Source organism: Megascapheus bottae, unplaced genomic scaffold (assembly GCF_031878675.1).
Source record: "Megascapheus bottae isolate mThoBot1 unplaced genomic scaffold, mThoBot2.hap1 HAP1_SCAFFOLD_87, whole genome shotgun sequence".
Classification (NCBI taxonomy): Eukaryota; Metazoa; Chordata; class Mammalia; order Rodentia; family Geomyidae; genus Megascapheus; species Megascapheus bottae.
The window spans coordinates 331,546-403,634 of record NW_028327338.1 but is presented as its reverse complement, the minus strand read 5'-3'; the positions used below and the strand labels follow the sequence as shown (position 1 = coordinate 403,634).

The following is a 72,089-nucleotide window of genomic DNA, read 5'->3' as shown; positions in this document are numbered from 1 at the left end:
GTGTGTTTAAGGCACAGGTTGTGCTGGACCTAACCTCGGTGATGTTTTTTTTCTCCCTGGCCATTGGAGAGCTGATATGGTCACAGGCAATATAACTTCTCTGGGTATGATTTTCAAGTGGAGCTTGTGCCACATACTTGGCAGTGCTGTTGAGCGGAAGTGGGGCCTTTTCTGTTTGGAGATGCTGGCAGTTTCCGTCTGTGGCCTTAAGTAGAGAGGAGGAAGATGGGAAAGAAAGCTGAAGGGGAGGACCATCCAGATTCAGCCAGCAGGTGTTGAGCAGCTTTGGAGGCAATAGAGTTGGATCAGGGGATACTGAGAAGGGAAAGATGAATGGTAGAACGGGAAGGAAGGGAAACAAAGGGACCATGGTTTTGTGGTCTGTGGCTTTAAGCCATATATTGCCTTTGGCCTCCAGGCCTGAGTAGTGAAGGAACATGCCCTCCCCATAGCTGGTGACCCTAGCTGGTCTGGGTTTCACTATGTTCTTCCCAGAGGGTCACTGGTGGGCAGTGCCCATGAGTTTGTGCATAGCTGCCAGGCTGACAGATATGCAAGGACTTGTTGGGTACAACTAATGAGCCTGGTGGGGGCTGCAAAGTGGAGTGGGGGCCCAGCAGTACAAAGAGAAGCCAGTGTCACATGATAAAAGGGCCTCATGTTTAGGAAGCAAGCTAGTGTTTTCAGAGCACTCTCATATCTATCTATCTATCTATCTATCTATCTATCTATCTATCTCTCTCTATATATCATCCCATCCTCAGAGTGAATCTGTGCATGTATCATCACCACTCTGTTCTGTCCTGAGGAGACATTAAAGGCATGGAATAATCCTGCCATTTACCTAAGGTGGCAGCCATTCCTGCTGGGGCCTGGGCCTAGCTGCTCCCAGACTCCACAGGGAGAGTCATTTGTCAGCCTTTGTTCAGAAAGCCTGCAGTGCAGAAAAGCCCTCTTCTATCTATCCTCAGGGGGTGAAGGTAGAGACAACAGTGAGCTTGCAAAGCCTCCTTCCACTCCCCCAATCGACAGCAAGCTCGGAAGTTCCCAAAAGCATGAACTAAAACTAGACACTGGTAGCTCACCCCTGTCACCCCAGCTACACAGGAGACTGAGACCTGAAAATTGTGATTTGAAGCCAATCCAGGCAAAAAAAAATTAGTCAGTGACAGCCTTATCTTCAATTAATGAGCAAAAAGCCAGAATAGAGGTATGGCTCATATGGAAGAGTGCCAGGCTTAAGCTAAATAGTTAGGTGCGAGTGTGAAGTTCTGAGTTCAAGCCCTAGTATTGGCACATACACAAACAAAGAAAAAGAATGAAATAGATATTTTTTTCCTGAGACAATCAGTGTGCAAAACCGAACATTCAATGGAAGAAAGTAGAGATTTAATTTAACGAGTTGGTGGTGATCCAATTATATCAGGCTCCTTGTATTCATTCATTCTGTTATTTATTAGTTGTGCACCAGCAATTGGTGATGCTATGCATTCGTCAAGATCCGTGGAGATGGGGGCCAATGAAAGAGACAGACAAACGTAAATAAGATGGGTCCCTCCCTTCATCCTGAGGCCAGTAGAAACATTTAATGCTCTCTCTCATGTGTCTGTGCCGTGATATAGCATATCACATGAAGGAAATCTTAGTCAAGAGCTGGACAAAACTTCCATCAAGAGAAATCTCCTTATCTGGCCCAGAAGTTCTGCCTCACTGAGTCAGTCTCAACTTTCTCTTGCCTCTTCAGCCTGAAGCTATCACCTGAACACCTCTTCATCTGTCTGTGTTGGTGGAAATGGAAGACAGTGCAGGCACTTTGGGGGCTGTCTCTTTCTTACATACATTTATTTTCTGACTTAGTTAAGCATACATTTACTTTCTGACTCAATTGTGCTCCTATTTTTCCAGAAGAAATGAAACAAATATCTTTACAAAGACATGGACCAGAATGTTTTAGGCAGCTTTAATCATAAGCAAAAAAAAAAGAAGAAACAAATTAAAAAACATCCAAGGCCCAATGATGCATGAATAGATACACAAAATATGATGTGCTTAAGTTGTAGAAAAGTACAAGTGATGAAAGAAAACTTGTTGAAGTCAGATATAGTGACTCAAGCTTGTCATTCTTATCACTTGGGAGGCAGAAATGGGGTGGGGGGACTCACTGTTCAAGGCAGCCTATGCATAAAAGTTTGTGAGACTCCATCTGAACTATGTCTAGATGCCAGCTACAAGAATACAGTGCCTAAGCCCAAATGAGGCCAAGTTGCTTCCTCGAGGTCAATAACACACTCAGTCCCCACTTGCTCCCATGTGAAGAGACATTCTGAGGACCTATTTGATACTTTTTGATGACCTGACATTTCTATAACTCCACCCCTTGAAGTTGGAAATATTCTCATGAACTTTGAGTATCATCAGCTTGGAACTTTTCTGTGACTGACTGTTGGGAAGGTTTGGGCTGGCAAGAGCTTGGAATTGCTCAGGAAGAGAGTTGATGGTGCCAACCACAAACTCACACGTTTCCACAGTGCCCCACAATAAAGGAACGTATTCTGGCTCTCCAGAGCCCAGGGCTAGCTCAGCAGGAGCAGATCAGCAGGGAACAGTAGCTTCTGGAAGGATACCCAGAGGCAACTCACATTGGCGAAGCTGGTAAGAAACTGTGGTGCACAACACAGCCCGTTTTCCTTTTTATATATGGGATGAGGAAAGGCTTGGAACCACATTGCCTGGCTCTCCTGTCGTAGAAGCTAAACCAGGGAAATCTCCACAATGGATGGATGGTGGGAGAAATAGAAGGATGAGTCCCAATCCAGGCAGCATCGCTGTCGATGGTAGTTTTCGGAAGAGTGGGGTAAAATGTGGAGCAGATAGTGTGCTCAGGATTGCGGCCACTGATGATCTGGATGAATGGGTGAATGATGGAGAAAGGGCAGCCTGATGCCTCCATCAGTATTGTCCAGAGAATCCTTTGGGATTCTGCCTGTGGCCAGGAAGAAAACCTTTTGTCTCCCTTCACTATTGCTGGCACAGTGAACCTAAGGAGGTAAAGTTCAAGTATCCAGGCCCACTATTCCTGCTTTGAAGGTGTAGAGCCTTCCAGGCAGGGGCCAGGAAGCCAGCAGTCAGATCTGTCACCGCTCATCTCACCCTTCTGATGCTCAAGGACACCCTTGTGTGTGGATTTTCAATCCATCCCCACACCATGTGTCAGGGCGGTGGGTAAGATCTGATGCAGGTTCTGAGGGGACTTGGTGCCTCCAGTGGTTTCCTGTTCATGGCTTGAGCTTCCCTAACTTGATTTGGGCTACTAGCCTCGGTGGGCTGGGACATAAGCATGGGCACTTTGTACTAGTTTCTGTGAGTGTGTAAGTCCTCCCTGTACTCTCCAAAGGCAGGGAGAGGGAGTCTTTCTTTTAAGTTCAGAATGGGGGCATCATCAAGCGAGGGCCTCCCCTGAGTCTTCCTACTGTGTTGCATGTTTGTGCTTGGTGTGCAGGAAAATGGAGCTTGTACTTGAATCTGTGGAAAGCCCATCCATGAGACTGACTATAAAATATATATTAGGAAAGGAAGAATAGTTCCACGAGTATCTGCATAGGTTTGGGTCTTTACAGGTATGTGCCATTTGACACTCACAGCACCTTGGGGAATGACATGTGCTAGGTCACACAGTTAGTGTGTGACCTTACACCATTCAACATTTAGTCAGTGTAACTTAGCTACTTGAATTTTCACTTTGCTGGTTCATAGTTCTGTAGCTTGCAAAGACCCAAAAGATTGTGTTGGGACAGTGACCCTGATTTTGCTATTTGCTGTCCATAATTAGACACTGAGCTTGATTGAGAATGCCCCTTTGGCACTAGTGGCATATGCTGTAATTCTAGCTACTTGGGAGGCTGAGATTCAAGAATCACATTCCAAACCAGCCTATGCAGGAAAGTCCTGCAGACTTTAACTCTAATTAACCAGCAAAAGGCCAGAATAAGAGCTGTAGCTTAAGGGGTAGAGCACTATCTGTGAACAGAGAAGCTCAGGAACAGGCAGTGATTTTAAGCCTCAGGATTTTAATCAATCTCTCTGTCTCTCTGTCTCTGTCTATCTGTCTCTCTCTCTGTCTATCTGTCTCTCTGTCTGTCTCTCTGTCTCTGTCTGTCTGTCTGTCTGTCTGTCTCTCTCTTTCTCTCTCTCTCTCTCTCTCTCTCTCTCTCTCTCTCTCTCTCTCTCTCTCTCTCTCACACACACACACACACACACACACACACAGTGGGGCAGTCAATACAGAACATAGTATGAGATACCACATGTCAATTTTGGGGAGACAACTTACTCAATTTGTGGGGACAGATCCTTCTACAGATGAAGAATCACCTGTGTATATTTCAGGAGCTAATTCTTTTCATAATAAAGAAGATAAGCCAGTATCTTTTTATGCATAGAATGTTAACAAAATGGCCATTTGTACTATTATTATTATTATTATTATTATTATTATTATTGGAGTTTTCCCATGGATACAATTTGTAGAGAATTCCTATTGCTCTAAGTTTCTCTCACATAGTGAAGTAGGGCACAAGAAGTGCTTATAAATACTTGGCATACCTATTAATGTAATAATTGGCAGAAATTGATTTGCACTAGTAGTAATGATACAGATCTTTCTGTTACATTTTGATTTAGGGCAACATTCTTTCTGCCATCACCCACCAAGGAGATGCCACCTAACTATGAACTTCTGTAGTTTTCATTGCATGGTGTCTTAGGGTCAGATTCTCCCATTGGCTCCTCTGCTTTCCTCCATTTTTTACATTGATCAGTTTCAGGTCATGATCAGCCACTTCTATAAAGTGTTTTAATAGCCACCGTCTCCTTTCTCATCTGAGTTGATTGTGAAGTGCCAAATTCCAAGTTTGGAAGGATTTGTTATTTGGAGATTATTTTGTCCTCTTTTGTGAATTAATTTCCTCTCCTGCTAAGGCAGCCAAAGCACGGCAGTGATTTTCTACCACAGAGAGGTAATGAGGCTTAGGGGAAAATGCTTAATAGGAAAACATTGTCCCACACTGAGAATTAAAAGCTCTGGATGGAGAAGCAGCCGATGAATATTGAAACCAGACAGTGTGATGTTTGTGCTAAGGGCTTCTGTGAGAGAAACATACATCATGCCTGGAGATGGTTTTGTCTGTGCCTTTACTCGTACTAGGGAGGTGCCTAAGTCTGTGGTGGTTAACACTCAGTCCTCAGGCACTGGAGCAAGAGGAGCTGTAGCAGTAGGCAGTGAGGCTGGGAAGCCCCTAGTGGAAGAGTCCAGGATTCTGCACAATGAGGAGGGCATAGCCTGGAAGATTCTTCTTACAAAATATCCTGAAAACTATATAAGTCTCCCAGGGTGAAAGCCCAGATAAGTAGAAAAGAAAAGTATATAGGAGAGAGAGAGAGGGAGGAGAGAGAGAGAGAGAGAGAGAGAGAGAGAGAGAGAGAGAGAGAGAGAGAGAGAGAGAGAGAGAGAGAGAGAGAGAGAGAGAGAGAGAGAGAGAGAGAGAGAGAGAGAGAGAGAGAGGAAGAGAGAGAAGGAGAGAGAGAAGAGAGGAGAGAGAGAGAGAGGAAGAGAGAGAGAGAAAGAGAGAGGAAAAGAGAGAGAGAGAGGAAGACTATTACTTTTTTCTCTATCTCTGTCTATCTTCCTATGTCTGTTTTCCTCTCCATCTCTGCCTTTCTGTTTCTGTCTGTCTGTCTTTTCTCATTCCTTCTCCCTGTGCCTTTGTCTCTGTATCTCTCTGTGTAGTTTCGCTGTCTCTATCTCTTTGTCTTTCTCAATTGCTGTCTTTTTTTATCTCTGTCTCTATCTCCTCTTTGTTTCTGTCTTTCTTACCTTCTCCTTATGTCTGCCTCTCTCTTTGTGTCTTTGTCTCTGCCTTTCTCTTCTTTCTATTTGGTTGAGAAATCAAGCTTTGGAGACAAATAAACCTCCTGAAAAACTAGATTCCCTGCAGATCCTGTCCTTGGTTCTGAGGTATTGCAATGGAGTTGAGATTGATGTCTGGGCACTCCTTTAGCAAAACAGCAAAGATGGTCAATAAAGGAGAAGAAGAATTCCAGAAGGTGTAGATTTCCATGTCTAGATTATCCTCTGGATAATGCCCCCAAATAATAAGTTCCTTTTGTTGTTCACTGAAATGTTGACAGATGTTTTAAGCTTTTCTAGAAGTTTATTTTCCTAAGCTGGGTTTCTTGGAACTGTTTATTGACACTGTGAAGTCCCTGATTGGACAGCCCCATCACTCCCACATCCCACTCCCCTCCCACTTGTCATTAGAGGATGCCACTTCCAAGTAGCTATATGAGACAGGATTGGCCTCTGTCTGATTTTTAGGAGGGTTCTTGTGGGCTTAGTGATTTCAGGTGGGTTTCTTAGAAGCAGAGTCTGGCATGTAGGTTTGTTAATGCCTTATGTCATGAGGGAAGTAGATGGAGGCAGGATGAGCCCTTCAAGCTAAGCTTTGGTGGGGCCAGAGGGGCAGGATGTCTCCTGCTTTGAGGAAGAGGCAGGTGTTCTCCAGCTGTTGGATTGTCCTTGGGCTGTGGATGTAGCCCTTGGAGGACAATTCACATGTGCCCCAGGGATTCAATTGCTCCACAGCAGATTGGAGATGTGAGGTTTTAGCCAGTGAAAGGTACTGCATTTTTTCTAGTATCTGCTATAGTTGTGTAAACAAATATCCTTAAGGCAAAGGTGAAAATGAGACAGGTTGCTAGCAGAAGTTTTAGATAACATGAGAAAGGAAGTTCCAAGGGCAGTGAAGATAGCTTCTTGTAGAAACATGTGGGAAAATGCACTGGAGATCCAGCCTAGGAGAAAATCTGGAGACACTGGAGCCACTAGGCACAGGCAGGAGCTTTTCTTCCTTTATCTTTTGGTGCCAGCACTGGAGCTTGAACTCAAGGCCTGGGTGCTTTCCCTTAGATTTTCTTGCTCAAGGCTGGTACTTTATCACTTAAGTGAAATCTCCAGTTCTAGATTTTTTGGTGGTTAGTTGGATAAGTCTCCTGGATTTTCTGGCCCTAACTGATTTAGAAACTTGAACCTCCGATGTCAGCCTCCTGAATAGCTAGGACTGTAAGAGCAAGGCACCCAGGCCCATCGGGAAAGGCTCTCTGGTTTGTATGTAACAACGTCCTAACTCAAGCTCATATAGGCAGAAATGCAGTTTGCAGGTGAGCAGACTATCAGAAATGTCCTGAGGTTGTATATCCTGAGCTTCTTTCTCTCTGTTTGCCCTTTTATTTACCCTTTGATTATATCTTATCACTTTCATTTATTCATTCAATGAATATACAGACTACAAACAAGCCCGGCAACAACCTCTTATCCAATAAACTACTAAAATTAATCAGACCAGAGGCTGGTTTTCCTCATAGCAGGTAGGAATTTGTTTGGCAGTCTCAGACCAAGTTAAGAAGAGGCTAGTAGGTTCCACATTCATGCATTGCCTCTCATCAAAAGGTTTAGTTTGAGCCAGGTACTAGTGGTTCATGTCTACAATCCTAGCTACTTAAGGAGGCTGAGATCTGAAAATTGTGCCTCAAAGCTAAGCTTGAGAGGAAAATCTTCCCCCAAGTCTTTCCAATAAACTACAGAAAATTCTGGAAGTAGAGCTGTGGCTCAAATGGTAAAGTGCTAGCCTTGAGCAATAAATAGAAGGTCAGGGACAGTACTCAAGCCCTGAGTTTTGGTGTTGGGGTACACACACACACACACACACACACACACATACACACACACACATACGCACATATACACACACAGTTCAGTTAATTTTTGTCGGGTTTTCACTCAAATCCTGTATCTTGGATAGGAGGATGGAAAGCCCTAACAGCAAGATATTGGGAGTGGGATCTTGAGAATCATCTCTAACTAGAGCCAGATGAGGCTGTCAGGACTGTTTCCAAGGGAAACAGGTATCCTTCATATTCTCTCTCTCTCTCTCTCTCTCTCTCTCTCTCTCTCTCTCTCTCTCTCTCTCTCTCTCTCTCTCTGTTCTTTCTCATTCTCTCTCTCTTTGTGTGTGTATATATATATATATATTCTGTATACACACATTTTGTATATGTACATATACTCACATATACCCTTGGGAAGGGAAAAAGTGATCATGTGATCATGTAATCAGAGCACTGGGTGTATGGTAAGACCTGAATGCTGGGCCAGGACTTTGGACTTTCTTCTGGGAGACACAGAGTATAGCAAGGCCTGACTCCATCTACAGTGGGACATAAGAAAATCACTCCCATGGGAAGCTGGTACCGGGCATATGACTGGCTGGCTTTGAGAACTGATTGAATTGATTGAACCAATCAAAGATGATGGTAAGGCTGTGATCTGGCTTTTCAATGTTTTGTTTTTTTCATAGGACCTTTGAGAGACATTTCTCTGTAGGCCTTCTTGCCAGGATGGTTTATTGTAGCCTTGAATTCTTAGAGCCTTCTACGTCTATATTTTAAAATGTGGCTATGGAGTTAGCTCTTGCTTTTCTCTGTTTTCTTTTCCACTCTTTCTGGCTAATGTCTGGGATGTATTTGTGATTGCATTGAGTGTTCCTCTCTCTGGCTGGCATATTCCATTAGGATGATAGGATCGCTTTCAGTGTTTTCTGAGCCATATCGCCTCAGGACCAGAGGTGGGAGATTTCCTTCCCTTCTTCCTACTGTCCCCAGAAGAAGACATTGTGCCAGGCCTCCTGAGGAGATGCAAGCAAGGCCTTTGAAAGAAGATGCCAGCTTGGTTGTCTTTAGCCTCACCCTACTACTGGATTTGTCTAACTCTCTCTCTATGAGGGGAAAAGAATGGGATTAAGGATATTGCTCAGTGTGTGTGTGTGTGTGTGTGTGTGTGTGTGTGTGTGTGTGTTTGTACCAGTCTAGGAACTTGAACTCAGGGGATAGCACTATTCAGGAGGCTGAGATCTGGTGATCAATGTTCAAAGCCAGCCCAGGCTGGATGAGTTTGTGAGATTCTTATTGCCAATTAGCTAACAAAGAAGCTGGAAGTAGCACTGTGGTTCAAGTGATACAGTGCTTATCTTGAGCAGAAAAGTTCAGGGAGAGTGCCCAGGCTCTGAGTTCAAGCCCCAGGACCAGCACAAACAAGTCTGCTCTTGACTAACTACTCCTTATTAAGAAGGAAGGGTTCATCTCTCTTTCTAGTCCTTGTACCCCCTAGATCCCCTTCTCCTGGAAAAATCAGCCCTCTTTCCCGTAGAGAGCCACCTTTCCTGGTTCCTTCTGCCCAGACTCAATCATTGGGTCTTTAAGGCTTCATGCCTTTCCAGTTGGTGTATACTGTAGAGACTTTTGCATTCCTTTTCCCGATTAAAAAACCACAAAACAACAATACTTAATTGAATAAAATAAAATATATAAAATAAGTTGATGTTGGTGGGTCATGCTTCTAATTCTAGTGATTTGGAGCTAAGATCAAGAAGATTGTGATGCCAGGCCAGTCTGGACATACATAGAGAACACTACTCAGTCTACAGCTAGGTAAGGTGGGGTGAGCCTGTCAGCCCTGTTAACAGGAAGCTGAGATCAGGAGGACTGCTGTTCCAGGTCAGCTGCTGAGGAAAAGTTCAGGAGAGTCCATGTTGATCTGGGTGTGGTGGCATAGGCCTGTTAGGTCAGCTATAAGAGGAAACCTAAAACTGGCTGATCACAGCCCAGGTGGTTCTTGGGCAGGCAGTGAGACCTCATCTGCACAATAACCTCTGCCCAAAATAAAGTAAGATGTCATGACTCGGTGCCTGACTCTCAAAACAGGACCCTCAGTTCCAAACTCTGTGTATGTGTGTGTGGGGGGGGTGCATGTGCAAGGAAATATCATAGAAGATTATTTCAGAAGTCAAGATAATTCTTGATAGTTTATTTTAAAATAAATAAAAAGGATTGATTTTAGTTAAAATCTTAAATGATTTTTTGAAACATTTAAAAAGATTTACATACTTGAGTACATTCAGAGTTGAGTAAAGTAGCTGTACCTTTTTTTTTGGCAGCTATAAGCTGGTGTTCAACACACAGAAGACTTATTTAATATTGACTGTATCAAAAGAAAAAAAACTATCATCACATGACATGCAATTTGTGCTGTACACAATGTGCCTTCGATTTTGGTGCCACTTATTGCACTGAACTGCATGATACAAGGTTAATGGCTACTGCAAATACCTCCAGAAGACAGGTTAACAATGCCTTAATCTTAATACTAGATTTACCACATAACTGGCTTTATCTTACATATCCTGATGGTTTCAGCTTAAGCAAAGAAATGAGGTGTCTATATGAGGTAGTTAATTCCTGTGGTGAAGAAGGAAATCTGTACTTGAGCAAACTAATGGCTTAACTGTATCTTTAACCACCCCATCCTTGCCCTTTCCTTGGTGTGTGTGTGTGTGTGTGTGTGTGTGTGTGTGTGTGTTGGTACTAGGGCTTGAATTTAGGGTCTTAACATTGTTTTGCTCAAGGCTAGTCCTCTACCCCTTGAGGCACAGCTTTATTATTTATTTATATATTTTGGCTTTTTGGTGGCTAATTGGAGATAAGAGTCTCACAGACTTTCCTGCCAGAGCTGGCTTTGAACTGTTAGCTTCAAGGTATTACACATGTAGCTGTGTAGCTAGGATATTACAGGTGTAAGGCACCAGTGCCTAGGTTTTCTCTATCTTTTTATTTTGGGGAAATGTATATATGTATACATGTATGTGTCTACATGTATATATGCATGTGTATATATGTATGTATTTAGAGACAGTTTCCAGTGTGGCTAAAGCTGACTTAGAACTTACTCTGCAGCTGTGGCTGCCCATAAACTTGTGTGCTTCCTGCCTCAGTCTTCACCTGCTGGAATTATAAGGGTACATCACCATGCCTGGCAGGCAATCCTTTTTTATTGGATTTTTTTTTTTGGTATTGTGGATTAAGCCTAGAGTCCTGCATTTGCTAGGCAAGTTCTATGAAATTGGTTTGCTCAATTTGTTTACCGCTTCATTGTTCTATGTGGATAGCCTATATTATTTAAGAAATCATCCATTTCTACTAGATTTTCTTGTTTCTTTGAATATAGGACCTGGTACTATTTATTCATAATTGACTGAATTTCTTGGATATCGGTTGTGATTATTCGCGTTGGGTCTCTAATCTTATTTATTTGAGTCTCCCCTTTCCTTTTTTTGATTAATCTTGCCAGGGTCTGTCAATTTTGTCGACTCTTTCCAAGAACCAACTTTTTGATTTATTAATTTTGTGTATAGTAGATCTTATTTCAATCTCTGATATTTCTGATTTTATTTTTGTTATTTCTGTTGTTCTAGTTGTTTCAGAATTAACTTTTTCTTGCTCCTCTAGGTGCTTCAATTTCTTCCTTAGGTTATTTACATGCTCTTCTGTCCTTTTAATATGGGCTCCTAATGCGATAAATTTGCCTCTTAGAACTGCCTTTGCTGTGTTCCAGAAGTTCTTTTGTGATCTCTTGATTGTCATTACATTCAAGAAAATTTTGAATTTTTTCTTTGATCTGATCTGTAACCCAGGAGTTATTCGAAGTGTGTTGTTCAGCTTCCAAGTGTTTAAATGTTTTTTTGACTTTTACAGCATTGTTCAGAACTAGTCTGACTCCACTTTGATCAGATAGAACATATGGGATTATATCAGTCTTCTTGTATCTGCTTAAGTTTTCTGTATGAAATATGATCTATTTTGGATTGTGTTCCATGTGCTGCTGAGTAATATGTAAAAAGTTTCGCTGTTGGATGGAAGACTCCATGTATATCTGTTAAACCCAGATGGGCTATAGTGTCATTTAAGTCGATGGTGTCTTTGCTTAACTTTTATTGAGCTGACCTGTCATTTGGTAAAAATGGCGTGTTGGAGTCTCCCACTATGACTGTGTTTTAGTCTATCTTGTTCTGTAATTCTAAGAGAGTTTGCTTGACGAATTTGGGTGCTCCCGTGTTGGGGGAGTAAATATTTATAACTGTAATATTGTGGGTATGAATTATACCCTTTACTAATATGTAGTGGAAGTCTTTATCTGTATGTACTGATTTTACTGAGAAGTTAATTTTGTCAGAGATTAAGATTGCGACTCATGCTTTTTTGCCTGGTGCGTTGGAGTGGAAAAATTTTTTTCCACCCTTTCACTTGGAATTTGTTTCTGTCTTTGTCTCTTGGAGGCAACATATGGATGGGTCTTATTTCTTAATCCAGTCTGCTGTTCTGTGTCTTTTGATTGGATTGTTCAGCCTGTTCACATTTAGGGAAATTATGGAAAAGTATTCGGTGTCCTTTGTCATCATTTAATTTTACTTCTGAGTTTCTTTCTCTCTTCCCCCCTTTTGTGTTTAGTGATTTATAGGTAATTGCTTCTTGATGGGAGTTCTAGCTGTTCTGCAATTTGTTCTTGATTGTTTAATATTTTTTTGTAATGTTGGTTTAGTGTGCATGTATTCATATAGCTTCTCTTTGGAATGAAATATTAGTGTTTCACCCTCAAACGTAAATGCTAGTTTTGCGGGATAAATCAGTCTGGGTTGGCAGTTGTTGGTCTTCAAAGTATGGATGATGTTTTTCCAAGCTTTTCTTGCATTTAGGGTTTGCGTGGAGAGGTCTTCAGTTATTCTATTTTTTTCTCATTGTAGGATAGCTCTTTCTTTGTTTTTGAAGCATTTAAGATCAGCTCCTTGGTATTCAGGTCTAGTGTCTTTACTATGATATGTCTAGATGAGTTCCTTCTAGGATCTTGACTGTTTGGAGTCCTGAAACCTTCAATAATGTATTTTCCCTTATGAGGTTGGGGAAGTTCTCTGCTATGATTTTGGTGAATAAGGGTTGCAGTCCTTTATCAAGGTACTCCTCCCCTTCATAGATCCCTATGATAAGAAGATTAGATTTCTTGGCTGCATCTGCCAATTTCTCTTTGGTGAATTCTCACTGATTTCTCCAGGCTGATGATTCTCTGTTCTAGCTCTTGTGTTTTATCTTCCATTCCTGATGTCCTATTCTCCATCTCAGTCAATCTGTTGCTTAATGCATCCATTTTTGCTTGAATTGTGGACACTGAGCTGGATGTCTGCTGAGAGGGTATTAATCTTTTCTTCCTCTTCTCTTTTGAATTCGAGGAGCTCCTTGGTAATTTCCTGCTTTTGTTTTTGGAATTCTGCTTTAATTTCTTTTTTCATGTCCACAATCATCTCCTTGAATAGAGTCATGTTTCATGTTTCTTCAGGTGTCATTTCTTGAGATGGTGACATCTCTCCTCACTCTTGTTTCCTTTTGCATTTTGTGTGGGACTTTGATTATTTACATATGTCATAATTCGTCGTTGTGCTTTCCGAGGCATCGAGGACTGTTGTTGTAGGTTCGCTCTGTGGTGGGTAGGTGGTAGTCTTTACTTGGTTTGGGACTGGTGGTTCTGGGAATCTGTGTATACATGTGTTTCTCAGCCAAATTAGTTCCACTGCTTACTAGGTCAGAGTTTGCAGCTTTTACAGGTGTTCAGCCTGTTTCCAGAGGCTGTGTGTGGTTGCACGGCTAGCTCTCAGCCCAACCAGTGGCCCCACAGTGTGCCCTAGGATTGAGCTGCGAGCTTTGGTCTCAGCTAGCCCCATGGATGGCTAGTTTTCCTGCTCTGTTCCTAGGGTCGGGGCCCTCCCAAGGCCCTGGTGGTTGGGATTTTCCTGGAGCTCTCAGCTAAATCAGTCCGACTGGTTTCTGTCCTCTTCCCAGGGGCTGGGCCCAGCTGAGGACATGGGCTCTGAGGGAGGAGCTGGGCCTTTCTGGCTCTCAGAGGGCAAGCTCGACCCCTGATGGTCTGCCCTTCAATTCCCTGCTGTGTTTCAGCTGCTTTGGCTGAGAGTCTTTTTGTGACTCTTGGGTTGCCCCTCAATGTTGTCTTGCTGGAGGCACCCAAGAGTAGGGCCCCCCTCTTTGGTTTGGGGCATTCAGATGACTGCTCCTAGATTCCCATACACTGCCACCCATTGTTGGAAGGAAGGGTCTCAGCCCCCCACAGTCTCCAGTTTCAATGGCCTGGGAGAGGAGGCTGTTGGGTAGGTGGGAGCAGGGACACCTCTGCCCCCTTTGGTGGGGTGCTAGGTCTTAGAGCCCACCCAACTGTCAGTCTCCAGTCAATGGCTAGGGGAAGGGACCTGTTGGGGGAATGGACAGGATTCTGTATTCCTTCCCCCCTGCACTTGCCAGTCTTTCTTGGGAAGGGTGGGAGGGGTCTGGGTTAAGTCCTGTAGCTTGCCACCAGCTCTGCTTTCCCGATGGCTTTGGGGAACCCACTGGACTGATTACTCATCTCAGTTTGGCTGTGAGCTGCTCTGCTGTGTTAGAGGGTCGTTTACCTCCCCTTTGGTTTCCACCGCCATCTGTGCTGCTAATGTCAGGACTGTGTGGGTTCCTGTGTCTGGATTCTGCTGCTTGCTGGCGTTGCTGGAGGATGGGGCTCCCTGGGGCAGCGCCCTCTGCTGAGGCTTTCGTGGCTTGGAGCTGGCAGCGAGGGGTGGGGGAGTGGTCCTCGTATTTAGGGTTCTTTGAGAACATTGGATATAAGTTTCATCTGGATGTCTTTTCCAATTTGTGTACTTCTCCATTGCTTCTTGAATATGTAGTTGTGGGTTTCTTAGGCTAGTTGGCTCGTAGGATTCCCTGATTCTCCTTTTTTGTGGGAGAGAGCTAGGCTGGGTCCCTATTGTCTTGGTGCCATCTTTCTCCCTCCTGACCTTCGTTAATTATGTTTATTAATTGCATTTGTATAGCATTTAAAGGACTCTCCTCTAGTTTTGCCATTGATTGCTCCATTGCCTGTTTATATTGGGTGGGAGATGCTATTCCTTGATTTGCCATTTTTCTTGAGTTTCTTGTTCTGCCCATTTGAAAACAGGTGCAAGATTAATACTGCAGAAGATTGCAACTTTTAAGATATAACCAACCTAGACCTCTTTAGCTGGCCAGACAATAGATGCTCAAATTTTAGATTGGTATTAGCACTCTCTCTCTCTTTTTGTGCACTGACAGGCAAATCCAATATCACCATCCATCACCATTTTACGACCAAAAAAATCAATCCTTCAGTCCAATCTCTATTGTATTTAAGTCCATCTGGACCTACGGTATAATTGAAAACCTAGATATATAGGATTGCTTAACAGGCATCAGTTGTAGATCCATGCACTATAAAAGTTGAATGATGAACACAGAACCAAAGATAGAAAAATAGTATGAAAGACAAGAGGCAAGGTAAGAAAAGAGTAATGTAGGAGTGTAACATTAATATAGTAATGAAGAAAAGGGATAGTGTAAGGATAACTGACCGAAGTTGGTAGAAAATTAAAATAGTTGAGTACAAAATTTAGAAAAAATAAAACTTATAAAAATAAGAAGAGTAATAAGAAGAATATATAGAGAAAAGAGGAAGGTATATATAGGAGAGCTCATTGATAAAAATTTTAAAAAGTAAAAATAAACAAAAAAGAAAAATAAAAACATAAAAAAGGTGGGGGGACATCAGATACAATTGTGAGTTCTTAGACAAGAAATGCTAGGGTAAAGAACCAACAGATTAAAAAGCAGGTGACTGTATCAATATAAATATCATTTGTATCCAGTCTCTACCCAGTGCTGTCACTATGTTTCTAGGAACGACCACAATGACGGAAGGAAAGCAGGCAGGGAGGTTTGGGTGGGGGGAAAAGGAAATAATCATAACATTAAAAAAAGCAGGTGGAGGTAAAATGGAAAAAAAAGAACATTAAAAATGCAAATGAAATACAGTAGAAAAAAGGAAAACAAGAAAAAAAGAGAAAAAAAGGGTATTCTTCAGTTTGTTTTATTTTTTTGGGGGGTGGACAGGGTAGGAAACTTGTGTCTCCACTAAATTTGGGATCCAAACCCTTCAAAAAGTCTTTTTCTCTTCCGATTTGGCTTTGAGGTGTTTCTGATCACTTTGCTTGATTGGGCAAAAAAAAAAAGCGGGTGGAGTCACACATGGCTTTGTTTTTTTTTATTTTATTTTTTATTTATTTATTTATTTATTTATTTTTTATTGTAATTAGTAAAAGGGTTACATGATATTTGCCAGATAGAAGGTGCATTAATTCACATACATTGATACCCTTTCACATGTCTTGGTACCCATTGCCCTCCCCCCTCACACCCCCCACCCCTCTTGGTTTTCCCACACATGGCTTTGTTTACCAGGACTGTGTCCCGCCCACAGAGAAGAACTTCTTCTAGGACAGAAGGTGGCCTGGCTAAGTTGCCTCTGGGAAAACCTTTGCCCTTTTGAATGATGGCATTGTCAGCATACTTCTCAGGCTCCAGTTGTTTGGTAGGGTCTTTGTCACAGCAGTCAAGATGGCACTGCTATACAAAAGCTCTGCAGTTTAATGCAGTCCTGCTTATCCAGCATTTCTCTGATTTGTTGTGATTCTTGGTCCTTATTAAGAAAGTTTCGACCTGTGTCAAGGAGGCCTCGTGTGTCTCCTATTCCTTCTTGTAAAGTTTTCAGAGTGTCGGCTTTTACCTCCAGGTCTTTGATCCATTTGGAGTTAATTCTAGTGCAGAGTGACAAAGAAGGATCCAACTTTAGTTTTCCGCATGTGCTTAACCAGTTCTGCCAGCACAACTTGTTGAAGAGGCTATCTTTCTTCCATTCTATTTTTTTGGCTCCCTTGTCAAAGATTAGGTGGCCATAGGTCTGTGGTTTAATATCTGGGTCTTCAGTTCTATTCCATTGGTCTTCAGACCTGTTCTTGTGTCAGTACCAAGCTGTTTTGATAATTATAGCTCTGTAAGAGTCTAAAGTTTGGTATTGAAATTCCTCCTGCGCTGTTCTTTCTTCTAAGAAGTGTTTTTGCTATACGGGGTCTTTTATTATTCCATATGAAATTTTGGGTTGCCTCTTCTATTTCTTTAAAGAATGATATTGGGATATTGATGGGTATTGGGTTGAATTAAACTAAGTAGGAAGCCTACAGAGTGGGAGAAGATCTTCACCAACCATACAACAGACAAAGGCCTCATATCTAAAATATAGGAACAGCTCAAAAAATTGAATCAATCCAAAACTAATCTCCAAAGTAACAACCATCCCATGAAAAGATGGGCCAAAGACTTAAAGAGAGTCTTCTCTGAAGAAGAAACAAAAATGGCCTAGAGACACATGAAGAAATGCTTGACATCTCTGGTCATAAAAGAAATGCAAATCAAAACAACTCCAAGATTCCACCTCACTCCAGTTAGAATGGCCAGGATCAAGAAAACTAAGAATAACAGATGCTGGAGGGGATGTGGCCAGGAAGGATCACTACTACACTGTTGGTGGGAGTGCAAACTCATTCAACCACTATGGAAAGCAGTATGGCAGTTCCTCAAAAGACTAAACATAGAACTCCCCTATAACCCAGCAATTCCACTACTTGACATTTACCCAATCATCCAGAAACAAGGACACACTAAATCCACCAGCACAACAATGTTCATTGCAGCATTATTTACCATAGCAAAGATATGGAACCAACCTAGATGTCCCTTAGTTGATGAGTGGATCAACAAGATGTGGTATTTGTACACAATGGAATTCTATGCTGCTGTCAGAAAGAATGACATTGCCCCATGGAAAGACTTAGAAAAGATCATATTAAGTGAAGTAAGCCAGACTCAAAGGAACTTAGGCTCAATGGTTTCGCTCATTCGTCATAATCAGTAGAAACCTTGGACTCTCCTAGCAGAGATTTGCAATAGAGCAAAACCTTGATACAAAAGGCCATATAGTAGGACACTAAATGAAAGGATCTGTAGGATATAGAAACATAAGCCATATAATGAATGATTGTTGTTCTTAAGGTACTATGTTATCTCTCATCTCTTTTGCTGTCCCTTAGTTATCTCATATTGTACAGTATCTCACTTTGTTACCTGATATATCGTATATATTTGTATTTGGTTATTTGAAATTGGATAGGGAATGGGGGAAAACAAGATGAGTGGTGGGGGTGGCGGGGAGGGAAATGGGGACCAAGACATGTGAAAGGGTATCAATGTTAATGCACCATCTATCTTGCAAATATCATGTAACGCTTCTATTCATTACAATAAAAATATATGAAAAAAATTAAAAATTAAGAAAAAAAAGATGGCACTGCTCTCCGCTAGTGGGGGAAGGGATTCCTTCCCAATGCCATTCTGCGAGCAAAAGTGGAAACGTCTCCACAGAAGTACTCACAAATTGCTGGATTTTCTGGTTCCGTGAAGCTGGCTGGCCCGCGCCATGACCGGGTGACGGCTCTGGACTCACTCATGCTCTGTCTGCCTCTGGAGCTGGCAGGTCTGCGCTGCTAAGAAGCTCTGTCTGCTCAGGTCCTGGAGTGAGGCTTTGTCACTGTGGCAGCTCCAAGAAGCTGGCGCTGCTCCACACTGTCGCTGTCTTCTTGCTCTGGTTTGCTTTTCTCCTCTCTAACAGATCTCTGTGGTGCTAAAGCTTACTTAGGATGGATCTTTGGGTATGAACTTTTTCCTATGATGCTAGAACTTGTACATTGGAGAGAGCTCCGAAAGACTCACACTCAACCACCACCATCTTCCATCGATCCCCTTCTAATAGACTTTTGAAGTTGATATTCCTCCAGCTCTGTCCTGCTAAGGATTGTTTCTGCTATTCTGAGTCCTCTGTTATGCCACATTAACTTTTGGATTGCTTATTCTATATCATGGAAGGATGTTCTTGAGATTTTAATGGGTATTACTTTGACTCATAGAACACGTTGGGCAGGAAGTAATATCATTTTCACAATTTTAATTTTTCCCAATTCAGGAGCATGTAAGGCTTTTTCAACTTCCTTGAATCTGCTTTAATTTCTTTTTTCAGGTTTTGAAAGTTTTCATCATAGATATGCTTTACAACTTTGGTGAATTTCTAATATTTTATTTACTTATTTATTGTTATTTATTTATTTGTAGGGCTTGAACTCTAGGCCTGGGTGTTGTGCCTGAGCTCTTCAGTTCAAGGCTATTGCCCTACCTCTTGAGCCACAGTGCCACTTCTAGCTTTATGGTGGCTTTTTGGCAATGAGTCTCATGGGCTTTAGTGTCTGAAGTGGCTTTGAACCATGATCCTCAGATCTCAGCCTCCTGAATGGTTTGGATTACAGGCGTGAGCCTCTGCCCCTAGCTTTTATTATTATTAATATCATTGTTTTTTGAAGCTACTTCAGCTTCTTTTGTCTCATTATTCGCATACAGTAAAGCTACAAAGTTTTGTATATTAATTTCTTTATTTATTTTCAAATTGTATTTTATTATCAGGGTGATGTACAGAGGGGTACACATGTACATTAGTTCTTGAACATTGATACCCCTTCCCATATTTGTCTTCCATTTTCACTCCCGCCACCCCTAGCAGTCATCTTCTTTTTATCCTTCACTTCCCTATTTCAAACAAACAAATAAACATATACACAATGTACTAGGTACCAAAGACAGATACAATAACAAAGTGAGATAAAGCATAAGGGGAAAAAAGAGAAAATACATAACTTCACATAGTACATTAAGAGAAACAAATAGAAAGACAAACCTCTTGTTTCCATACCTTGGAGTTCATTTTGGGAAGCCTCATTCGATATGGCTGTATATATATAGCTTTTGAGCTGCTGTGATCCTCTGCTGGGAGTGTTGATTAATTTTATACACTGCTCTCTTGTCAAAGTTTCAGATGAGCCCATGTAATTTGGAGAGGAGTCTTTGGGGTTCTTTAAATCCTCAGTCATATCATCTGCAAAAATGGAGCATTTTACTTCTCCTTTTTGTATTTTTATCCACTTTATGGCTGCTCCTTCCCTTAGTGCTCTGGCTAGAAATTCCAATAGTAGACTTAAGAGGAATGGAGAGATTCATCGTCCTTACCTTGTTCCCGATTTTAGCAGAGATGGCTTTTACTGTTCACCTGAAGTATCATGCTGGCTGTGGGTTTCTCATACATAGACTGCACTATATTGAGGAATGTTCAGGGAACATAGATTCCTAGCTTCTCCAGAGCTATTTTTTTTGCTAGTCCTGGGGCTTGAACTCAGTGCCTAAGCACTGTCCTTGGGTTTTCTCAAGGGTAGAGCTCTACAATTGGAGCCTCAGCATCATTTCTGGCTTTTTCTATGTATGTGGTGCCGAGGAATCAAACCCTGGTTTTTGTGTATGCTAGGCAAGCACTCTCCCAATAGGCCATATTCATAGACCCTGTGTGTATTTTTTTAATTCAGTTTTATTGTCAGGGAACAGGAAGTTCATATACAGAAGAATTACAGTTACATATGTAAGGTGGTGAGTACATTACTTTTTGAACATTGTTATCCCTCCCATGATTTTCTCCCATTTTCCCTTCCCCCCAATACACACATATTTGCACAGGTTTGCTCTAAAATATGGTCTATTTTGGAAAATGTTCTATGTGATTCTGAGAAAAACATATATTCTGGTGTCTCTGGATGGAATGTTCTGCTGATTTCTGTTAGGTCTAGTTGGTCTATGCAGTTGTTCTGTTCTGAAGTTACTCTGTTGAGTTCTTTTTCCAGATGTGGCAGTGGTGTCTTAAAGTCACCAACAATCACTGCCTTTGGATCTAGGTATGTTTTAGTGTAAATAATGTTTAATGACACGGGTGCTCCAGCTTGTGCTGTATAGATATTTAGTATGGTTATCTCCACCTGTAAGAGAGATCTTTTATTATTATGTAATAACCTTCTTGGTCTATTCTTACTAATTTATATTTGAAGTTAACTTTATCTTATATTAGAGTTGCTACCCTGGCTTGTTTATGGACATGGTTTGTTTGATAAATCATATCCCAGCAATTAGCTTTTATAATATTTCTTTTGTGAGGAAGATATTTCTCTTGAATGTCTCAAGAAAGATATGTCTTGCTTATTGATCCAGCTATTCAGTCTATGCCACTTAATTGGAGATTTAAGTCCACTAATATTGAGAATAGGATTGAAAGTTTATAGTTCCTATCATTATGTCTATTTTTAAGGGACTGTGTCCATTCTTGGTATAATTAGGTGGTACTCTGCATAGGTGTTGTATCTCTGACGTTTGTGTTGATTTTCAATGTGTAGAACATCTTGAAGAATTTTTTGTAATGCTGGTTTGGAGGAGATAAATTGCATCCAGTTTTCCTTGCTGTGGAAAGTTTTCATTTGTCCCTCAGGTAGGAATGAGCACTTAGCTGGGAACAGTATTCTTGGTTGGTGGTTACTTGTCTTTAGTGCATGGCCCAGAAACACACAAAAAATCAAAGAAATGTTCTACAAATGACACTGTATTTAAACTGCATTGCTTCTTTATGGCAAAGGATATAGGTAGCAAGATAAATAGAAAGCCCACAGAATGAGAGAAGATCTTTGCTAGCCATACAATAAATGAGGGTCTCATATGTGAAACATGCCTACAGCTCAAAAATTGAATTTCACTAAAACAAATCCAGAACAAGAGAAAGATAAATAACCACTGACATATAAGATAAGTACTTGTATCTTTTATAGCAAAGAAGAGGGATTTCCTATGATGTGCACTTTGCTCTCTACTGTGAGCAGCTGCCTCAGGCTAGAACTGTCATACCAGCACTTAAAAAGAAATGACAGTGATAGAGACAGGGACATTTTCTTTTGTAATAGGAATCAGGTAGTTTGCTAGAATATCTTGAAGTTATGTAAGTCCTTATGTTTCTTTGGTATACACATGTATTAGTGAGACACTCAGTTACAAACCAAAATGCCAAGAATATGCAAGTGCACAAGTAAACAGAACTCTCCTGGGCAGATCCTCTTCTCCCATATGGGCTCTTGGATAGTGCTGAGCTCCCTGGACATATCTGGGCTGTTGAGAATATGTGACATAAAAGAATGACACAAGGATTAGTTGGAAACAGCAACTACTACATCACAGTACTTATGCACGTGCGTGTGCAGGTGTGTGTGTGTGTGTGTGTGTGTGTGTGTGTGTGTGTGCCCATCCTAGGGCATGAATCAATGCCTGGACACTGTCTTTGAGCTGTTTTTACTCAAAGCTAGTGCCGTGTTTCTTGAGTTACAGCTTCTCTTCCAGCTTTTGGCTGGTCACACAGATTTTCCTGCCTGAGATGGCTTCACACCTTGATTCTCAGAGATCAGTCATGTAAGTTCTTATCATTACACACATGAGTATCCAGCTTGCAAACAGAATTTTATCAATGCTTTCAAAATATAGGTTTTTCAACAGAAAGTTGTCAGACTGCTGGCCTAAGGGCCTTTTAGGGCAGATCTCATGACAGTGACTCCTTCTGATTTTAATAACATCACTTCATTGTCTGCAATGACAGCTGAAATGGAGGAGATATGGGAAGGCTGGAGTAAAGAATTCACCGACTTGGAAAGACAAGCTGTCTCGAAGGAAATGGAGTCCTAGGCAGAAGAAAATCAGTCAACAGTACACAGAAGTTAACATAATGAAATTGAACGGTTCCTGGTGTAATAGGGATAGAGTTCAGTGTAGAGGACACAGAGAATGTTGATGTGTCTACCCAAACTTCTCTCACTCATTACTGTCCTCCTGACTCTCTAGCCCAACTTGTCAAGTTCATTTCTAGTGTCGCTCTGGAATTGGTTCACACTTTGTCCCAATGCTTCCGTTTCTTTCTGTAGACCATGATTCAGAGGCAAAATCCAGCCTGTTTTGATGAATAAAGTTTTACTATAAGACATAAATAATCATTTCTTATGGCTATATTTTCCTTGTTCTCTTCCTCTTCCTCCTGTATGTCTGTTTATCCAAGAAATTCTCTCTTATGTGTCATAAATTCTCTTCCTGCCTGCCTGCCATACTTCCAGTTTTGTTTCAACATATAAGTTCATCCATGTGTACATTCTCTTCATTCCTTCACTGAAGAGAAAGGAGTGTTGTCTAAGTTCACTGAAATCTCATCAGAGAAGAAATTAGCAAGGAATGCAAAATGGTACGCAAAAGCACTGCAATCTAATATTCTCCCAATATTTGTCACAAAATGAGGACTCATATTTTAATGAATAATATGAAAATAGTCCTAATAATGAAATTCCTCATATAAATAAGATCATGGAAAAATCTCAATATAAACTAATAAGTATTTTGATCATATATTGATTAACATACTGAGTTACTAGACATACATGCAGTATAATTACATTTTCATTTGTTAACTATATGCCTTCAAAAATAATATGGACACAATATGTTTGCAACATATTTTTATATTTTGTATGACATATTTATTTAATAGAAATATACAGTTTTTTAATTAGAAATATAAACATGAAAAGAGTTCAAAGTCAGCCTAACCTGGAAAGTTCATGAGACTATTATTTCTACTTCAACACAAACAAGCTAGAAATAGATTTCTGGTCATGGTAATGGAGCCTTAAGTGCATAAGCTAAGGCAACAAGTTTAAGGATACATGAATACTTTTAAATAGTAACAGAAGAATCATGGGAACAAAATCCAACAGACAATAAATGATTGCAACTGTGTCCATATTTCATAAATATGTAATTTTGTAGAAGTAGTAAACTCAGTAAATCAACATATTTGAAACAATAACTGTTTTCCTTATCAAATTAAGAGATTTTGAATGTGACGGTTAAAAATGCTCATGCTTCAACAAATTGTAAATGTGGCACCATTACAAGACATGCTCTCATGTATATTTAATGAACACATTTCTATATACCAAATAAGGAAGAGTTATTAAATAACAATAAATTAGAAGGCCTGTCCAGGAAAAGAAGAGCAGTCTATGATGTATTACATACTTTAACCTTAACAGAAATTCAAATATTTTATACATTGTAATCCTAAAATGAAGACTATTCTTGGAGTGTATGGACACAAGGAGATATCCAGACAGACATGCAGAAAAAAGGCCCAGAAAAGACACTCAAGATTAATACAAAAGGAAAATCCATGACTTAAAATATAGAACTTTTGAACAAAACAATCTCTTAAGGACCATACCGAAAAGTAAAACTTTGTGAAGAGGAAAATTTTAAGGAAATGTATTAGATATCTATACGGCAGAGAACTCTGCAGAATGGAATTTGCCATAATGGAAAATTTAGAAAACTGAGAATAGACAACATTGAAAATTAACATAGGAGAGGAAGAGAAGATCAAGTGCAGGGTAAATAGGAGGAATAAAAATTATATAAAAGTATTTGAATTTAAATTGTGATCACCGCCACATGTGTATAAAACTGCCTGAAAATTGAGAAATAGATTCTTACTCAGTGAACTAAATATCCCAAAATACAAACTAACAATGGAAAATCCTGAATATTTAAACCGCACAATCTATACATCATGAGTTTAATCATAAGAAAGCTAATGTCTACTACTATGTCTTTTATCCCTGAAGCCATGCAGAGACATTTTATGGGGTATTAACATGATAATGTAACACTTTGGGGCAAAAATGCAGCCCAGGAGGCCTGCCCCAGAGGCCAAGATGGAGAAGACCTCCACAGCCACCATCACTTTCCCCTTGGCACTGTGGTAGACAGGCAGGAAGGTGAGCCACACACTGCAGAACACCAGCATGCTGAAGGTCAGGAACCTGGCCTCATTGAAGGTGTCAGGCAGGTTCCTGGCCACAAAAGCTGCCATGAAGCTGGCCAGGGCCAGGGAGCCCAGGTATCCCAGGACACAGTAGAAGGCAGTGAGGGAGCCCTTGTTGCACAGGATGATGATGTGGCCATGTTCAGAGTGTGCATCTGTGTCCACAAAGGGAGGAGAGCTTCCCAGACAGAGGCCACACAGACTCAACTGGATGAGGGTGCAGATGGGGATGATGAGATTAGGAGCCCCAGACACCAGCAGCCGCCTCATCCTTCTCCCTGGACAAGTGGCCTTGAAGGCCAGGACCACAGTCAGCGTTTTGGCCAACACTGTGGAAACAGCCACCATGAACACAACTCCAAATGTGATCTGCTGCAGGATACAGGTGACTGTGTTGGGTCGGCCAATAAAGAGCAAGGCACAGAGGAAACAGAAGATGAGGGAGATGAGCAGGATGTAGCTGAGAGCCCGGTTATTGGCCTTGACAATGGCAGTGTCTTGGTGTTTCACAAACATCCCCAGAACAGCAGCAGTGAGCATAGAGAAGCAAAGAGCCATGCAGGCCAGAGCCATGCCCAAGGGATCTCCAAAAGCCAGGAAACTTGCAGCTCTCAGGAGGCACTGATCTCTCTGTGTGTTGGCATACTGATGATCTGCACACATCACACACTGCTCCATATCTGGAGAGAAGTGTAATCTGCCATTAATCAATATTGTGGGCTTCATTTTCTTCAAAGAAATTTGGAAAGTATTCATTAGATATAGTCCTGATATGTCAGTATTTCCTATTATAAAAGCATTTCAGTTTCTTTTCTAAACCATAAACACCCCCCTTAGATATTCTTCTTTTTTCAGAGTTTTTGTTCAACTTGCTTTTTCCTTCATTGACTATTCCTTGTATTTATAATGTGCCTTTGGGATATCCTAATCTCCTAACTGCTATTTTCTACACATTTTCTCACATACTTTAACATGTGGAGCTCTGTGTTGTTCTGCAATCTAATTGAAAATTTTAAACAATACAGATTATGTATATGTAACATGTTAATTTTATCCCTGTGGCACATACTTGAATTCTTCTCATTATATTTTCATTTGCAATTCATTTATGAAGCTGTAGGAACAGAAAAAGTACTCTTAGATACTCTAAGACGTTTCCACTTCTAAAACTGTATCCAAATTTCCGTGCACTTGCTATGTGGCAAGTGCAGAGAGAAATATACATGTTATATTACAATGATTTGTGAAAACCAAGAAATCAGCTACAGACCTATGGCCACCTAATCTTCCATAAGGAAGACAAAACAATAGGATGGAAAAAAAGACACACTCTTCAACAAATGGTGCTTGGCAGAATTGGATAAGCACCTGTAGAAAGCTAAACGTGGATCCTTATATGTCACCCTGCACCAGAATCAATTCCAAATAAATCCAAGACTTGGAGGGAAAGTAGAAACCTGAAAACTTTATAAGAAGGAATAGGAGACACATTAGGGCTCCATAGCACAGGTTGAAACTTTTTTAACGAAGGCTAGAAACACAGGATATAAAAGGAAGTTTGGACAAATGGGACTGCATTAAACTGCTGATCTTGTGAAAGGCTGAGGACATGGCTAGAAAGATAAATAGAAAGCCCACCTGGTGGGGGAAGAGCTTCACTAGCCATACATCAGAGAAGGGCCTCATATCTAAAATATAGCCAGAGCTCAAAAAATTAAATCTCTCAAAAACACACCCTCAATGAAGAAACCATCTCTTTTAAAGGTGGACTATAGACTTACAGACGTCTCTGAAGAGGAAATAAGAATGGCTTACAGACACATAAAGAAATGCTGTATATCTCTGGCCATAAAAAATGCAAGTCTTACCCATTAGAAATAAGAAGCATTTCTGAATGTAACTTTGCCTGAAATAGACTAGAAAATATTACTAAAATAGATAATTCAAGCCCTTGGTGTATCACATTTCAAATAGCAATAGAACCACTTGTCAATATTGAATTACTAACAGAGGGAAAGAAAACAAGCTGTGCAATCATAATGTACAAATTTTTCATTGACTTGGTTGGACTGAGGAAAACTAGGAAGAAATGCATCATTTTTTCATAAGTCATGGCTTTACCTGTCTCATTAGCAATCTCATTGTGTGGGCAAGAGGTACAATCAAAGCAACAGGCAGCCTTTCCCTCCTGAGGAGATTTCCTGAATCCAAGACCACAACTCTCACTGCAAACAGAGTGAGGAGTCTGGGGAAAATTAGGGTTTGTCAGTAATTGTGCAGGTTTACAGAGCTAACAATCCAGAGATGCAATGTTAGAAAGAATTGGATTAGTAATCTTAATGTTTTTATGTAGCTATGTGCAGTCTGTGTAGCTATGTGAATTCTGTTACAAACTACCTATCTCACAATTACCATAGGCTTATGTATTACAACCTTGATTTCTAGCCTATTAAAATATTGACTAGTATGGTAATTTTAAAAGGTGGAAAATAATGGTGAGGAAGTCAGTCCTAGTGCAAAGCCCTATAGAATTTCTTATATTGCTGTCACTATCTGTTATCACTACACATCTGTGAAGTGGAGAATAGCACGTAGGAAGTCCTCCTTTTCATAGCATTTTGAGAAGCCCAGGCTCATCGTATTTTCCTCTTAGTTTAACCGTGGCCATGAAGTGAGCATCTTCTCAGAGCTGCCTTCTATTTTTTCCTGTCCCCAAAGGTGCCTAAGTCAGAGGTCAACTAAGAATGGAATGAACCTTCCATAGAAGGGAACAAAGTAAACCTTTCAAGCACGTAAAGGGATCCTTGGGTACTTGATCACAGTGTAGGAAACCTCCTAGAAAGATATAGTGAATATTGTATGGCCATACTCTAAATCAGTATTTAGAAACACATTTAATCTTTCATTGCTAATCCTGGGGTTGAACTTCAAGGTCTGGGCAGCTTTTTTTGTTGTTGTTTTTCTCAAGGTTAGCATCTACTACTTGACCCACAGCTCTATTTTCAGCTATTTTTTGATGGTTCATTGGAGAATAGAATCCCATAAAAGTGTCTCTTTTGGGTGACCTTACACAATGGTATTCAGTTCTTATCTCTCTGAGTATCTAGAGATAGAGGAGAAAGTTGCTGGGACTCAGCCAGCTATAAGTTTAAAGGAACATGTTTGTAAAGATAAATAGATAGATAGATAGATAGATAGATAGATAGATAAATAGATAGATAGATAGATATAGATATATGTCTTTAAAATCATTATGATTAGATCAACACACCTCTGTAGTTCCTATGGCCCACTCTATCATATCTTCAGATATGATAGACCTTCAGGAAAATTCCAGATGTTCAGAATGTCGTACTATGGCTCTAATTTCTTTTTCTCATCCAAAATCACTTGATCTCCGGCAGGATTGTAAAACTGGATATTCTTCAAAAAAGGATGCAGCTAAAATGGATGGAAAATATCATGGTGAAGAACATTCCAGAATGAAAGCTTAAAACCTGAACTAAGGAAAGCTCCTGCAAGGCTGAGTAGCTCACACCTGTAATCCTAGTAACTCATGAGGCTGAGATCTGAGGTCTGCAATTAAAAGCCAGTCCAGGCACTAAAGATCAGGAGACTCTTACCTCCAATGAACCACAAGAGAACCAGAAGTGGCACTTTGTCCCAAGGTGTACGACAGTAGCTTTAAGCTGAAGAGCTCAGGGTCAGTGCCCAGGCTGAGTTCAAGTCTCACCACTGACGGGCCACCAAAACTGAAGAAAGAAAGAAGGAGAGAAGGAGAGAAGGAAAGAAAGAAAGAAAGAAAGAAAGAAAGAAAGAAAGAAAGAAAGAAAGAAAGGAAGGAAGGAAGGAAGAAAGAGAAAGGAAGGAAGGAAGGAAGGTAGGTTCCTGTTTACCCTTAACTTCTGATTTAGAATTCAAGGATAGTTCAGATATCTAATAAAGAATTCCAGAAGGAAATCTATGGGGAAATGAAAATGTTTTGAATCCTGGTTACTCAGAAATGGACTATAAGGCATGGGAAGGGATAACAATGTTTAAGAAGTAATGTATGTACTTCCTAATGAATGTAACTGTAACCCCTCTGTACATGACTCCAACGAGAAAATGAAAGAAATAAAGAAAGGAATTATAAGGCGTTCTTTGAAGAGAAACTAATGCCCAGTGAATACCAGTGAATGAATCCATTCTGAGTTGTCTAGCTACAGCTTGTAACAACCACTATTTTCACGAATATCTATAGACTGAACCTGGTAAACTCTTAATACCAAAGTTGAATGCAACTAGATGACATGAAAAGATTAAGGAGAAGACATGTATAATTCTGTTCATCAAGACATCCTTTGCTAGTGCTGAAGATATGTAGGGAAAAGCTAAATTTACAGATTTGAAAACATTAGATATAAGTATGTGCAGAATATGTGCAAGTAAACAAATTCAAAATCTGTGTGGGGGTGATTCACACCTGTAATCCTAGGTATTCAGGAGGCTGAAATCTGAGACTTGAAGTTCAAATCCAGCCCAGGTTCATATGTGATACTCTTGTCTGTAGTAAAGTACTGAGAAATAGCCAGAAGTAGTGCTGTGACTCAAGGGGTACAGTGCTATCCGTGAGCACAGAGTCCCAGAAACAGCACCCAGGCTCTGTTTCACACCCCAGGACTGGCCAAAAACGCAAAAAAGGAGGAATTTATGCAAAGGAGTAGACATTATATCCTTTTTACAAACCTTCTATTTCATGTGAGAAGATATAACCACAGATTTGTAGTATCACACACATTTAAACAAAATGGTTTTCTGGAATTTGGAAAAACATCTCAAATATTTATTTTCACAGAGTGATGAGACACAATCTAGGAAGTATCTTTGCACATAGTGTGTACCTTGTAACATAGACAAATTACCTGTTCAGTGAAAGACACTGTCCCTTCTCTCTTTCCAGTTGTTTGAACTTCTGTTTGATGAAGCAGCATCTCATGGAGAGCCTGGGCCACTGCATACACAGTGTTGTAGATGGTGTAACTGTCTGCAGACATGGTCATGTCAAACATATGCCCTGGCAACAAATCCAAGGAGGCGTCAGGAGGACAACTGTCCCATGTCACACAGTCAGACTCAGAAGCTGAGCAATTAAAAGAGAGAAACCACAGCTTGGCAAGGAAAAAGTCTTCAGGGTATTTAGAAGGGTTAGCTGCCTTGGCAAAATCTGTGAATCCAGAAACATCTGCATGATGGTGTGAAAAAATGAGAGGCACATGCAATGAGCCTAGCATGAAATAGCTTCTTTTCATGGTTAAATCCCACTGTGAGTTCATGATACAAACTTTGCCTTTTATTACATGTTGCTCAATACATATTAGCAGAGCTAGTAGGGACTCATTATCACCATATATGATTAGGACATTTGCTGAAGACTTATTTATCTGATTATATACTGCCATTAAATTGAATATATGTGACAAGTTTTGGGTTAAGATCAGTAGTTCATAGGCCACACAAACTCTGTTCTTGATCATCTCTTCTTTCAGTTCAGAAATAATCCACGAACCATTCTCATCTTGTGAGGTCAGCAGCCCCACCCAGGTCCAGCTAAAGTGGAGCAATAAAGAGACCATGGCGGCAGCGATTGATGTGTCCTTCTTGGCCATCTGATAGAGAGCAGGAAACTTGTTATGGTCACTCAGGGCATGATCAAAAGGCCCAAAGGTTAGCTAAAGTGGAAGAGAATTGTATGCTTTATAAATGAAAAGATTGCCATCCATCACAGTCTCAGTCTTGAAGTATTAAGAACCAGTTGAAGTAGATGGGAGGTAATTTTTATTCCATTTTTTGATTCATTTTTAAGAGTTGTATAATATATCAACTTATCCCTAAAGTGCCTTTTGATTTTTCTCAGTTGCATCAACTCCTCCCATCTACATCAATCTCACCCACTCCCTAGTTTCCCAATTCCATTTTTCACATATGTACATACAATGTTGTGTTGTTTTTCCCATGCATCCATCCCTTGTTCCTCTTCAAACTTTCCTTAACATCTACCTTTGGCGTGTATTCACCTTTGTGGTGTGCATTATGAAGATTGTCTATAGATCAGTAAGGTTTCACTATGAAGTTTGACCTCTATGTTTACCATACTTCAGTCAGATTGATCATGTCTATATGTACATACTTACATGCATGTTTCCTTTTCAATTCAAACTATTTTTCCTGTTTTAGATTTCACTTTCATAGTGATAGAATACTTGCCTCTATCTTTTTCTCAGCCTAAATAACTTTATACAGCATATCTTGCATTCTTGTGTGTATTGTGTGTATATATATATATGTGCATGCCTGTACAAGTGCACAAACTCAGAGCCTCCTGCACATACTTGGCTTTTTCCATCAAGAGCGCTGCTCTGCACATTCAGCCAGACATCCTCTTCTTGAGTTTTGCTATTTAATTGGAGATAAGACTCTTGAGTAACTAAGATTACTCCTGTCAGCCACCAGTACCATACTCAACATATCTTGACATTTGAAAGTCATTTTCCATTTCCTTGCTTGTGTTGAAGAAAATTTTTGAATAATCCATTTGCCTGACAAATGTTTCCATCTTGCTTTCCAGACAGAAGTAATATACAGATCCCAATATATTTGAGTCCTTACTTGTTAATATCACAAAATTTGATAGGTTCGTAAATTCATTCTCTTCCTATCAATATAATTCCCAAATTGGATTTTTTATATCCATCCACCCCTCCAACATTCACCTGTGGAAACCTGTAGAGTTCCATCACTGTTCCAATCTCAGCAGACATTATTCCTAATGGTCCTGTAATTGCTGCGATAGACTTACTCTCTCTCATACAGGAGTAGTTTGGAAATGTATATTTCCCAAAGAGCCAAATGAAGTGATTCTTAAATACGCCCCAATATGCATGGTGAACATTGTAGACATCAAATCCCAGAGAGAGGCTATATAAAAGATCAGGATTTTTGTTGATCTCCTCAATAGCAAAAGCCAAGGCCAAAACCGACTGGTAGTTCTTGAAGATAACCCTGCATAGTGAGTGAACATAGACACTGAGAAAGAGTATATCAAAGCTCATGACATGGATGAATATTTATTTTTTTGCCAGTAAATTTGCTAGAACATTCCCCTCATTGGGATGGAATGAAAGTGTAGTGTCTTATGCTGGTATATAGGGTCAGGTACAGACTTGAAGGAAATTATGTCTTGCATGAGATTCAAAACTTATTTAAGCTGAGAGAAAGCTTGCTTTTCCTTACTGCCCAATTCACCAAACAAAAGGTTGTTGTCCATTAATTATAGATTAGAATTTCAGAAGACATCAGACATGCTGTTACCTTTATCTGAGGAAAACCAGCTCAACCTGTGGAAAAATTAATCCTTCACTTAAATCAGCAGGTATGTGTTATGTGTCATCTAACTAATGAATGTTCGACTTAAGAGCAACTTCAGAAGCAAAAGTTCATGTAAGGAAGATTCTATAGCAAGATCTCCTCGCAGACCCAGCATATTCAACAACTCTTCCAGCAATATCAACTAGAAGAAGAGCTCAAACACAAGCTGCTGAATTTCTCTCATATTCCTGTAACAAAATCAAAGAGGTACATCCAAGTCAAAGAACTTCACCCTGGAGAGAGAGGCTCCAACTTGGATGAGGAAGAAATATTGTAAGCAAGCTATACATGGGAATTTCAGTGCCAAGGTCAACACACGGTAAAAAGATGCTGAAGAGAATGAATACTAAGGACTAAAAGTGATCAAAGTACCTTTCTTTTTTTCTTCGATCTTTCTTTCTTTCTTTCTTTCTTTCTTTCTTTCTTTCTTTCTTTCTTTCTTTCTTTCTTTCATTCATTCATAATCCAGGATATGATAAGGATACCTGCTCAGCCATGTTCATCTTTGCACTATTCACAATAGCCTAGTGATGGAAGCACCCCAGATGCCCCAATACAGATAAGTGGATTCAACAAATGTGGTACATATATACAGTGGAATTCTACATAGCCAACAAGATAACATAATAGCAGTCTCTGGCAAGTGGATGAAACTAGAGTAAATCATGTTGAGCAAGATAAGTCCAGACAAAAGGAACAAAAGGCGCATGGTCTCTTTGACATGTGGATATTAGATCCAAACAGTACGAGTGATGACTCTATATTCATGTATCCAAGCTTATGGACATTGTCAATAAGCACAACTATACAGACATAAATATCTATGATGGGATATATACTCTATAGATATAATGTTATATAGATTGATAAGTAAATATGACATACAAACTCTCAGCTTAACTTCAATTATGTTCTAAAATCTATATACCAGTGATTACATATAGAGTTTTCCTTCTTGAATACTTATTTGTTAAACATGGCATTTGGAATATGATGTAAAAATCAGTGCTAATAAAATCTTTCCAAGAAAAAAGTAACAATGTAGGCATGATGGAATTACATATGTTCATCATATAGAAAAACAGAAACAAGACACAGCAAAACCAGTACATGTAAGGAAATAATTAAAATTAGAGGAAAATTAAAAGAATTAGAGACTAAATAAAAAACCACGCAGAGAATATGCAAAATGAAAAGGTGGTTCTTTGAAAAAAATTGGTAGGCCTTTAGCAACATAACTAAGAAAAAAGGGAAGCCACTCAAACAAATAAAAATCCATATGAAATAGGAAACATCACCACAGACTCAAGCAAAACTCGAGAATATTAAATGGGAATACTGCATAAGCATCTGTGACAACAATTATGATATACTAGTCTGACAGAGATGGGTATATTACTAGAGAAAATAACAATACCCAAACTGAGTCAGGAAGGCATAAATCAGTTAAACAGACACATCACACGCCATGATATCAAATTGCCAATAACAAACGTCCCTTTTACAGCCAAACTCTTCTTATTTTACTTGTATTATATTGTTAGGGTGAGGTTAAGAGAGGTTTCAGTTACATTTCTCAGGTAGTGGGTACAACACTTGTCCAACACTGATATCCTTTCTGATGTTTTTCTCCCATTTTTCCCTCCCCCACATACCTCTCAGTCATCTTGCTTTTCACCTTCCTCCCCGATTTCAAATAAACAAATAAATGTATGTACAATATATCAGGTACCAAAGTCAGGTACAGTGACAACATGACAATATGAGATAAACCATAAGGAGAGTAACAAAATGAAAGAGAGAGAGAGAAAGAGGGGGGGAAATAACCTCACATAGTAGATTGAGAACAGCAAACACACAAACTAAACTTTTGATTCCAGATCCCAGAGTTCATTTTGCTTCTCCTCATCCTTTATGGCCACATGTACATAGCTCTTTACTATTGTGATCCTCTGCTAGGAGAATCCTGGATATGTGTTACTTACTGCACATGAGGGAAACCAAGAAACCTATCTTCCTTTGGGTCTGGCTTACTTAACTTAGTATGATTTTTTCCAAGTCTTTCCATTTTCTTACAAATGGGGCAATGTCGTTCTTTCTGATGGCAGCATAGATTTCCATTGTATATAAGTACCACATTTTCTTGATCCAATCATCTTCTGAGGGTCATCTGGGTTGGTTCTGTATCTTAGCTATGGTGAATAAGTCCAGCCAAATTCTTGGAGACTTTTAAGGGAGAATTATCACCAAATAGTTCTCAAACTCTTTAATAAAATACAAAGGGAGGAAATACCACCAAATTCATTCTATTAGCCAAAAATACAGTTCTTTCAACTGCTGAAGGACATATTGAGAAAAAGAGAACATTAGAACTATTTCCTTTATGAACACTGATGCATCTCTTCTCATCAAAATGCTGAGAAGTGGAACATAACAACTGGTGGAGAAAACCTTACATAAGGATCAAATGGTATTCATTCCAGGGATGCAAACACAGTTTTCATCTGTAAGTTAATTAATATATTACAACCCATCAACAGAAGCAAGGACAAAATGACATAATTATATACAAACCTACATGAAAAACCTACAATCAGCATGATGTTTAATAGTGACAGTCTAAAGTCATCTCCCCCCAAAATCAGCAACATGATCAGGATGTCCACTCTCTCCACTCCTCTTCAGCATATTACTGGAATTCCTAGCAAGAGCAGTGGCAAGGAGAAAGTCATTTAGATAATCAAAGTAGGGAAGGAACATTTAACACTCTTTCTTTCTGACTTAACATAGAGCTCTCCTATGACACTGCAATTCCACTCCTTAGTATTTATCCAAATGCCCAGAAACAAGGACATACTAAATCCACTAGTACAGCGATGTTCATTGCAGCACTATTTACCATAGCAAAGATATGGAATCAACCCAGATGCCCTTGAGTAGATGATTGGGTCAAGAAGATGTACTTATACACCATGGAATTCTATGCTGCCATCAGAAACAATGGCATTACCCCATTAGTAAGGAAATGGAAAGACTTGGAAAAAATCCTATTAAGTGAAGTAAGCCAGACCCAAAGGAACATAGGTTTCATGGTTTCCCTCATTTGCAGTAATTAGTACACATCTAGGACTCTCTTAGCAGAGGATCACCATAGATCAAAAGCTATGTACATATGGTCATACAGGATGAGGCTAAAGAAAATGAACTCAAGGACATGGAAACAAGATGTTTATTTTATTTTTTGATACTTTTTATTGTAATTAATAAAAGGGTTACATGATATTTGCCAGATAGAAGGTGCATTAATTCACATACATTGATTGTTGTTCTTAATATACTGTGGGAAGTTATTTCTTATCTCTTTTTCCCCATATGGTTAATTTCATGTGGTTATTGCACCTGACTTTATTTCTTGGTATATTGCATATGTTTGTTTGTTTATTTGAAATAGGGAAGTGAAGGGGGAAACAAGATGATTGGGAGGGGTTGGGGGGAAATTGGAACAAGAACATGAGAAGGGGTATGAATGTTTGAGAAGTAATGTACCGACTACCTGATGAATGTAACTGAAGCACTCCTATAATTATCCCTATAATAAAACAAAAAACTCTCTCTTCTCTCTCTCTCTTTTTTATAGATAATGTGATCCTGTCTGTAAATATCCCCAACATCTCCTCCTGAAAACTACTAGAACTGATCCAGAGCTGTGGGGAAAGAGTCAGGTAAGAAATCAATCCATAAAAGTTATTAACAAGGGCAGGAATTTGGCCTAGTGGTAGAGTGCTTGCCTAGCCTGCACGAAGACCCGGGTTTGATTCCTTGGTACCACATACATAGAAAAAAACCAGAAGTGCTGAGCTCTAGCCTTGAGAAAGTCCAAGGACAGTTTCAGACCCTGAGCACAAGACCAGGACTGACAAACAAAAAGAATACTTTTCTTTTTGAAAAATATCACTCCTTCCCTTGCTTTCTCTATTTTTTCACACATCCCTACCCACAAGTATACAGTTCATTTTAAATATATTGTTCAGTGATTACTGCTGCTACATTTATTCATCCTTTGTCCCACAATTTCTCTGCACCCTTTACCTCCTAAAGACACATGAATGAACAGTAAGGAAAGGAAAAAAGAAACACCATCAAAGAAAAAAAATCTCTTCTTTCCCTTTCAGTGAGTTCATGTTCCTAAATATTATTTTACATAAGATGCACACTGATTTTTTCCTACCTTAGCTAGTTTCAAACCTTGCTCCTCAGATTTAAATCTAATGAATAGTAAGAATATAGAATGATCCACAAGCATTCAATAAGAAACATTATCAATGTCCTGAAAGTATTGCTGCTCGTAAAAAAAAAAATTCTGACACTTGGTCTAGGGGTGAAGAGAATGTGGCTGCAGCCTTTTAGATCAGAACAAGAGGCAGTGACTCAGGTTGATTTTTAAGAATATCACTTCATTTTCAGCAGTGACAGCTGCAATGCAGGAGATACAGGGATGCTGGAGTAAGGTGAAGAATTTACCAACCTGGTGAGAAGAAGCTGCAGGGAAGGAAATGGGTGTCCTGTCCTTGTAGCATGCAGAAAATCACTGCACAGTAGATGTAAGACAAAATAATGAAACTGAGCTGTTCCTGGTGCAATAAGAATGGAGGTCAGTATAGAGGAGACAGAGAACATTGATGTGTGCACTCAGATTTCCCTCAGCCCTTGACCATGCTCAGAACAAAACAGGAAAAGGGAAGAAAATGATGAGTTACTTACAGCTTGTGCTCTTCTTGACTGGAAGCATCGCTGTTACCACGTTCTGTTCCCAAAGTGTAGAGAGGGAAAAACCCAGCAACCATCACATCTCCATCCATGTGTGCTTTGTTCTTCAGGGTAGAAAAGCAGCTGGTGCCAGCCAAGGACCTGACAAGGTGGGGAAGCTGGAGAAGAAGGAGTATTAAAATCACAGGGCACATCTCTGAAGCATCTGCTAAGCTGCAAGTCTGACTGGGAGTGAGGCCCAGAGTTTCAGGTATGTATATTCAGATATCTCCTTCCATGTGTATAAGTGTCTTTTTATTGATAGAGATTGGTACTATAGCCTAACTTTTATCAAAGCCAGTTATTGGTCTCCCGAAGTTATGTGCAAAACTATTTCCTGGGGTTCTACATCTGTGGCCTTCATCCAGGAGAAAACATGAGCTAGAAAACATGTTTGTGGATTGGAACCTCAGGTGTTATGAGTTCACCCAAGACCACAGAGAGTGAGGCCCCAGAGACAGAGTTAGCTTGGATGATTTTGTTGTTCATCATCTTTGTCAGGAAACTTGGCCTGAAAGCCATTTGGGATGATGCAATTGGATTGCCTCAGCCTGAGCAGGAAAGTGCAGGGTGTTCTCATCTCCAATTAACCACTAAAACTTTGAAAGTGGAGCTGTGGCTCAGTGGCAGAGCACAAGACTTGAGCACAGAAGATCAAGGACAGGTGAATCCTATTGGCCCACCTTCAAGAATGATTCAAATATTATACAAGAGACTAAAGCCAAGGAGTCTCCTAATACCCTCATCAAATATGTCACAGAAATGAGGATTCTTTAATACCAGGAAGGAATATGAAGAATAAGATCATTAGAGGCAAATATTTTCTCCTAATTTGATAAACATACTGAGGATATTGCAAACATAAGAATACATTTTCATGTGCTAAATCATACCACCCAAAAGGCAACATTAATACATTTTCCCTAAAACATTGCTATAGTTCCACAAGAATCAATGAAAAGAAATCCATACTTGGATATCAGATATTTAATCAATCATCATATTAATAATATGAAACAGAAAAAGAGAAAATGATGAATAGAATAGAAAGAATTTCCATTATGTGAACATGTGTGATAATCTTAGGATTCTATAAACTAGCATTCAATGAATTTGTTTGAAATGCTTTCCTTAATAAGTTATTTGAGTTGTTGGAGATAAATATTTTTAGGTTATTAGCATAGACTAAAATATTAATTGATAATGTGATAAGCAGTTTCTATAAATGGTATTTAACAAGTATATTTGTGATAAAATATAGGGTACTTTTTGAAGTATAAGTTGAAAAGTTTCCAATCATAGTTGAGCAGATTAGTACTATCTTGCTTGAATAACTTTCATCAAGTAGTAATCCATAAATTCATTTTATTGTGTGACTGAATTTAGGAGAACTTTTGTAGAATGTACCCGACACGGCTGGAATTCTATTCTTATAATGTATATTTTATTGTAAACGTGCTGAACATAGGGGTTACATCTATGTCAGTAAGGCAATGAGTACATTACTTTTTTAACATTGTTAGCCCTTCCCTCAGTTTTTCCCCTTGTGCCCTGTCTCCCCTAACCCCAAGTGTCAAGTTCATTTCTAAAACAGTGTCCAGTGACTTTCACTGTGGAATTGGTTCACTCTTTGTCCCACTGTTTCTGAGATTCCTTTGCCTTCCATAATTGATAAACCTTTTTACATGGCAAAAGGAATAGAAATAAATAAAGTGACAACAGGGAATAAACCAAAGGAAAGAAATGAAAATTAAAAAAGAAAAGAAATACCTGCACAAATTACAATAAAACCCCTCTTGTTTCCTTTTCTTAGATTTCATTTTGGTCTGCATCATTTTATATCATCATGTGTACATAGCTATTGAGCCACTGTGATCTCTACTAAGAATACCCTAGACATCATTTTGTTATTATAAATGAGGGAAATTGTAGATTTAACTTCTGCACATATATAACCGATTCTGCCACTATTATTCGTTGAAGAGGCTGTCTCTTTTCAATCCTATGGGTTTTTTTGCTCCCTTTGAAAAGTTTAGTGACCATACATCTGTGGGTTCATTTCTGGCTCTTTTATTCTTACTGTTACTCCTCCGGCCTGTTCATGGGCCGGTACCAAGTTCTTTTTATAACCACAGCCTTCCTATTGACTTTTGAAGTTAGTATTGATATTCTTCCAGCTCTGTCCTGCTAAGGATTGTTTCTGCTATTCTGAGTCCTCTGTTCTTCCACATTAACTTTTGGATTGCTTATTCTATATCATGGAAGGATATTCTTGAGATTTTGATGGGCATTACGTTGACTCATAGAACATGTTGGGCAGGAAGTACTGTCACTTTCACAATTTTAATTTTTCCCAATTCAAGAGCATGTAAGGCTTTTTCAACTTCCTTGAATCTGCTTTAATTTCTTTTTTCAGGTTTTGAAAGTTTTCATCATAGATGTGCTTTACAACTTCGGTAAATTTCTAATATTCTATTCTATTCTACTTTATTTATTTATTTATTTATTTATTTATTTTGTTTGTTGGTCATAGGGCTTGAACTCTGGGCCTGGGTGTTGTGACTGAGCTCTTCAATTCAAGGCTATTGCCCTACATCTTGAGCCACAGGGCCACTTCCAGCTTTCTGGTGGCTTATTGGCAATAAGTTTCATGGACCTTAGTACCTGAAGTGGCTTTAAACCATCATCCTCAGATCTCAGCCTCCTGAGTGGTTTGGATTATAGGTGTGTGCCTCTGCCACCACCTTTTATTATTATTATCAACATTAATTTTTGAGGCTACCACAAGGGTTTCCTGATTTCAGCTTCTTTTGTCTCGTTATTTGCATACAGAAAAAGCTACTAAGTTTTGTATATTAATTTCTTTCTTTATTTTTAAATTGTAGTTTATTGTCAGGGTAATGTATAGAGGGGTTACATTTATCAGGTAGTGGGTACATTAGTTCTTGAACATTGATATCCCTTCCCATGTTTGTCTTCCATTTTCCCTCCCGCACCTCCTGGCAGTCATCTTTTTTTACCCTTCACTTCCCTATTTCAAACAAACAAATAAACATACACAATGTACTAGGTACCAAAGACAGATACAATAACAACTTGAGATAAACCAAAAGGGGAAAAAAAGAAAAGACACATAGTACATTAAGAGAAACAAGTAGAAAGACAAATCTTTTGTTTCCATATTCTGGAGTTCATTTTGGGAAGCCTCATTCAATATGGCTGTATATATACATAGCTTTTGAGCTGCTGTGATCCTCTGCTGGGAGTGTTGATTAATTTTATACTCTGCTCTCTTGTCAAAGTTTCAGATGAGCCCATGTAATTTGGAGAGGAGTCTTTGGGGTTCTTTAAATCCTCAGTCATATCATCTGCAAAAGTGGAGCAAATTACTTCTCCTTTTTGTATTTTTATCCACTTTATGGCTGCTTCTTCCCTTAGTGCTCTGGCTAGAAATTCCAATAGTAGACTTAAGAGGAATGGAGAGATTCATCGTCCTTATCTTGTTCCTGATTTTAGCAGAGATGGCTTTTATTTTCATCATTAAGTATCATGCTGGCTGTGGGTTTCTCATACATACATTGCACTATATTGAGGAATGTTCCATAGATTCCTAGCTTCTCCAGGGCTTTTTTTTCTAGATTTTTTTTCGCTAGTCCTGGGGCTTAAACTCAGGGCCCGAGGACTGTCCTTGGGTTTTCTCAAGGCTAGAGCTCTACAATTGGAGCCACAGCACCACTTCTGGCTTTTTCTATGTATGTGGTGCCAAGGAATCAAATCCTGGGTATTAGTGCATGCTAGGCAAGCATTCTACCACTAGGACAAACTCCCAACCCCTCTCCAGATGTTTTAATAAAGGGCTTCAGGATCTATCTTGTCAAAGGCTGTTGTTTATTTTATTTTTTCATCTATTATGTTATTCATGTGTTTCTTACGTTGAACCATTTTGTGTGCCCAGAACCAATGTTTTTTGATCATAATGTATGATTTTCTTATGAGTTGTTGAATTCAGGTGCCCAGAATTTGAGAACTTCAGAATCAATGTTCATTAAAGAAATGGGTGTACAGATTTCTTTCTGTGATAAGGCACTATGTGTGTGTGGTTCTTGGCCAGTCCTTGAAGTCATGGTTTTGAGCTTTTGTAAGGCTCCTGTACTACCAGTTCATTCACAGCACCCCTTCTGGCTTATTAAGTTTATGTGGTACAAAGGAATCAAATTTAGGTCTTTGTGCATGCTAGGCAACCACTCTTGCACTAGGACACATTGCTAGCCCCTGTGTGTATATTTTTAATTCAATTTTATTGTCAGCGAGCAGGAAGTTCATATACAGAAGAATTATACTTACTTAAATAAAGTAGTGAAATGTTCCATGTGATTCTGAGAAGAATAAATAATCTGGTGTCTCTGGGTGGAATATTCTGTTGATATCTGTTAGGTCTAGTGGTCTATGCAGTTGTTCTGTTCTGAAGTTTCTCTGTTGAGTTCTTTTTCCAGATGTGGCAGTCTTGTGTTAAAGTCACCAGTCGGAAGAAATGGAAGAGTTCACATAAGGCAGTCAGCTAAGCAGCAATGGTGTTTCCATGTGTGATACCACATATCCCACATACAGTTTATAAAGAGTTGAGCCAGGCGCTGGTGGCTCACACCTGTAATCCTAGCTACTCAGAAGCCTGAGACTGAGGACCATGGTTCAAAGTCAGCCTGGGCATAAAAGACCGTGAGACACTTATCTCCAGTTAACCACCAAAAAACTGGAAGTGGCACTGTGGCCATATGATAGAGCACCTTGAGCTGAAGAGGTCAGGGATGATGCCCAGATCCATAGTTCAAGCCCCACAACTGTAAAAAGAAAAAAAAAGCATGAAGTCGTGGTGTTCTGGTCTTTGTTACTTGATGAAAATAATGACAGAATTGGCTATTGAGGTACACATTTTTGGATGTCATTTTCTTTTCCTCCAGTAGACTAAACTAAACTAAAATTATATTACTTCTAAGTTTAAAATAGTAAGTATAATTATAACAGTACTTTGGGACATTTTTATGTTAAATAGATATTTGGAAGTCATCCATGCACATTCACTGAGTAGTTAGTGAGCTACCATTCTGTAATGCAGGCTGTGCTAAGCAGTCAGAACCCAAAAAGAATCTGTGGTGTTGCCATTAATAATGGGAATGAATCTGAATCTTTTGGTTTTAGCTCATTCATATATAAAATAAGAAGTCAGACCCGGTATTTTATGAGATTCTGTCTCGCTTTAAAATTTGTATACTTAATAAGTGATAAATCTTTTTAATTTTACATTAGAATCCAGTTCTTATATTCATCTAGAAAGAGTAAGTAGCTTAGGAAATAACTCTTCATCATTTTTCCTTTACTTTTAGTTTTATATATGCTCTAAAAATCTGGCATACACAATATACAAAAATGTTCTATATTTGCTTTCAGAAATCTTACATCTTCAACTATTTGTGTGTCTTTGTGTGTGTTGTTGTGTGTACGTGATGTGTAAGACAAAAGTTTGGATTTGGTACTTATTTTGCTTTTATTTTTTTCTCTAGATATCTGGACGTAATCATGAGTTTTCTTGGTACTATTGATATCAATCAGTTGACTATATATGTGGCACCATCTTTGAAATTTTTGGTACATTTTCTATGCTTAATACATTATCTAAGTCATCATAGCATCCTGTAAGATATTAATAGAATCAGGAAAGGTCCTAGAAGGCAATTATTTCTACTTTTTCTTTTTTTAAATTTTATTGTCGGGATAAGGGATAGAGGGGTTAAAGTTACATTTGTCAGGTAGCAGGTACATTACTTCTCATACATTGATATCCCTTCTCACGTTTTTGTCTCCATTTGCCTCCTCACTTCCCCTCCCAATCATCTTGTTTTTCCCCATTCCCTTCTCTTATTTCAAATAAACAAATAAATGTACATACAATGTACCAGGTAACAAAGTCAGTTACAGTAACTACATGAGGTTAACCATAAGGGAAAAAGAAAAATAACGTATGTACATTAAGAACAACAACCACACAAGATAAACTACCTGTTTCCATTTTCTACTTTTTCAAAACAAGTTTGGTTATTCTTTGTATTTTCAAATAAACACAGACACTTGCAGACTCATCCCTTTAATTCCAATTACTTAAGAGGAATAGGAAGTGACAACTGGAAAGATCAGAAAAAAATAAGACTTCCTTCTCTGCATCTCAAACAATGAGGAAAATGTAGTGGTATACATTTGTTATCCCCATAATAGGAGGCATAAATGGAAGATTTACAATCCAGGATGGCCTAGCAAAGACATGAGACTCTATTTCAAAAACCATTAAAATCAAAAGGGAACATGCATGGCTTACCTGGTAGAGTGCCTGCCTCACAATTGTAAGGCCTTAAGATTAAATACATATAACACTAAAACAAAAGCATATTATTACATATTTCACCAAGTATATTTTAGAACTAGGTAGTCAGTTTCTATTAAATAAGTCTCATTGTTTTTCTTTTTATCAGACTTGGGTTGATTCAGTTGATCAGAACCAATAACACAACAATGTAGGTCCTTCCAATAAACATTTCTAATATTATACTGATCTTTAATTTTTCTCAGTTTTCACTATGGAATTCTTGCTTATATTTTATTAATCTAATTGCTAAGTGCTTTTTTTCATAGTATTCTAAAAGGTTTTTTGAAATTCGATTGAATAGTTATCATAATATATAAAATACAATGAATATTTCATATATTGGCTTTACATTTTGTGGCATTGATAAGTTCAGTTATTATTTCCAATAGTTTTGAAGACCTTTAAAAACTGATGTTTCCTTAATCATATCTTTTGTGAATAGAATTTTACTATTTGATGATAATCTGCATTCCTCTTTCTTTTTCTTCCTTATTGCACTAGCTGATTAAATGTTTGCAGAAACATTTTTAAGAGCAGACAAACTGCCTTATTCCTGAATTTACACAGGACATTGATCACCACTGAATATGTGGTGTATATTTTTCTTTGATTTTATTTATCCAGTAAATAATCTTCCTTTCATTTTTGCTCTCTCTCCTCCCTTTCTCTCCCTCTCCCTCCCTTTTTCTTTTCTGGCCAGTCATGGGCTTGAACTCAGGGCCTGGGCACTGTCCCTTAGCTGCTTTTGCTCAAAGCTAGCACTTTACCACTTGAACCATACTGCCACTTCCAGCTTTTTCTGTGTCTATGGTACTGAAGTATCTAACTCAGGGCTTCCTGCATGAGCACTCTAGCACTAAGCCACATTCTTAGCCCCCTTCCTTCCTTCTTGTGCCAGTACTTCACATTATTGCTTGGTATTTTTTTGCTCAAAGTTGGCATGCTCCCATTTGAGCTACAATTCTACTGGCCTTCTGCTAGTTAATTGTTGGTGAGAGTCTCAGGGACTTTCCTGCTTTGGCTTGCTTTGAATTGTGCTTCTCAGACCTCAGCCTCCTAAGCAGGTAGGATCATAGGTATGAGCTACCAATACCCAGCAGAAATTTCTATTTTAGTGAAAAAATTTATTATAGATTATTGATGAATTTATTGAAGATCTTGAGCCAATCACATACATTTGTCTTTTATTTGAATTCTATTTGAATTGATTTTTAAATATTAAAAAGCCTTATATCTCTGATAAACATGGCATGGTTATCATATATATGCATATATATTAAACATTTATTACAGATGCATATAACATATACCAGAACTATATTCCACATTATATACATATACAATTCATATATGGTACATGTCCATATATAAATATTAATAATGCCTGAACTTTATGCATACATTTTGTTGTTGTTGTTGCCAGTCCTGGGGCTTGAACTTAGGACCTAGGGGCTGTCCCTGAGCCTCTTTGTGCTCAAGCCTAGTGCTCTATCACTTGAGCCACAGCACTACTTCTGGAGTTTTCTGAGTAGTTTATTGAAGATGAGAGCCCCATGGACTTTCCTGCCTGGGCTGGCTTCAAATATCAGTCCACAAATCTCAGCCTTCTACGTAGCTAGGGTGAGCCACTCAGGGTCCTGGACCTTATGTATAAAATTTTGAGGATGATTGCACACTTAAATTCATGGTTTGTAGATTTTTGCAATGCATTTGTACCAGGGTAGTGCTCCTTTTGTAAACTGAATTAGAAGAATTTTCTCATCATCCACTTTCTGAAAGAGCTTATAAAGAATTAAATCACTTTATTTTTTCTTCCTAAGTATATTTGGGATTTTTTTTCTTTTTTTTCTTGGTTAGAAGATTTTCAAGTATAAATTCTCCTAGTGGTGAGACTGGAACTCAGAACCTAACACTCTAACACTGAGCTACACCCTGAGGCCTGAGGGTTTTTAAATTATTTAATTAATTTACTTAATAGACTTTTTTACTTTATGTATGGTGTAGTCACATATGCATCCTCAGGTGATTACGGGGAAGATACAGAACAGGGAAAAGGGTAAAAAAGTACAGCAGTGGAGATCACTGATCAATGAAGAAAATGACACTGGTAAACAACTCATGGGTAGGCTGGGAGTTTGGCCTAGTGGTAAAGTGCTTGCCTAGCATGAACTAAGACCCAGGGTTCCATTCCTCAGTACCACATATATAGAAAAAGCTGGAAGTGGTGCTGTGGCTTAAGTGGTAGAGCTCTAGCCTTGAGAAAGCCCAAGGACAGTGCTCAGGCCCTAAGTTCAAGCCCCAGGACTGGCCAAAAAAATTTCAGGACAACTCATGGATACAGATGGGAAGGAGGGACTGGGAGAGAGCAAGGAAAAGAAGACACTGCCTGGAAGGAAATGGACTCGTTATCTGACCTGTGTAACTGCTCCATCTATCGCCTTTATAATAACAATAACGTAAATTAATTATAAAATTAAACTTTGCATTTAAATAAAAATCTTGTTTGTGAAATTTGAATCAGTGGTCTTATCTACCCTTTCTATAAAGGTTGACTCATCAACAAGTATTTGTTACACACAGAACTCTACTTAAATATTTGTAGAATCCATGGTGATTTCTTTTATCTTTGACAATGAAAATTTTTGTCTTTTCCTCCTCTTACCTGTAACAGATCAGTCTTAATAAAGGCTTAACAATTTATTGATTTATGTTAAGAGATTGAAACTGGCTTCAGTAGTTTTCTCCTTTTTCATATTTTACTTTTCTGAATTAAAAAAAATAATAAAAAAATTGTAGGGAGCCAGGAGTTTGGCCTAGTGGTAGAGTGCTTGCCTAGCATGCACGAAGACCCGGGTTCAATTCCTTGGTACCACATACATAAAAAAAAAAAGCCAGAAATAGTGCTGACGCTCAAGTGGTAGAGCTCTAGCTTGAGAAAAAGTCCAAGGGCAGTGCTCAGGCCCTGAGCTCAAGCCCAGGACTGGCAAAAAAAAAATTGTAGAAGGAAATGTATCAGTGGAGGCAGAATTACGTTTTAAAAATAGATTGGAAAAACAAATGAATAAACAATGAATAAACTTTAATTTTCTCTTCTTTCCTTTTGCCCTTTAAAAACAATAAAATTCAATTTCTGTTAGTCATTTGACTTGGAATATCATATACCAATTATTGCACAAATGTGTAGAGAATGTGTTGCTACATTGGACACTGCAGTATATCTAGTTTTTTTAAAAAAATTTCTTTTCTTCTCTTTTTTGTTTTATTTCCTTTACCTACATTGGATTTAACTTTTAAAATAATAACTTGAGTTGTCAGCCCAGAAAGTGGCCAATAGTCCACAAGCATTTAATATAAGGATTGTTTCTTCTGTGTCTTACACATTTTGATATTTTTCATTTTTATGAATTGGGGCACACACTCAACCACTTTCCAATCCATAGCACTCACACATGTGCCTTGCAAGACCATCGCGGCCATGACATCAGCCTCAGCCTCTCCCTGCATGGTGCCATCAACATAGTGAACCAATGTACATAAAATCTGTGGGGTTGTGCAGGAGAGAGATGACAGGAGATGGCAGTCTCTGATGATTAACTTGGGTATGACAGGGAGCTATCACTTGACATGGATATGGGAATGAGAATGTATGCAGTGGTACTGATATTTTAGAGAAGTGAAGAATTGGATTCTTGTGTTTGCTGATTATTGCTACATCAGAGAAACCCTTCTTCCAGGTAAAGAGCAGCTTACAACATCTGGTATTTATGGATTCCCTACAGGAAAGATATCAATAGGGGAAAGCAGATGCATTTGCAATTAAGATCTAATCGAGTTTATGATAAAGCCACTCTATTATTCAGGACTTTGCAATTAAAAATGCAGCAAAATTTTGCTAGATTGATTTTATTGGCAACATCGGGTTGCATTTTGTAATTGATTCCTAGGAGATGGAGGAACTTAACTATCTGTAAGGACCTGGAGGAGCGACTGTTGTTAGGTAGTTTAATCATTGGTAAGTGCTATGAAGCACTGTTAGATACAGTGTTCAGCTTCAATTCTTGACTGTAAACACTCTTCAGTGTGTGTGGATGGGTGTGGGCACACAGGTAGATGTGTGCCCATGTAGATGTGCGAATGAGCAAAACAGCATGAAACTGGTCGGTCAATTCTTTTAAAGGCAGAGACCCTTCCCCTCAGCCTGGCACTGGGAAATGTCAGCTGTGAATCCTCTCTTCTGTCCACAGCAGGGTTTGCCCTTGTGTCTTCACAGCTGTTTGGACACTATGCCTGTCATCAGTTTGAAAACTGCCAGGACTCCTGCCAGTGAAGCCACCACACCAGCTTCGGAGGCCTTGTCTTTGTTTCCTTGCTGGACTTCCTGCACCAGCCTCTTGTGTTCCAGGAAAGGCAGTCCCAGAGGACATACGATGACCTTGAAGCTACTCTCAATCAAGAATAGGGCAGGGGACTCAGGGACCTCCCTCGGGGACTCAGCCTAGACAGTGAGCCATTGGTGAAACCTGGGCGGGGGGAGGGGGGAGCTGGGAATCAAAGATGCCAAAAAAATCAAGCTCAGTTAATTCTTACTTGTTGTTAGCCTCAACATGCATTGACAATGTAAGTTCAGATCTAAGCAGATAGGCTTAGTGACCGTGGACACAGTTTCAAGGCTTCCTACTCCACTGTGGTCACCAGCCTGGCTTCTCTAAACACTTGCTTTGTGCAATTCTATCTTGGTAAGCACTTTCCTATGGGGCAGCTAAGATGCCACTCATCCATGCATTGACCCCACACTCCACGTGGACTGTGCAGAAATCCTGCAGAGGCCATTTCTCAGTCACAGTATGGTTCCTCTAACACTTCATTTTTTGCTTTAAAATCACTCGTAACAACTCCAAGGGACATCAGCGTAGATAACACCTTGGGACCTCACAAAAAGCATTGCCCTAAGGGTCTCTCTGTTTGTCTCCATCTGACTGGATATGTATGTGTCTGCCAGTTATATGTCACATCATCTGTTAAGGACAGAAGGGGTTCTAAGGACCACAGTTTATGATACCCAGAAAGCCCTGATAGACCTATCATAACTGGGCAGTGTTGTTAATTCAAGGTACACTGAAGACTTTTAACCTACTAACCATCTTGACTCAGCAATCCAGTACTCTGTAGGCTCTCATGGCTGAGTATGGCTGGGTGCTGGGACTTACTATTTCTGTCCAGTAATGTGACAGGACTGGCATTCCTCTACTTACCCTGGGGTAAAACATCACAAGTGAAAATTAGAGAGATAGTTTCTGTTTAGCATTTGTTCCTGTCATACTACTGTAAAATTGAAAAGTGGAGCTTTTACTGGAACCATGAGGCTGGAGCAAGGAGGCATCCTACCCTGGAGGGTAGGTGTGGACCTGACCCTCGGGTGTTATCTCTGAGGACAAGATCTTCAGTTTTTGGAGTCTGCAACATGAGTCGATGGAGACACATTAGTGTTGAAGTAGCCGAGCAAGGAGTTTCACAGAGGAAATTGAACGAGCAATAATGCACAATTAAGGGAACTGGTGGGTTCGAGCCAGGTGGCTCAGAGATGCTGAGAATGGGCCTCTGTAATAGGCTCAGGGAATGTGGGAGGAGTCTGAGGCATGGGAACGAATTGGTCTTAGGGAGATGAGGGCTCAGGATTCAATCAATACTTAAAAGGGATCTGTGCATGTACACTCCCATAATTTTCAGTATATATGCGAAAGCTCTCATATGCAAGAAGACATAAGAAACTTTTCTGAAGAGGCAAGGCTAAGGACACACCAGTCTTCACTGAGTTAGAATCTGCCTGACCTTTGCTACAACCTAGAAAAGAAGTTCTAGCCATACAACTGCAAACTAAATACAAGGAGGAGGGTAACAGCTTGTTCTATGAAGGAGACAGAAACTTTCGGGTGCACCCCAGAGTATGACAAAGATAAAGGTGGGTTGGGATTTACTGGTAGCTAACCTGCCCCCAAACCAGGTTTGGAGTATTGAGTGTTGTGTCCTAAGGAATTCAAGGGATCATGACTCAACCTAAATAATAAAAAAAAGAATAAGGACACAGCAGAGGTAAACACCAAGAAAAATAAAGACACTTAAGACATGACACTAAAAAAAGCAATGAAAGGGAAAATGGAATGTATGAGGAATGGGTCTGGGCATACCTGAACAGAGGCTCATCAATTGCTCCAACACAGAGGTGTGTTCAGTGCACAGTGGGTCAGGGCTTGGATAGGACTCGCTCCAATGAATGCTGGTCTTTGTTCTGTATGCCTGGTACAGTTAATCATCTCGCTAATGCAATTGCTTTGACTGTCAGTTGGATTTAGAGATATAAAGTGTTGCCAGTTTGCTAAATTGAGGTCACTGCGACATAGATGTCTATTTCTTTCAAATAACTATTTCTTCTCAATTAATCTGCCTTAGTACTTTTGTCATAAAGCCATGGATATAGACGTAGAGTTATCTCTAGGCCTTCTATTAAGTGTCATTGATCATTTTGTCTATCTTAAGTTTTATTTTTAATAATTATTCCTTGAAATTAAGGATGTAACTTCTCCACCTTTGTCTACAACTTGCTTGGGTTTATTTGGTATCGATTGCTTTTCCCCTGTGAATTTTACTATTAATGTGACTATTCCTATCAAACAAAGGGCTTACTTATGTTTATTTTGACTAAACTTGCATGGAATTGATATATCATTTAGACAAAACTGGAATGATAACAAGGCTTTCCTCCAACCCATACACAAGGAATACATCTCATTTCAGCAATATTTACAATATTCAGTGTGCATTTCTTATGTAGTTTTGTATTTTTCCCAACACATTTTATATTACCTTTACTATATATAGTTGTTTTTCAATTTATGATTGGTATATAGGAATACCACTGAATTTTTGTCGTTGTTCTTTATATCTATGGGTGGGGTGAGGTGGGGCATGTATCCTGGGACTTGAACTCACAGCCTTTCCTGCCAAGGCTGACGTGGAACTGTGACCCTCATGTCTGGGCCTCTTGAGTAGTTAAACTCACAGTGGCTCAGCCTTTTTGTCATTGTTCTTGTATTCTACAACTTTCCTAGCTTTATTTTTTATTCAGAGAAATGTAAAAATACAATTTCAATTTACTGCCCAGGAATCAGATTTTTCTTATTCTTGAGTAAGCCCTCACCTACTTTTCACTATTAATATGTTGGAACAGTCCGTGTGCCTCTGCTCAGGTGTAAGAATTGGTATTATCTCTTCCTAAAAGATGCCTTTTAATTTATCTCTATCACCACAATGTGAGAGTCGTATAGTCCTCCATATCCCACCCCCCTGTCTCCTTTCTATTCAGCGTATGTTCTAACAACAGTAAGGGCTTGCTTGCTTTTTTTTTAGATCCCTCCCCTCTTTTTTTTTCTGTTAGTTGTAGGATTTGAACCCAAGACTTGGGTGCTATCCTTAAGATAGTTTGCTCAAGGCTGGAGTCCTACCAAGTTGAGTAACAGCTCACTTTTTGGTTTTCTGGTAGTAAATTGGACATAAGAGCTTCACAAATTTTCTTGCCTTGGCTAGTTTTGAACAGCTATTCTCACATCCTAGCCTCCTGACTAGCTAGGATTATGGGCATGAGATATCAGTGTCTGGCTTTTTTAGACCCTTTGAAAATCTTGGTCTTTTAACTGGAAACTGTTTACATTTAATGTGATTATTAGTGTGGCTAGGTTTGTGGCCATGATGTCCTTCTTTTATAATCTTATTTGCTTCTTATCTGTTTTAAAAGTCTTTTATCTTGTCTTTATTCTTTTATCCAATTTGTTAAATGGTTTGTGTATTGTTTGCCTTTTTATGTTATATACTTTATTGGATGTAACACAAATTGCTTAATGGTTGAGTTAGAATTTATAATATATATTCTAAACATATATGTGTTATATATATGTATATATACATACACACACACACACACACACACACACACACACATATAAAGATCACCATCCAATACTCAGGTCTTGGGTGCTGGGAAATGATCCTGAGGATTTCAAGAATTCACTCTTTTTCCTTTAGAAGTGAATTAATTTGTTCCATATGAAGTTACTTTAAATAGCTGATCTTTATTTAGTTCAGGAGACATTCGGTGGTGTCCATATGAAATTCTTTCCATCCTGTTGCTCCATTTGAAATTCAGATGCAAAATATAAAGAAGATATCAAGCCAAGGAGGACTTTTAAGTGTCTCATCCAAAGTTAATCTCTTGCCAATGCCACTTGCCTTCCAGAGTAGTAGACTGTTATTAATATGTCAAAAAAGACAAACCTTCAACACATCCAGGATGGTTTAGAAACCAAGGCCAGAAAAACTAATTGAGGAACAGCTGCTTTTGCTTTATCAATTTTAATTAAAAATTCCAAAGATGTCCATCTTAATTTCCCATTTTTTTTGCTAGTCCTGGGGCTTAAACTTGTGGCCTGAGAACTGTCATGGGGCTTTTCTCAAGGCCAGCTCTCTACCACTTGAGCCACAGCACCACTTCTTGTTTTTTTTTTCTATATATGTGGTACTGAGGAATTGAACCTGGGTCTTCGTGCATTCTAGGCAAGCACTCTACCAGTAGGCCAAACTCCCGGCCCCTCTTAATTTCCCATTTTTAACTTTTGGCATTCCAAATTTAGAGACAATAATAGTTTTCAGGTTTCCTCCACTTCCATGAGGCCAGGGTGCATGCTCGCTCACAAATGGAAGTTAGGTGGAAGAACATGCTGAGAAGAATTTTCCTCAGTAAGTATATGTGTTTACCAAGAAAGAGAATCAAACTATTAATGATCATATCTGTGTACATGTATAACAATAATTTAATTCATCACTAAGTATTCACAATGGAATTTTATGCTTCCATCAGAAAGAATACATTGCCCCATTCATAAGGAAACAGAAAAAAATCATTTTATGTGAAGTAAGCCAGACCCAAAGTGACATAGGTTCCATGGTTTCCCTCATTTGTAATAATTAGTATATAGCTTAATAGCTATGTACATATGGCCATATAAAATGAAGCCAAGCAAAATGAACACCAAGATATAGAAACAAGAGGATGTTGTTTTAATGTACTATATGAAGTTATTTTGTTTTCTTTTGTATTTTTCCTCTATGGTTTATCCCCTGTTGTCACTGTATTGGATTTCAGCACCATATGCATACATCCTTGAAACTCCTCTATACATCACCTTGACAATAAAATTAAAATAAACAATCTTATCACATGTACATGAAGATAATATTTTACATTATTTTAAGATAATGAATAGGTATTTTGAGACGTTAAGGACTTTGCTCAAGATTAAGTGGTAAAGCTAAACTTATAAAGATATGCTATCAAAATGTACAATATGGACCAGGAATTTGGCCTAGTGGTAGAGTGCTTACCTAGTATGCACAAAGACCTGGGTTCAATTCCTCCATACCACATACATAGAAAAAGCTGGAAGTGGTGCTGTGGCTCAAGTGGTAGAACTCTAGACTTGAGAAAGCCCAAGGATAGTGCTCAGGCCCTGAGTTCATGCCCCAGGACTGGTAAAACAAGAAGATGCACAATATGATGTCATAAGAGCATCAGATAAAATGGTTACTAAATGGACACAATTAACATAGCTGTAATCTCACATTCTTCTCTTAAGTGCACATTTAACAAAAGTCCTGAATAGAATAAATACACTGTTAATGGCATCAGTCCTACTATTTTAGACATTTGTGTTTCTGGCTGTCAATCATACACATTTACTACTCTGCATATTTTGACTTACATATTCAGAGTTTCTCCCCAGCCCCAATCCTGGATTGGGATTTTATTCTCTATCTCTATATAGTTGACTTTACAAATCCACATATAATATGATTACTACAGTATTTTCTCTTATTGATCTGACATTTAACTTGCATGCTCTGAATACCCATTCAGATGTCAAGTTCTCTTCTTTTTCAAGTCTGAGCCTTATTCACATGTGTGTATATAATGTATATACATATGTATACACACATGCATATATGTAAATATATACACCTGCATATGTGTACATATATGTATATATATGCATGAATTTAAAATTGTACCAAAGTATCCTCATCAATTCGTCCATTATGGAAACTTTGGTTGTTTTGATATCTTGCCTTTGTGAGTAACGCTATCAAGAATGGAAAGGGAATATGTCCTGACAGGGATCCTCACTTCCTTTGTGTACACATGTAGGGAGTTGTTGAGCCACAAGGAGGCTCTGCTGTTAATTTCTCGAGTTTCCTTACTATTTTCCGGAATGGATGCACCAATTTGCATCTCCAGTGTCATAGCATGAGACTCCCCTTTATTCCCTGTTTTCATCAACACTGGTGATTGTTCATTTGTGTGTGTGCTTCTCCTATGAAGTTAAACTTGTGTCCAATTACATCTGAATGCCAAATCTATTCTTTTATTACTATTTTATATTCCCTGTAATTAATACTTCGAACTCAATCTCCCGTGACTGAGAAGTTGCCTGACATGCGTTAGCTGTGTTCTCATCACAAGGGAAGCCTCGATGACTGTTGGTGTGATCCGAGGGCCTGTAGCAAGATCCAAAATGTCTAAACACTCCAAGAAGTTGTTTCTGGTAAGAAATTGAACAAGGGGGAAGATGGCAGAAAATTAACAGTGGACCAACAGAGCTCCCTCTGAAGAAGTAGAGTTACGGGGTCCCACTGAATTTTCTGCATCTAAACAGTCACACGGAATACAGAGATTTATATAAAAAATTTACAATCACCCTGCTTAAAGAAGACCTATTTAAGAACCCACTGGTGGTGGAGGTAACCAAAGGTAGCCAGGAGAAAAGCAGAAAAGACAGTGTGTGTGCTCAGGCTTTCCACTCACTCTCAGCTTAAACTTAAAGACCAGGAATGGGAATCCACATCCCAGCCTACCCCAGACAGATATAGAGACAGCTTGTTACACCACAGATTGTCTGAAACACCCCTAAAAGACTTTCTCATTCCCTCCCAGAGAACAACATCTGGAAGGAAACCTTCCCTCCACCCAAGAAGAAAACCATTTTTGATAATGGCATAGAGCCTGCCAGAGCAGTTAGCTAGTAACACGGGACAGAGAAGTCAATGACATTTTTCAAGAGGGCAAAAGATCTGATAACCTAGAAACAACCCTCTCTGGCAGAAAATGAAGAACTGAGCCAGAGAGAGGCAGCTCCAGCCAGTGGAAGGCAGCTCCACTCAGGGGGAGAAAGCTCCTTTCAGGGAGAGATAGCTCTACCCAGGGTGGGACATCTCTGCTCAGAGGGAAATAGCCTTGTCCTGGAGGATGCAGCCTTAGAGAGATACCTCTCTTCAGTGAACAAAGACAAGCTCAACGCTCTAGACATATAGCAGTTCAACCTATAGCCAGCCTGGACCCCTGGAATTAAAAAACCAAAAGTCTGTAAAATTTCACTGGGAAAATAAAAAAAACCACTCTCAACAGGATGTAAAGCTGAGGGCAGCTCCAGGCAGGCTAAAAGGAGAGTCTCTAGAGCTAGTTCCTCCGTGAAAAGCCACTGATTCCCAACAGGCCACAGTCCAACATGCACTCAAGATCACTTACAGAGATTCTAACCAACACAGTACAATCACCTCCTTCCTGATGTACCACACAAAGCAAATCCCTTTTCCCACTAAGTTAGGCTGGGAAGAGTAGTAAGAAGACTCCAACTTTGTAAGGCAGACCTAGGCTAAGATATAGAACCAACCTAAATGCCCCTCAGTAAAAATGGATCAAGAAAATTTGGTAAACTACACAATAGAAATCTATGCATCCATCAGGAAGAATGACATTGCCCCATTTGTAAGGAAATGGAAAGACTTGGAGAAAATTATATTAAGAGAAGCAAGCCAGACTCCAAAAACAAAATCATAGACTGCATATTTCTGTCATTTGTAATCATTAAAATGTGCCTATAAATTGACAAGTAAACCCAAGGGATAGTAAAGGACAAAAAATTACACTTGGACATGAGTAAATAGGACTCTGAACATTCACATAGTAAGAACAAAGGAGGATATTCTTAGGAGAGGATTGTAAAAGCTCAATATCTATGTTTCCTGGGAAACCTGTTCTGAAGGCCCTCCTCTTACCAGACAGAGTAAGTGGTGCTCACATGTATGTCATATTACAGTGTTTCTGGTGCACAAAGTTAAGCAAGAGATCTAGACACAAGTCCAGAGTTTACATGAATGAGGCACTTTGAAGTGGTTTACAGAATTTTGTTTTTTTTTTGTTTTTGTTTTTGTTTTTGTGTTTGCCAGTAATGGGGTTTGAACTCAGGGCCTGAGCACTGTCCTTGGACCCTTTTTGCTCAAGGCTAGTGCATTGCCACTTGAGCCATAGCACAATTTCTGCCTTTTTCTGAGTATGTGGTTCTGGGGAATAGAACCCAGGGTTTCCTGAATGCTAGGAGAGCACTCTACCAACTAGACTACACTCCCACCCCACAGTATTTTTTTTTTGGTAGAGGAAAAGTTAAAAAGAAGGGTCAACCTAAGTCAGATTAATTATTCATGGATTTTATTGTTCCTGCAGAAGTCTCCAGCCCCGTCTAGCTCAGGAATGCTTCCATGAATACTTAAGGGAAATAAAACAACATTACTCATGCAGCAAATGGCTCCTGGAGACTGGTTCCTGTAGCTGATTTCTGAGTTGAGAGTGAGCTGACTGAAGCCTGCTGTTAATGCATGGGAAACTCAGATCCATTGATGGTTTGCATACTCCAGTCTGAGTTATTGCTGAGCCTGTGCTTTATCTTGTAATTGATAAGTTTCCTTACATTTTCATCTTCTTATTTAATACACAAGAATTTAAAATCAACCCTTTGATACAGTCAAACTATCACTGCCAATAAGAAAGTTTCCTTCCCATAAAGGGATGGAAGTAGAACAATCGAGTCGATGAGATAAGCCAAGACCAAAAGAACAAAAGGTACATGGTCTCTTTGATATGTGGGTATTAGAATGAAACAATACAAGGGTGATGGCTCAATATCCAGGAACTCCAGGTCCTTAACATGAATTTGGAGATATACATATATCTATATAGCCAGGCACTGGTGGCTCACTCCTATAATCCTAGCTACTCAGGAGGCTGAGATCTGAGGATCTCAGCTCAAAGGCAGCCGATCACTAAAAGACCAAAAGACCATGAGACTAATTTCTTTTTTTAAGCTTTTGTTTTATTTCAATGCATAAGGCATTACAGTTATATTCATCAGATAGAGGGTGCATGACTTCTCACATATTGATATCCCTTCTTATGTTTTTGTCCCCATTTCCCTTCCCCCACTGCCTCCCCTCATTTTCCCCTCTTATTTCAAATAAACAAGTAAATATCTATATAATATACCAGGTAACAAAGTGGGATACTGTAACAATATAAGATTAACCAAAGGGCAACACAAGAGAAGAGAGAAAAACATAATACATAAAGAATAACAGTCATTTATAATTAAGCTCTTGTTTCCATATCCTGGAAGTCTGTTAATTTGGCCTCATCCTATATGGCCTTATGTATCTAGGGTTTGAGCTATTATAATTCTATGCTAGGAGAGTTTTAGATATGCACTAATTATTACAGATGAGGGAAAACATTAAGCCTGTGTTCCTTTGGGTCTGACTTTCTTCACTTAATATGATTTTTTCCAAACCTTTCCATTTCCTTACAAATGGGGTGATGTTGTTCTGATAGCGGCATTGAATTCCATTGTGTATAAATACCATATCTTGTTGATCCAATCATAAACTGAGGGGCATCTGTGTTGGTTCCATATCTTCACTATGAAAAATAGTGCTGCAATGAACATCCTTGTGCTAGTATATTTAGTGTGTCCTTGTTTCTGGACCAATGGGTAAATGCCCAGTAGTGGAATTGCTGGGTCATAGGGGAGCTCTATGTTTAGTCGTTTGGAGACTCTTATTTCTAATTAACCACCAGAAAACTCAAGTGGTAGACTCAAATGGTAGAGCACTAGTGTTGAGCTGAAGAGCTCAGGGACATTACCCAGGCTCAGGCCCAGTGTTCAAGCCCCATGACTATTATATATGTATATATATATATAGTGCATATATAATGTATATATAAATACACATGTGCATATATGTCCATATGCACACTATATGTATATGTGGTGTGCATATATAGTGTATATATAGTGTATACATATACTATATAGTACAGGGCTCCTCCACTCGTCTTTGCACTGATTGGTGGATGGCTCCTGCATACTTTGCCCTCTTTCCATTGGCTGAGCAGGCACCCACAGCATGATGGGAAGCAGCAGCTCAGCAGGCACCATAGGAACAAGAAATGTCACGATGGATCACAGTATTAGCTATGTGTTATGTTAACCACTATTTTGCCCTATCTCCCTAACAGTTCCTCTTCCTCTTGCTGTGACTGTGGGTGTTTGCTTGAAGTGATGTGGGTACTGTACATCAGCTCAGATGTATTGTTGCTTGTTGTAGGGGACCTGCTTTGCTTGCTCTCATTTTTTTGGTTCCTGTTACAATATTACATGGCTTTTGTTTTCAGTCTTCTTGGAGAAATGGAAGTGGACTCATAGGTGTAGACACCTCGGCTCTCATGGAATCAGCAGGCTCTCTCCATGCCATTTGTTTTCATCAGCATTGTGTGAGTATCTCCGACAGCCCTTATGTTGCTGTGCGTTGCACATCTACAGCTGCTAGAGAATTGAGGGCTCTCTAATACTTGCCTAGTAGCAAGTCAGGATGGTTTGGTGTATGGTTATGTTAAAGAATGACAATCAGAGCATCTTTCTGAGCCACCACCACCTGTATTGGTTTGCTTTGTATTATGAAATCATTTCTCTTAAAATAAATTACAGAAAACCCACAGCATCTCCAAGATCCCATTGGATGTGAGTTTTCAACAGAACTTCAGTTAATGGGCTTTCACTTTATTGTTTGGTTCCATTTGTTGTGGTGGTTGTTTTTCTTTGGCACAATGACAGATTACCTTTCCCTGCAGCTCCCACAGTGGTGCGCTTGGGCTGAGTCCCTTCCTGTGAGGGGCTGATAGACAGTGAGCTCTAGAAACTGCACTTCTCTCCAGAATTACAGCCAGCTCTCACTTTCCGCTTTGTTCAGAAAAGAGTTGTGGAGAAACCAGTTATTTGGAGTGAGGCCAGTGACCGGTGTTCTTGATTTTGGAGATTTTTTTTCATTTTTGGTTTTTAACTCAAAAATTCCCTAGAGACACATGAAATCATATTTCTTGAAAGGTTGTTTCCTCTACCAAAAAAAGAAACTCAAATACAAAACACAGCCTTTCCAATTGTTTTGAACCTAAGTTGATGACATTTCTGATGTTCTGGAGACAAAAACAAGTACCAGAAGCTCAAAAGTTGACTTTTAAACAATTTATTGTCAGGGTGATGTTTAGAGGGGTTACAGTTACATTAATCAGGTGCTGGGTACATTATTTCTTCAACACTCTTACCCCTTCCCGAGTTTTCCTCCTACGTTCCCTTTTCCTACCCCCTCCCAAGTTAAAAGCTTTTTTTTATGTATTTTTATTGTAATTAATAGAAGGGTTACATTATATTCACCAGATAGAAGGTGCATTAATTCAGATACATTGATACCCTTTCTCATGTCTTGGTCCCCATTTCCCTCCCCCCCACCCCTTATCTTTTTTCCCCCCTTCCCTATCCAATTTCAAATAACCAAATACAAATATATCCAATGTATCAGATAACAAAGTGAGATACTGTAACAATGTCCCTCAGTTGATGAGTGGATCAACAAGATGTGGTATTTGTACACAATGGAATTCTATGCTGCTGTCAGAAAGAATGACATCGCCCCATTTGGTAGGACATGGAAAGACTTAGACAAAATCATATTAAGTGAAGTAAGCCAGACTCAAAGGAACTTAGGCCCAATGATTTCCCTCATTTGTCATAATCAGTAGAAAAGCTGACTTTTAAGAAGATATTCTTTTCTCTTTTTCCTACATTCTCTTTCCCTGCTCTAGGTGATTCAAGTGTTATCAATTTGATGCTGTCAAAGCAACCACTAAGAGTAGTTTCTATGTTCTATGCGTGTAATGAGTTCTAAGAAATGATATGCTAGGGTGTCAGTAGCTCTCTTCTGGATTTTGTCAATGAGCAAAACAAAGACCAATGATGGAAAATAGAAATCTGCCAGTGGCTTGTGAGATTACATGCTTTGGGAACTGGGCAGTTTTTAGGGCTAAATTTTAAATGTGATTTGGGGAAGAAAGTGATTGGGGATACATTGGGGCACTAAGAATACAGACAGGAAACCCTAGAATATGGTGTTTTGGGGGAAATCTTTCCTCCTCTAAAGCACTCTAGAGAGATGTGGAAAAGGAAGGATTTTGAGTATTCAGGTTAGCAAAATAGGGAGGCCATGTTTTTTTTTCTCTCTCTATCCCAATAAATTGAAGAGAAGGGTTTCAAAATGTCTTCTTATGCTATTTTCTTTTGCAGTGTATTTTCATAATATAAAGGAATGCATTTACCTTATGTAGCTACCAGTCATAGCCACGATTATTTATCACAGGATCCCACCAAGATACATATACATTTCACCTTCCCTTCCTTTCCCTTCCCACTCCTTCTCCCCCTTCCCCTCCTTTCCCTTCCCCTCTCCTCCTTTCCTCTCCTTTCTTTCCCCCCTCCCTCACTTCTCCCCCTCACCCCTTACTTCCTCTTCTTCTCTTCTCATTCCCATTTCCCTTCTTCCTCCTCCCTCCTCTCCCCTCCCTCCCCTCCCCTCCTCTCCTTTCCTGTCTTCTCCTCTCCCTTCCCTTCCTTTTCATTTCCTTCCCTTTCTTTCTGCTTTTGTGTGGCTGATTTTCTGCCACTTTAATTAACTGCTGTAGCCAAGAATTTTACTGGCCAATTAGAGCTAGAGTCCTATCTGGCTTTGAACAATGACCCTGTGAATCTCAACCTCCTGTATTTAATTTAGCTCAAAATTCACTTGATGAAAATATCTTTGCCAGCAAGGCCCTACTGAGGGCCATTGAGTCCATAATGGTTTCAGATCCTAAGGTCCTGTGAAAAATGAAACACAGTGAACATTTTAGTTCTTCATAAAAGTAATCCCTCCCCCTGCTAGTATCAGAGATGAAACCCTGGGTTTTGTACATACTAGGCTGGTGCTCTACTATTGAGCCCTCAAATAAATATTTCTAGTTTCAGATTCTTCACCATATGAGCTGAATGACACATATAGTCAGTCCTGTTTGTTTCTGACATTAAACTTTTTTTTTCCTAGTCCTGGGGCTTGAACTCAGGGCTTGGGTGCTGTCCCTAAACCTCCTAGTGTTCAAGGCTAATGCTCTACCACTTAAGCCACAGTATCACTTCTGTCTTTTACTGAGTAGTTTATTGGAGATCAGAGTCTAACAGACTTTCCTGCCTGAGCTGGTTTTGAATTATGCTCCTCAGATCTCAGCTTCCTGAGTAGCTAGGAATGCAGGCCTGAGCCATTTGCTCATAGCCTCGCTATGAATTACTTTTTGAAACAGTTAACCTGAAGAACTATTTGATATAGATTTAAATATGTTTTAAACAGTTCTTCATTGGCACATACAAATTAAATTCAAGTCTTCACTTCTGGCCAGTTTTCTATCTCTTCTGGCACTTGTAAGTTGAGGGGCCATTAGTCTGGCATCACTTAGGCTCAGAGATTTCCATGAGCCATCCCATCAAGGTCACTTTGGGATGTGATGCCTGCATTGATGTCAGAAATCAATTTTCCCTGTGTGGTCTGGACCATACTGCTATTTGCTGATCAATTGGTTAGCTGGAGCCTTGGGAGGGATCTTCCGATTTCTTGCTGGAATACATATCACCCCACTCTCACTGGGCTGGCAGATGCTTGATATTGAGAGTCCCTCAGTCCTAGGTCCCTGCCGCCTCTGTCAACCCCCATCTTCCCAGCTCAGGGAACATAGTTTGCAGCTCAGTGAGTATGCTAGGGCTTCTTCTATTCTTTCTCCTCCATACTCAACTCCCTACAATAGCTCACTACATTATCCAATGTTCTTAGACCTGGGTTTCATTATTATCTGTCTCAGTTTCCTATATCCATTTATCAAAGGTTAATATATCTCATTAAATAGGAGTTTTCCTCTTCTTCTCCGTGCCTGGCTGCACATGGAGGTGGGGGTGGGGAAGCTACATGCCCTCACAGAACTCTCCAAATAAAATGTTTTGAAGCCAGGCACTGGTTCCTCATGCCTATAATCCTAGTTATTCTGGAGGCTAAACTCTAAGCAACAAGGTTTAAAAAGCCATCTTGGGCAGAAAGTCTATGAAACTTTTTCTATAAGTAACCACCAAAAAGCTGGAAGTACAATATTATTCCATGGATCCATGGATCCATGGATCCATTCATCCTGGGCTTAGTCCATATCTTGGCCAAAGTACACAATGCCGCAATGAACATCATTGTGCTGGTGGCTTCAGTGTGGCCTTGTTTGTGATCTATTGGAGTAGAATTTCTGGGTCATAGAGAAGCTCTGTGTTTTAATTTTCTTGAGGCACCTCCACACTGCTTTCCAGAGTGGCTGAATAAGCTTACCTTTCCAACAGAGTAATAGAATTCCCTTTTGGCCATATCCATCCCAGCATCTCTTATTATTAGTAGTCTTTGTATTGACTTTCTAATTGCGATCAGGTGGAGTCTCAGTGTTATTTGGATCTATATATCCTTTATGACCAGCGATGTTGAACATTTCTTCATTTGTCTATTGGCCATTTTCCACTTCATTTTTTCTGAGAAATCTCTAAGTCATTAGCCCATTTATTAATTGGGTTGTTTTTTCTTTGAGGGTTTCTTTGGGGATAGATAATTCTTGAGCTCCAAGAATATTCTTGATATTAGGCCCTTATTTGAGCTAGTAAAAAAAAAATCTTCTCCCATTCTCTGGGCTTTCTATTTAGCATGTTAGCTATGTTCTATGTCCTTTACCATGAGTTTGATGCAATCCCATTAGAAAGAGTGATGTTGTACCATTTGTAAGGAAGAGAGAGAGAGAGAGAGAGAGAGAGAGAGAGAGAGAGAGAGAGAGAGAGAGAGAGAGAGAGAGAAAGAGAGGGAGTCTCATGTTCTGTAGTACCTGGCCTGGCTTTGAACCTTGATCCTCAGATCTCAGCCTCTTGAGTAGCTAGGATTACAGGCATGAGTCACCTCACCTGGCTAGGCAGTCTAATTCTTCAAAAAGACTAAGTCATAGCCCAGAAAAATAAGTACCAAGAAATGGGTACTTATGGGAGAAAGGTGGGGCCAAGGGAAGAATAATCAAAACATAACCTATAATTAGGAGAAGTAATGAAAGGGGAGGGGTGGGTGAGAATGCTGCAAGGAGTGACATGGTTCAAGCTTCACTGTGTCCATAAACTGCTTTGGTGAATGATAACTCCTCTGTACATCTTCTTAAGGGTAATAAAAATGTTCAAAGTAAGAAAAAGCTGGAAGTAGAGACTTGTGACTCAAAATAGTAGAGTGACAGCCTTGAGTGACAAAGCCAGGCAAAAGCACAAAGCTCAAGCTAAACATACATGCTACCCCCCCAAGTCTGATCTTATGAAGCCAGGCCCCTCAGGAAAGCCAGAAACTCCCTCATATCACCTCCCCCCACCAAAAAAAATAGGGCTTTCCTTCTGTCCTCCTGGAGTGCTTCAACCAGTGCTCTCGAAAGACACACAATCCATAGAGCACAGTTCAGCTTTTCTCCCAAGGTACACAGCGGGCAGTGCATTCTCCCACAGTTCCGCGGGAAGGAGTAGCCTCACTCCTCACACAGAGCTGATTTCCCTCTGTTTTTCTCTGTCTTTGTCTCACTGTCTTTCTTTGCCTTTGCCTGCCAGTGTCTGTCTGTCTCTGTCCTCTCTCTGTCTGTCTCTGTCTGTCTGTCTGTCTGTCTGTCTGTCTCTCTCTCTCTCTCTCTCTCTCTCTCTCTCTCTCTCTCTCTCTCTCTCTCTCTCTCTCTCTCTCTCTCTCTCTCTCTCTCTGTTGTTTTTGGCTTTAGCACTTAGAGCAAATCTTATCTCACAAATGAAAACAAGTAAGCTATTCTAAATTACAGCGTCCTCCATTCCTATTAGATTTCCTCTGTTGCTAATAAGCTGCAATTAACCCTAATGATAGTAATAACAATAAAACAATCTTAATTTCATTGTTTTAAGAACAACTGCCTCATCAGAGCACTCCTTATTTCAATTAACTATACAAAAGAAACAAGTGAACGGATTAGAAATGAGCTCCCTTGGAGTGGTGATAAATGCTAGAAAACAAATCAAGAATAGCAATCTTTCTACAAGGGATTGGTTCTTACTAAAAATAAAAATTAAAACATTAGTATAATTCAAGTGGACTTGGAACAAGGCTATCTATTTATAGCTTTCTGTTTAGATAAATATTTGGATAGGCTGAAGTTTGAACTCCAACACCCCACACTCTCGCTTGGCTTATTTCCCCTCAAAGCTAGTGGTTTATCTCTTCAGCCACAGCCTCATTTCTGCCATTTTTTTCTGGCTGATTGGGAGTTAGGAGTCTTCTAGCCTTTCCTGCCTGGGCTGGCTTCAAATCTTGATCTTCAGACCTCAGCTTCCTGAGAAGCTAGGTGTGAGCCACTAGAACCTGGCATCTAGCAACAAGAGTACTTTTTTTTGCCTGTCCTGGTGCTTGACTCAGGATCTGAGCACTGTCCATGGGCTTTCTCAAGGCTAAAGCTCTACCACTTGAGCCACAGCACCATTTCTGGCTTTTTCTATGTATGTGGTACTGAGGAATCGAAACCCGGGCTTTGTGCATTGTAGGCAAGCATTCTGCCACTCGGCCAAACTCCCTGCCAATAAGAGTATTTTTAAAGGGTTACCCCCCCACCCCAAATAATGGGAACCCTTAGTTTGGATTTAAAATTCAAGTTCTGAATCTTACTTAAGATCACAGAATCATTGCATTTACAGTCCTGCCACCTCCCTGGCTGCCTGGTTAATTTACCCCTAATCTTAGAAACAATGCTTCTGCCTGGGTAAGTCTCCTCTCTTTTCCCCATGGCAGCTTCATGAAGACTAGTGTTCTCACTTTTCTTTTTAAAATTGACACATATTTATTGACCTTTGTGGAATACAGCCTGATAATTCAATGTGTGTGTGTGTGTGTGCAATGTGTAATCAACTACCAAATCAGAATAATTAGCGCTTCCTTCGCAAATGTGCATAGCTTCTGATTATTGAGAACCTGGACTGCAGTTGGTCTGAGAGTACCACCGCAGGGTGGGTGCAGCGCCCTCCAGTGGTCTCTTTGGTTATGACCATGAGATATGGTCATGCATTTTTGGAAAACTGGTGACTCTCCTGCTTATTCCTCTGAAGAGAGGGTCAGTCCATCTGCCAATACTCCTAGGTCAATAAATACTATGATGAATGGATTTTTCTGAAGGAGAAGCAGATATTTTTCTTTTATCCTAGAACTTTCCTTGAGGCTTGACTGAACTGGCCAATCAGTTTGGTAATCCTGCAGCCTCACCTTTTGCTTGATGAATCAACCCATGGGTTTAATAATGAACAGCTAGAAGCCGACTCACAGAGGGACCAGAGCTAGAACAAGCAGCCCTGGGCTTGGTGCATGATGTTTGCTACAGCATTTGCAAGTCCTGTTGTGGTCCATGGGACAGTTGAGGGTGTGAGTAGATCTCACTCCAGCTGGAGTAGAAGTCTCCTTGGGGCTAATTGCCTGGCCTGGATCAAAATGTAGCATGGCATTAGAAAGATTGAGGAAGCTTTTCCCCACCTGAACTCATTGGTGGTCTCTCATGGTCCTTAGGCAAAGCTATCTTTCGGGCTAGGAATTTGTCACTGGGTGAACTACAAGGACACATGCCTTTTCTTCCCTGTACCACCCATGGCAGGAAGCCATCATGCATCTTCAGAGGGTGGTTTCGGCACCATGCTCTGTCTGCCTGTGACAGGCCCTGATTTGCTGCCTGGCAAGCAGAGCCCTCTGGACAAGACTTCATTTGCATACATACACAGCCTGCCTTTGGCTTCCCCTCAAGCTGTTGTTTGTTGCGCTCTGAGTTTCCATGGGCACACAGTACAGAAATGCTTCCACAGCCTTAGCATTCACTTTCTGGTCTTTCTCAGCTCTTGTGTGGTATCCTTAAAGAAAGGCACATTCAACATGTCTCCACCATCTTTGGGGGAAGCTATAATTAAGTGTCTCCAGTATTACATGATTCAGCATCCTTTTTCTAAGGTAACTGAGCTACCCCAAATTATCTCCTGAATTCACCAAGTGGTACATTTCTGACTTAGATAATGGAGAAGTGAAAATGTATTCTGTGAACAGATTCATTGGAATGCATTTTTGTGAAGAAGAAGAAGAAGAAGAAGAAGAAGAAGAAGAAGAAGAAGAAGAAGAAGCAGCAGCAGCAGCAGAAGCAACAGCAGCAGAAACTTGCTTGCTATTCAGGCACTTTGAGATATCATCTATTGGCTTCCCTATGATTTCTACCTGTCTAGATACTATTTTGCAGTCTGTCACCACTTATTTGAAGAAAAGGAAAGGATTCTATAAGAAATGGATGAATTGTGTTCTGCCTCATTTTCACATACATTATTTCAGCAAATGGGGTGATGTGAATGGGGACAATTGATATCAGTGTGCATTGTGAATGCTCTGTTGCTCCCAGCAGAGTATCATGGGCCTGGGCAAGATGTAGACATGTAGGTTGATATTTGTGATGAATGTCAGCTAAAACAACACAACTTTACTGTTTCTCTCATTGCATTGAGATGAATGGCTTAACCTAACAGTTGATCCTGAATCAAATGCATTTGAGTTCAAGACTCTCATTTCTATATGTCTTTCTGATCAGAAAGTAAAGCTTGCCTGGTACTAACTTCTTGCTCCTCTTCCCACCCAACCCTCTTCCCTGGAGCTCCATAAATGATTAAATCTGTCTCTTATGTTATGCAGGAAGTCAAGTTCACATAGGAATTGTATGTTTTGGAATGGATTTCTGAGACTCATTCATGAGGCTTCAAAAAATGGAGGTATGCATGAAGTTTAGGAAATTAAATCTTCTACTGAATCACTGAACAAAAAATAGAGTGCCTTATTCTGAAATAAATGCTTAGTTTCACATAAAAAAGAAAACATTCCAAATAAACACAATTTGCATCACAGGGTCAATTTAAAATGACAATGCTAATTTTTAAAAATTCCCTACAGAAATACTGATAGTTTGTGCATGGAAATGTGGAAGTGTAGAAATGGAATTGTGAAGCAGGAGTATGAACCCCTATCTTGTCCCTTCGTCCTGCTATCTGAAAGCTCTGAAGTTGCTGGACCAGAGATGGTGGCATTTTATGGTCCCTAAATGCTAACTTACTTGGTGTCCTTTGTCTTCTGTTGCAGTTAGCTTCCCAGCACATGCAACTAATTTCATAGACACAGTCATGCTAGTAGATGTACATTTTATCTTTCATGAGTTCAGAGACTCCTCAAGGATGGTTGGGGTTCCAAATGAAGTACATTAAGTTCAAATCAAGTTAGAGAGCTATATTTTAAGAACACGACTCATCTGGAATTAACCATACGATTGCTATTGTGTCACACAAGCCTGAAGTAAATCATAAGACCAGTTCAAGAGCAGATACACATAATCCCATTTTAATCTCCATAACTATCTCCTGAGTTAACAGTTTAAATTCCAGATCCAAACCATAGCATGCATTTTATGGTTTGGATCTGGATTCTTCTCAAAAAGCCATGTAGTAAGACTCTATTGTCAAAGACTGGTAGAATACTAAGGGCATGGGAGGTCTAAAAGATATTGAGGACCCTGGGTGAGGTTAGTGGGGTGTCTGATGCCTTCTTCTTCCTTTTTGCCAGTCCTGGGGCTTGAACTCAGGGCCTGAGCACAGTCCTTGGGCTTTCTCTAGGCTAATGCTCTACCCCTGGAGCCACAGCACCACTTCCAGCTTTTTCTGTGTACATGGCACTAGGGCTTTGTGCATGCTAGGTGAGCATTCTACCACCAGGCCACACTTCCAGCCCTCTACTTCCTTTTTGGTCCCTGGATATGAGGTGAATGGCACTGGCTTCACTCAACAACATGTTTCCACCTGATCTGCTGCCTTGCCTAACTTTGGGAAGCAAAAGGGGCAAATCAACTGTGGACTAGAACCTCCAAAACCAAAAGTCAAAATAAACCTTCTCTCTTTATAAGTTGGTTATCTCAGGAATTCATTACAGTAATGGAAAACGGACAAGGGCTGTATTGAGGCTCAGAGAATTTGACAATTGGCCCAGTTAAACATCTAGGTAAGAGGTCATGACCTTTTCTAGTCATCATCTAAACTCTGTGTGCTCTTGCACTATTTACTGTGGTGGTCTGAAGAGTGAGCCTTTGAGGGGGCGAGGGAGGAGCCCCCGGACTGATGCATGCCTCTTCCTGGGCTTACCACCCAGCCAGATTTTTGTGGTCTTTACTTTGAGGGTTGTAATTGTCCAGTTACTTGCTGCTACTCACTTGAAGCAAATATAGCTTAGATTTTTCTAGCAAATAAAATACCCAGTTGGTTAGAGTCAAAAAGTCATCTGAGTCATTTCTCTAGTTACAATTTAAAAGAGAATAAAGAGCTCTGTGTGCTGAACAAAAATATCCTTAAGAAATATAAGGGTAGGAGTGCCCGTGGGTAATTGTAGTTGTTTACTGGCAGAAGAAAGCATGTTTACATTGTTTGACATTAAAATTTAAAGAGGCATACATGATTGCATAATTTTGATTTGGGGTGTGAATAATTTTTAAAACCCTATGAAAAGGAGTAACAAAATTACAACTTCCATTGACCGCAAAGCATCTTTCTTATTATACTATGAAATTGTCATGCCTCCGCATTAATTTGCACATTTCTTTGGCATGCTTGTTACTCTACCTGACTTTGATACCTGGTATATTGCGTATACATTTATTTGTTTATTTGAAATAGGGAAGGTAAAGGAAAAACAAGATGAGTGGGAGAAGGTGGGAGAAAAACATGAGAAGGGGGGACAAATGTACATGAAGTAATGTACCTCACCCCGACCAAAAAAATCTATTTTATTGTAGAAGGAGGTTATTATCAGCAACAAGAATGGCTGTGAGTGAGATATCAGTACAGCCATAACAGCATGGTTTTATTGTTTTGTCTTTTCTGGAAGGAGAGGAAATGATCAAGGGTTTGAACTCAAGATCTTTGATCTTACTTGGCTTTCTTGCTCATAGCTGGTGTTCACCCACTTGAGTCATACGACTAGTCCAAAATTTTTCTGGTTAGTTGGAGATGGAGTCTCAACTTTTTTTGTCTACTGAAGTTGACAGACCTCAGTCTTCTAGGTTTCAGCCTTTTCAAATACTAGGGTTACAGGCTTGAGCCACTGGCACCAGCTATCTACATCAGATCTAGTTGAGCATTTGATGAAAAGCTAAATTTTTGAAGTCTCACAAAAGACCTATTGGATAAGACTTTGGGGTTATTAAGCATGGGATTTAGCACTCCAGATGGTCCTTGGAAGACCAATTTATTCATCAGGATTCAACAGTAGAGACATGAAATAAATATCTTGTAAGTGGGCACAAGCTTTCTTATTTCATTAACTTCTGTCCAGAATCATTTCCCAGCAGTGGATAGAAGCTCGGAGAATAGACAAGTAATAGGAACCTTACTGAACGGGAGAAGGTGGAAGGGAAGGGCTCTGAGTTTCCAGTACTAGTGGCAACTCTATCTATTTATCCATTTATCTATCTATCCGTCTATTCATCTCTCTCTAACTCTATCTTCTATCCATCTATCTACCTGTCTATCTACCCATCTACCCATCTCTAACTCTATCGACCTATATACCGATCACTCTAACTCTGTACATCTATCTATCTATCTATCTATCTATCTATCTATCTATCTATCTATCTATCTATCATTTCTGTATTTGGTATTAAATAGCAATATTGACCACAATTGAAATAAGTCTATGACTATATGTAGAGATGAATGGAGTTTAGAATGAAAAGAAATAATGGGAAAGGATCTTACAAAAGCAGAAGAAATAAATTAATATTCGTTGTTAACATAAGTCAAAGAAAGGAAATATAGCAGGATTGGTGCAAACATCAGGGGTATATTCTGAAGAGAAAAAAATATTTTAAAAAAGCAAAAGCAAAAAGTACATAAGGGGAAAATGAATACAGATGATGTAAGAAGTGGGAAAAGGAGGAAATAACTAGAACACAGCTATAAAAAGTGGGTTAGGGCTAGGCATTTGGCCTAATGGAAGAGTGCTGGCCTAGGATGCACGAAGACCCAGGTTTGATTCTTCGGTACCACATACACAGAAAAAAAGAAAAAGAAGGCCAGAATTGGGTGCTGTGGCTCAAGTGGCAGAGCTCTAGCCTTGAGAAAGTCCAAGGACAGCGCCCAGGCCCTGAGCTCAAGCCCAGGATTGGAAAAAAAAGTGGGTTACAGATATCTGTTCAAAACAAGGCTCAGTGTAAGACAAAAAGTAAATATAACTGTAAATCAGTGAAAATGAATCAGATGTTGACCTAATCTCAGAAGCTTTAAACGGAAATTATTTCAAACTTAGATGAAACAGATGGATTTTTCTCTACTTTTGGTTGCTTTAAAGGTACCCAATTGCTTTTACATCATCCATACAAAAACTGCAGTAAAGTTAGCATATAATATAAAACTATAGATCAGTATCATTTATAAATATTGATGATACATACATAATATATTAAGAAATGGAAACTGGCAGTACAGTGGAAAGCTGCACATTAAAGGTAGTAATGGATTATAGCTTTTGCAGGAAAGAGAAAGGAGGGATGGAGGGAATAGATAGGAAAAATGTGATCTCATACAGTAAAATAGCAACAGATACACATTAAAAGAAATGCCAAAGTATGAAATGTCATGTTAGCACCAGCATAATAATTTTTGATTGAGGTAAAAACCATGAAGTCTAGAGGTGAAAAAGATGCTCTATAGATTCCTTATCAGATCACTTCCAATATATTTTGCTTACTTCGCTTCCAGAATTTGAACACAAGGTCTAGAACATACACAGTGTTGAGCTATATCTGAAGTACTGTGGTTACTTTTTAATTAAAATGGAAAAAGTGGTATAATCTAGCAGACATTGTGGTTTCAAAGCCAAGCATCTTAGTCAGTTTTCCCTCGCTTTAATGAAATGCCAGAAGCTGAGTATTCTGTAAAGAAAAGAGGTTCATGTGTGTTTTAGCTTTAGAGTCTAGAAGTACAATGTCAGGGCCCCTTGCTCTTCCCTCTGCTGAGTGACCACATTAAGGAGAGTCTGGGAGGACAACCAAGATAGATGAGGACAGGAAGCCAGAGAGGGTAGGGATCTAGGCCTAAAATCAAGACTAAAGCCAGTTAAGATCTTGTGATGTTATGATTTTATTCCTTGACCATATTTAGAGAAAATAACAAAAATGAAAAACAAAAGGATGAAATCTTACTGAAGACCACAAAGGAAATTTACTCCTTAATACACTCTGCACTAATTTTATGGGGAAATGTTTTTTTTCCTGAAATCAACAAGTTTCAGACCAATCCTAGGAAAACTCTTTTGAACATCTTATGATAGTCATCATGCATCCACATTGAAAACAAAAATCCAGGAGAAATAGGAACGTATGTGCTATGGAAGCTTCTGTGTACTTTGAGAAGGCTGTGGTTAGCACAGCATCATCAGTGAAATGCTAGACCTTGAATGTGTGGGGCAGAGAATCCAAAACTACAACTAAGATACCTTTGAGCTGCCATATAAGATGACAATTTAAATTAGTAGATGACATTAGGGCAATAGCACTGGGATTTGGACAGAAGGCCTGCAGTCAGTCTCTCAGCTTGCTTGGCTCATCACTAGAGTTCTACTATTCAAGCCATGCCTCCAAACCTTCTTACTGCTGGTAAAGTGGAGAGGTAGTATCTAAGGAACTTTTCTGCTTGGTATAGCCTCAAACCAAGATGCTCCAGCTCTCAGATTCTTGAACAAGGATTATAGATAACAAGAATGACAGGGGTAAGCCACTGGTAACTGGCTCTTAATATTTATTTTTTGAAAACACAAAAGTATATCCTTAACTCATTCTTAAAATGAACTCTACATGTACAAATATTTGTATTTAAAAATGTTACTAGAAAATACAGCTAGTAAAATTTTACAGGTAAAGATGAAGCCTAATAGTAGAGCCTTTTGCCCGGGACTCTCAGGCCTAGCACTAGCCAGCATGGCAAGAAGGCTTTATTACCCTGTGTACCTGTGCTGATGCCAGAGAACAAGAGGAAACCAATTTAGAAAATTTCTCTTTGCCAAAGAAAACTTATAGAAGTAGAAGAAAACTCCTTCAATGAGAAAAAATGCCTAGAACAAAACCCACATTGCGTGCACTTACTGTTAAACTAAGACAAGTTTTTCTTCCATATATGTTTATTGTAATTAATAGAAGGGTTACATGATATTTGCCAGATAGAAGGTGCATTAATTCACATACATTGATACCCTTTCACATGTCTTGGTCCCCATTTCCCTCCCCTCCACCCCCACCCCTCATCTTGTTTTCCCCCCTTCCCTATCCAATTTCAAATAACCAAATACAAATATATCAGGTAACAAAGTGAGATACTGTAACAATATGAAATAACC

At 39.5% G+C, this 72,089-nt stretch overlaps 1 pseudogene; it reads right to left on the bottom strand.

Moving 5' to 3' along the window:
• Positions 1-24,436: 24,436 nt before the first annotated feature.
• On the bottom strand, positions 24,437-57,667 carry LOC150040030 (vomeronasal type-2 receptor 116-like; annotated as a pseudogene).
• Between the last annotated feature and the right edge of the window lie 14,422 nt (positions 57,668-72,089).